The sequence below is a fragment of the Gymnoscopelus microlampas genome, assembly GCF_963454915.1.
Source record: "Gymnoscopelus microlampas genome assembly, chromosome: 10".
NCBI classification, from domain to species: Eukaryota; Metazoa; Chordata; class Actinopteri; order Myctophiformes; family Myctophidae; genus Gymnoscopelus; species Gymnoscopelus microlampas.
In genome coordinates this window covers 2,458,082-2,530,170 of record NC_139947.1, presented here as the reverse complement: position 1 = coordinate 2,530,170, position 72,089 = coordinate 2,458,082, and the positions used below count along the sequence as shown (strand labels likewise).

At 43.1% G+C, this 72,089-nt stretch overlaps 2 protein-coding genes across 2 annotated transcripts; one reads left to right on the top strand and one right to left on the bottom strand.

Moving 5' to 3' along the window:
• Positions 1-18,584: 18,584 nt before the first annotated feature.
• On the top strand, positions 18,585-22,018 carry LOC311053312 (uncharacterized protein; the record flags this gene model as incomplete). The annotated part of the gene is made up of 6 exons (XM_084068772.1): positions 18,585-18,705; positions 18,986-19,284; positions 19,402-19,492; positions 19,604-19,720; positions 20,677-20,725; positions 21,819-22,018. Exons 1-6 carry the CDS (start codon positions 18,616-18,618, stop codon positions 22,016-22,018), a joined length of 846 nt encoding a protein of 281 aa, XP_083924898.1. The 5' UTR covers positions 18,585-18,615.
• Positions 22,019-48,405: 26,387 nt separating this feature from the next.
• LOC311053311 (uncharacterized protein) lies at positions 48,406-52,046 on the bottom strand (the record flags this gene model as incomplete). The annotated part of the gene is made up of 4 exons (XM_084068771.1): positions 48,406-48,631; positions 50,710-50,945; positions 51,578-51,724; positions 51,812-52,046. 4 exons carry the CDS (start codon positions 52,044-52,046, stop codon positions 48,599-48,601), a joined length of 651 nt encoding a protein of 216 aa, XP_083924897.1. The 3' UTR covers positions 48,406-48,598.
• Between the last annotated feature and the right edge of the window lie 20,043 nt (positions 52,047-72,089).

Sequence of the window (72,089 nt, the reverse complement as noted above, 5' to 3'; positions counted from 1 at the left end):
AAGAACCGGATGTGACGTATCTTAGCCGCATTAGCGCGTTTTTCAAGCTAAAACCGGAAACCGGAAATGGAAATCGCTGAAATTTCTTCCGGGTGAAGCGGAAGTGACTCGGAAGCTAAAATGATCTCGGAATACAGCGTGATCATCTATTAACTATATTAAACATTAGGACGCAGATCTGCGTCCTAGATTACTCTGGCAGCCCACGGTTGGATCTATTAGGATGCAGATCTGCGTCCCTGGCAGCGGATGTGTTAAACTCCAACAACCAGGCTCCCCTTTACCTTCGGTACCATGGCGTGGAATCCCGGGTTAATGGCCGGGTCCGGATCCGCCGTTGCTGTCCCTCGCCGAGGTCCGGTTGTTGTTTGTTTGTTTGTTTGGTTTTCGCGGATCCAACGGGTGTCCTCCCGACGCGGACTGTAACACACACGGTTGGCACGGACGCTAGATCCACTATAAATATATTAGGCTACCTTAACACAAACAGAACGGTCACAGCCTCTTCTGTGTGAGACGCTAAACAAAACAGACAGTGACACGGACAGCGGGGTGATTTCCTGGAGTGAACTTCAAAGGGAGCGGGGTGGAGAATGTGTGGAGACTGAAAGAAGGTGATAGGCTGACAGGTTTTGTGAATGGGGTGTGAAAATAGTGAATGAACGTGAAAATATAATTAGGGGGCGGACCGCCACAACACATCGTTGGTACTGAACGATGGACAGTTAGTTGTGTGTTGTGTATCTTTAGAGAGTTGATGAAGCTACAGGAAGACTGTGTTCTCTTGTAGCTTCAGTCAACAACATACACAGTTTGCTTCATATTTATGACAAACTGCAACACATTGATGATGTCATGTGACATAAGAGGAAGTTACACCACACAGAGTAGCAGGTGCATGGCTTGCTTTGTATTAGTGTCCAAAATATGAACTGTCAAATGTGAATAGGAAAAAACAAAAAACTGTTGTCAATACTGTATACATATTTTCATCTGTTTTGGTATAAATCGTTCATTTCGTCATCAGGAAAAACAAAGGACATCTTGTCCTGTATTTGAACACATCAACAAGCTGCTGTATTGGTAGAGAGGATCCATGTTCTCTGTTAAAGTGAAACTCATTTATTTAATGATTTTTCTCCTCAGCTCTCCAGGTTAAACCAACACACAACTCAACAGGTAAACAAAGATGAAAGAAGAACAACAGAACATAGTTTACAGTCTTGAAGGTATTTTAATTACATTTTTGTTTACTGCTTATTCTTTGTACAGAGTCTGATGATGTCAGGTTGGTGGGAGGAACCAGTCACTGTAGTGGCATACTGGAGATGAAACACCAGGGAGAGTGGAGACCATTGTTGCCTTGGTTTGACTGGAACAGGATGTCATCATCTGTAGTGTGTAGACAGCTGGGCTGTGGCTTTGCTGTCTCAACAGAATTTACTTCTATTTCTACGCGTCAAGCTGGATGGGTGATTCCATCTTCCTGTGTTGGCTCTGAGTCTTCACTGATGGAGTGTGGACCAGTAAAGTCTTATGATTCCACTGTCACACTGATGGTGAACTGTTCAGGTAAAACAATTACTTCAACAAAGACACTAATCTTTACACACTCTTATATCATTGCTCTCTCACACACTTTATAGCTTGTCTCTACTGTGCATATCTGTCCCTCTATATCTGCATGTCTGTGTGGCTTTTAAAAGTTGTGTTATTATCAAAATGCATTTAGAATGTGCGAGTTCACAGTTTATTCAGTGCATTTAAAATAAAGATTTGACATGTGTAAAGAACTCCATTTGTTATTTAAGTTGTCTTGTTATGTTTTTTTACTAGATAAATGCAGATGGAGTCACATGACTTGATAGTAGAGCACATCTATGTTTAGACTTAATAGAGTATGTAAAGTTCCAGATGCATTCTTTAAAGATTCATGTATCCATTGGCGTGGTTTAATACATAAATATTTTAAATTATAATGCTTACTCTCTCTCCATACTATGCAATACATCTCCCCCTCTCTCCCTCTCCCCCCTCTCCAGAGTCAGTGAGGTTGGTGAATGGGACTAGTGTGTGTTCAGGCAGAGTGGAGGTGAAGTCTAATCAGTCGTGGGTCTCAGTGTGTGAAGGTGACTTTGACCAGCAGGATGCAGAGGTGGTCTGTAGGGAGCTTGGCTGTGGGGCTCCTTCAGTCCTCCACGGGGCGCTCTTTGGAGAAGTGGAGGGTCCAATGTGGTCCAAAGAGTTCCAGTGTGAAGGCAGTGAGTCTGTTCTCCTGGACTGTAGAACCTCAAACTCAACTAGAAACACCAGCTCACCTGACAAGACTGTTGGACTCACCTGCTCAGGTAAAATATAAACTATAACTTTTACTTGGATTATTACTTATCAAAATCTGAACTATTATGTGATATGAATCTAAAAGTGCTGCATACATTTGTAATAACATTAGGAGAGTGAAGAAATCTTTATATCCAAATTCAATTCAGTCCAATGGATTATCTCTTGGTATGATGCAGTAATTAGAATCACAGAAGGTGACAAAATGAAAGTTATTTGCAATCATCAAACAAACTGTTAATTTATATTCCTGAATACACCTTATTTTCATAAATAAATATAATCAAATGGGAGAAACAAAGGATATCTTGTCCTGTATTTCAACACATCAACAAGCTGCTGTATTGGTAGAAAGGATCCATGTTCTCTGTTAAAGTGAAACTCATTTATCTGATGATTTTTCTCCTCAGCTCTCCAGGTTAAACCAACACACAACTCAACAGGTAAACAAAGATGAAAGAATAACAACTGATTGCGAACGCAGCGCAAGGAGGCGCCTCCGCGCAAGTGGAGCTTACTATGACACCGTGCTCGGCTTGTGTGTGTCTCTGGTCTTTGAAGGTCTTTGAAAACTGAACACACCTGTCAAGGTTGTGTTTAAGCCCGCCTCTTCCCCCGGAAGCCACGCCCCGGAGAAGGCTCCTAAAAACTCCCCATTGAAACCCCATGTTAAATGAAAAGTGCCCGAATCGCTCCCAAACTTTTTCTACCCCCCCCTAAGTGGGGGTCTACGAACGAATACTTCGGGCTCGGATTTTGGCTCCGCCCCCCGGAAGTGGGTGAAACAGGCACCTCAAACACTTTGTTGAATTGTTCAAAAACATTCAAAGTTTTTCTTTTGTGAATTTGTATTTTTCTAAGATGCTCCTTTTAACGCGGAATTTCTTTGTATTTTTTTAACTTTTTTTTATTGGTTACAAATATATTTTCAAATATATTTCTTTTCATTCATTTTTTTTTTTTGCGTTCGCCTCCCGCGTTTGCACGTCTTACTTGTTATAGATTACGGTCTTGAAGGTCTTGTTATATGTTTTACTGCTTACTCTACAAAGTGTGTGTGTGTGTGTGTGTGTGTGTGTGTGTGTGTGTGTGTGTGTGTGTGTGTGTGTGTGTGTGTGTGTGTGTGAGAGAGAGGGGCATTACTTCCATATATATTAATGCACTTAATCCTTCCTTACTCCTATGAAATCCAATAGAAGATGGCCGCTGTCTTGCCTGTTTGATGAGTGGTTGTTAAAACAAACGAGGCTTCTGTTTTACAGTTCTTGTGCACTAGTGCTACTGCTGCTCACACATATCTGATCAGATGTTTTTGTTGCAGCACAGCAGCAATCGGGTAGCCTGGGATCCAGACTGCTTTGCTATGTTCGGCGGATTTTGTTTCTCACTCCCTATACAGTCTGGAAAGCCTCTAATCGCCTGTGCACAGCACGGGTGAAAACAACCCACGGCTTCGGATTGGTCTGTAGGGGGGGGGGGGGGGGGGGCAGGGGGGGTGGGGGCAGTGTTGTCCAATGTAAAACTTGAGTCACTTCCTGACTTTCCTACTCCTACATCATTAAAATACGAGTCAAATGGAGGCTGGCCAGACTGATAAGTGAAGTGAGAAAATAAATCAGGCGAACCTAGTGAATCAAGCTGGATCCCCAGCCTAGCAATCGTGGTCTAATCACCGTGCCGGGGTTTATTTCTCAATAATGACCTGCTCTCCATTGACTATCCTGCTTATTAAAGGCCGCTCAGTGCTTTCACTTCAGCACAATAGGAAAGCGTTATGTGCTATATTGATCTCGCCATTTAAACACATGCACAAAAGTTAGTACTGTGGTTTGCACAAAGTGCCACCTTTTTCTTAAAGCCGAAGCTTAAAGGCACCCGGCACGCTGATTGGTTTTATTAATGTAATGGCCAAACCACACCTATGAATAATCCAGGGCCGTGTTGTGGCTATGCAGCGCTGTTGCTCCTGTGTTGTCCTTGGCGTAAGATAGAAAACAGTGCTAGGTGACACCACAGCGCTAGTTAAGAGATGATGTTAAATGTCAAATAGAAAGAGTAAGGAGGTTAGACTTCTATGAGCTCTTGATGATGATGATGAGTATGACTACCATTGTTTTGTTAATGTCGATTTTCCTCTGTTTGTTTATGGACATACTGTTAGTAATTTATATACAGTATATGTGTATCTATTTTAACACATTCGGGTGCCAAACACGGTCTGAACCGTGTTTGCACAGAGTAGCGCTTCGCTGCCCGAACCACGGTCTGAACCGTGTTTTCAGTCGCTTTTGTTTTTTTTCGTTTTTTTTTCCACACAGGAGGGGCTGGAGCAGCTCCTGAATCACCCACGGTGATTCTGAGAAGGAAGGGCCTTATAGATCACCGTGCCAAAAAACATGGCTCCCCATCCGCTTCCGTTCTATCTCCTTCTCTAAAAACCCTATAACTCCGAAACTTTTTACTTTGGGGAAAACGACTCATTTTGTATGCGCGATCGCTGCGCCATTGTGACCCGCGTGAACGTTGTTATCGTTCCAGGCGTTAGTCAGGACCATCATGCAAAATGCACGCATGCTTTGTTTCACATGGAATGCACGTCGTGGAGTCTACAGCTTAAACAGCGCACGTGCAGCTCAGCGGGTGAGATTTCTGGCACCGAACGCAATCTGTTATTATAAAATTCTGGCACCGAATGTGTTAAAGATCATTTAACATTTAATATGTGTCCTTCATCTCTGTGTGTATAGAGGTACAGTTAAACAACTTGTATCTGATGTGTTTCCAATGCTTTCTTGTAGTAATCATGTATCCTCTGTTGTGGTTAAATAATTTAATCTTTTAAGTAATACTTATTTTTCTCTCTCTCTCTCTCTCTCTCTCTCTCTTCTCTCTCTCTCTCTCTCTCTCTCTCTCTCTCTCTCTCTCTCTCTCTCTCTCTCTCTCTCTCTCTCTTCCCCCGCCCCCCCCCCCCCCCAGAGTCAGTGAGGTTGGTGAATGGGACTAGTGTGTGTTCAGGCAAAGTGGAGGTGAAGTCTAATCAGTCCCTGGGTCTCATTGTGTGAAGGTGACTTTGACCAGCAGGATGCAGAGGTAGTCTGTAGGGAGCTTGGCTGTGGGGCTCCTTCAGTCCTCCAGGGGGCGCTCCATGGAGAAGTTGACACTCCAATGTGGACCAAAGAGTTCCAGTGTGAAGGCAATGAGTCTGTTCTCCTGGACTGTAGAACTTCAAACTCAACTAGAAACACCAACTCACCTAACAAGACTGTTGAACTCACCTGTTCGGGTAAAAGACAAGCTATTTTCTTGCTTTGGTTTAATATTCTATAATACAAGTAATTGTATTGCATTAATGTTTACGCTATTGCCACTTTACAGTGATTGATAATGTCAGGATGGTGGGAGGAATCAGTAACTGTTCTGGTAAACTGGAGATGAAACACCAGGGAGAGTGGAGGCCAGTGGATGGTGGGTTTCACTGGAACCTGAAGTCATCATCTGTAGTGTGTAGACAGCTGGACTGTGGCTCTGCTGTTTCAACAGAAAGGAGTTCTGGTTATACACATCAACCTGTATGGAGGATTACACCTTACTGTGCTGGTTCTGAGTCTTCACTGAGCGACTGTGTCATGATGGAGACTTTCGGTATCAAACGGAAAGGTTTGATTACAGGCAAACCCACAGTGATCTGTTCAGGTAACAAAAAACAATGACTTGAACAATGACAGCAATCTTTACAGTCACTCATTTAATCTGTCCGTCTGTCTGTCTATCTTTCTGTTTGTCCATTTGTTTATCTATATTGCCCAAACAAATATTTTTGTTTATGTGTCTTCCTATCCATTCATCATTCTATCAGTGTTCATGTGTTCGTGCGTGCGTGCGTGCGTGCGTGCGTGCGTGTGTGCGTGAGTGTGTAGGGACTTTTAGTCTCCTATGAGCTATTGGGGAGGATCTGATGATGATTAGTTTTAGTTTTTTTTTTTTTACTTAATTATGAATGTGTTTTTTATTTATTGATGTATTTCTATATGTATGCATTCATTTTAGACAGAGTATATTGCTACTTGTCTCTCGCTGTGTGTGTTTAAGGGTTCATTAAAAATACTTGCATGATGTGTTTAGATTTCAAAATGCATCCATGATGGATTCATATATATTCATATATATTCAATAGTGGATTTGTGAAATTATCTTTAAAAATCACACCCTGTGTGAAGGAAGCGGTGCCTTTGGGGCGGGGCTTAACTCATTTCAGTTCGTCCCTATTGGTGGTCTGAGTCCACTTACCAAATTTGTACTTGGTAGCATGCTGCAAACTGGAATGATGGCTGTTTAAAGCCCAGCCAATGGGCAGACAGAGGGGGCGGGGCTTAAGTAATTACATTTCGTCCCTATTGCTGGCTTTAGTCCATGTACAAAATTTGTACTCCATAGCATGCTGCGAACTGGAGTTATGCCTGTTTGAAGGCCAGCCAATGGGAAGACAGAGGGGGTGGGGCTTCAGCAATTCATGCTGGTCCCTATTGGTGGTCTAAGTCCACATATCAAATGTGGAGTTGGTGGCATGCTGCAAACTGGAGTTATAGCTGTTTAAAATCCCGTGCTCATACGGGCGCTGGGGGTCCCTGGACCCCTCTTTGATAACTTCATCAATTCATGTTCGTGCCTATTGGTGGTCTAAGTCCACATACCAAATGTGGACTTGGTGGCATGCTGCAAACTGGAGTTATAGCTGTTTAAAATCCTGTGCTCATCCCGTGCTTAAACGGGCAGACGGACATAACATACGCTGGGGGTCCCTGGACCCCTCTTTGATAAGCACTGGCACGTGTGGCCAATGAGAGGAGAGATGGCAGAGGCAAGCTCCAAGTCTGTGTGTGTGTGTGTGTGTGTGTGTGTGTGTGTGTGTGTGTGTGTGTGTGTGTGTGTGTGTGTGTGTGTGTGTGTGTGTGTGTGTGTGTGCGCGCGTGTGTTTGTATGTGTTGCTTCTTTGCCGTGCTCATCCCGTGCTGAAACGGACGGACGGACGGACGGACGGACATACAAAAGTCAAAAGTCAAGTGTAGAGCGTTTGGCACCGCTAAAAATCTCTCTCTCTCTCTCTCTCTCTCTCTCTCTAGTTAATGAGTCTGTTCTCCTGGACTGTAGAACCTCAGATTCAACTAGAAACAGCAGCTCACCTGACAAGACTGTTAAACTCACCTGCTCAGGTAAAACTACACTTTAGGTTTGGGTTATCATTGTATAATGAACATAATAGTTTTGGATGTTTTTACGTTTACTTTCTTGTCTCTACAGAGTCTGATGATGTCAGGTTGGTGGAAGGAACCAAGAACTGTACTGGTATACTGGAGATGGAACACCAAGGAGAGTGGAGACCAGTGGATGGTTGGTCTGCCTGGAACCTGAAATCATCATCTGTAGTGTGTAGACAGCTGGACTGTGGCTCTGCTGTTTCAACAGAAAGGAGTTCTGGATCTACACATAAGCCTACATGGAGAATTACATCTTCCTGTGATGGGTCTGAGTCTTCATTGAGGGAGTGTGGAACAAAGATGTCTGCTACTTCCTTGTACATACTGGAGGTGATCTGTTCAGGTAACAAACTACTACTTCTTCAACAACAGTAATATTTACAGGGTACGGCCACATATACTGTATATATCTAAATATTATTATTGGTCTCTGACGGCAACTTCCCTCGGTGTTCATTTTGAATTGTGTTGTTTTGTTTGAACAGCAGTAATGAGAGTGATTGTTAATACCGCTGACAATCATGATTTTTATCATCAGCCTATCAAAGTGTACGACTTGAAATGTACTACTCTCTCTCTCTCTCTCTCTCTCTCTCTCTCTCTCTCTCTCTCTCTCTCTCTCTCTCTCTCTCTCTCTCTCTCTCTCTCTCTCTCTCTCTCTCTCTCCAGAGTCCGTGAGGTTGGTGAATGGGACTAGTTCATGTTCAGGCAGAGTGGAGGTGAAGTCTAATCAGTCGTGGGTGTCAGTGTGTGAAGGTGACTTTGACAAGCAGGATGCAGAGGTGGTCTGTAGGCAGCTTGGCTGTGGGGCTCCTTCAGTCCTCCAGGGGGCGCTCTATGGAGAAGTGAACACTTCACTGTGGACCAAAGAGTTCCAGTGTGAAGGCAACAAGTCTGTTCTCCTGGACTGTAGAACCTCAGATTCAACTAGAAACACCAGTACACCTAACAAGACTGTTGAACTCACCTGCTTAGGTAGAATGCAAACTATATTTTTAGTTTGGATTATAATTTTCTAATGAAACATTTTTTTCTTTAATGTTTACTTGTTACTCTCTTGACTATACAGAGTCTGCTGATATCAGGTTGGTGGGAGGAATCAGTAACTGCATTGGTATACTGGAGATGAAACACCAGGGAACATGGAGACCAGTGGATGGTTGGTCTGACTGGAACCTCATGTCATCAGCTGTAGTGTGTAGACAGCTGGACTGTGGCTTTGCTTTATCAAGAAAGTGTAATTCTGGTTTTACGCGTGAACCTGTTTGGTGGATTTCATCTTCCTGTGTTGGGTCTGAGTCTTCACTGAGAGAATGTGGAACAAAGGTTTCTGGTAATTCCACTGCCAGACTGGAGGTGATCTGTTCAGGTAAAACAGTGACTTCCTCAATGGCATATTTACATTATTCTATCTATCTGTCTGTCTGTCTGTCTGTCTGTCTGTCTGTCTGAGCTGATTAATGCAGATCTTGACATGAGTCTTTATGTTGTCAAGATTTTCCTCAGTTTAGAATCAGACACAGAGTCATCTCTCTGTTTAGAGACAATGATGTTTACAATTAAATTATTTCCAATATTTTTTTCTTTGTCTCATTTGACCTTATTGTCATTTTCTCTCTCTGTTTGTAAATCTGTTGTTTCAGTCAATCACCTCTGTCTTGTTACAGATCTGCCATTTAATCCAAGCATCACCTTCTACTCTTCCTCCATGAACGGGGTTTCTGAAGGCCAGCATCAGGGGCCACAGGTGATGGAGGGTTCCAGCTTCTCCATCAGCTGCTCCATCCAGCCACAGTACCCAGGAGGCTCCTTCCACCTCACCTTCACTGGATTCAACACATCACACACCTACATCCTGCCAGCTGTCAATCAATCTGACAACTTCCTGTTTGCCAACCTCCTGTTTCCTGAAGCAAACCACACCCACGAAGGGAACAACAGCAGTTTCAACGCAACACACAACCACACCCAGCCACCTGCCAATCACTCCGACAACTTCCTGTTACCGGCAGCAAACCACACCCACCAAGGGAACGACAGCAGTTTCAACACAACACACAACCACACCCAGCCAGCTGTCAATCATTCTGACAACTTCCTGTTACCGGCAGCAGACCACACCCACCAAGGGAACGACAGCAGTTTCAACACAACAGACACCTACATCCAGCCACCTGTCAATCATTCTGCCAACTTACTGTTTGCCAACTTCCTGTTTCCTGAAGCAAACCACACCCACCAAGGAAATTACAGCTGTGTTTATCACGTCAATGTTTTTAATCATAACTTCTCCTCTGAGAGCGAGATCCTCTCTCTCACTGTCACAGGTAGTATGAATGAAATTAACTTTTCAAATTACAATATGAATCACAATCAAAGAAGCATAGATAATTTAACCAATAACATGAATTGTTACCATATTAAGAATTTTTTTTTTTTTAATGAGAGTGGTTCCTTAGATGATGTTTGATGATGTTCTAACACATTTCTCTCACAGCTTCTCATCTAACATCTAACATCACCAAAGTTATCATAATGCTGCTGCTGCTGATAATCAGTGTCCTCTATCGCTTCTGGAGGGTAATTACACGTCATTACACGTCTTTATTCAATTTTATTTATCCTTATTTTATACAAGATTGTAATGTAAATGAAGAAGTTATGGAATGTTGCACTTTTTTTATTGAAGAGAACCTGATCTGATCCAATAAATTAAAGTTGGATGCTGCTGTGTTTCTCCAGGCCACCAGAGGGCAGATAGAAGGAGCGGAGAACGTTGAGTTGGTTTATTATAACGTCAGACGAGAGAACGTTGAGATAGTTTATTATAACGTTGCTGGTTCTGATGCTGAAGCTGCTGGACCCAGTGAAGAAGAAGAAGAATATGATGACATAGATCTACCAGATGGACCCAGAGTAGAGACAGAATACCACCAGCATGAAGACATAGATCTACCAGATGGACCCAGAGTAGAGACAGAATACCACCAGTATGAAGAGGTGGATCTACCAGTATGAAGAGGTGGATCTACAAGGAGGTTCTGAAGCTGGACCCAGTGTAGCAGCAGGAGTCCATGTGTATGAGGTGGATCATCCAGTTGTCATCACTCAAGTCTGACTTGATACTGGAGATACATTCATCTATGCTGGTGACAGTGATTAGGCCTCAAATTGGTCAAAAATAGGACTGAAACTATTGATTAACTATTGACTTAGAGGTCATGTCCACAGAGAGCATCTTTTCAGCTGGCAGCGCCAGCCTGCCATGTATTTCTATGGACAGTCTGTCATGTATTTCTATGATAAAGACAGTCTGTCATGTATTTCTATGGTAAAGGCAGTCTGTCATGTATTTCTATGGACAGTCTGGCATGTATTTCTATGGTAAAGACAGTCTGTCATGTATTTCTATGATAAAGACAATCTGTCATGTATTTCTATGATAAAGGCGACCATCGTGCATCAGCGCTCCCGACGCGGGGTCCAACCATTATCCCGACCTCTCCATAGTCCGACCTCCCATAATTTCAAAAAATACCCATATTACCGACATCCCATAGGTCCGACATGCCATTTTCCCAACCATATTAAACCCATCCTAATGTTCCGACCGTGCCATTTCAAACCCATAATTACTACATCCTAATATTCCGACCATGGAGCGCCTCGCGCACGGCAGCACCAGTGGTGCACAGCGATGCACTCTCTCCAATTATTATAATAAAGCTTAAACATCATGACCTGTATTTGTTTATGGTAGCCAAACATCTATAGGCCAACTCTAGGCCTGTCAACTTCATTGAAACAAATAGCCTACAGCAGATACTCCATAAAGTATTATTGTTGTTAATATTATTTTATTATTATTAGCATTTATTTGTATTATTTTATTACTGTTGATATTGTTATTATTGATATTAGTATAATGATTAATAATTATTATAATTCTTCTTCTTATTATCATTATTTCTAGTATTATGTATTAACACAAACCAACCTTTTTGAGTGGTGCTAGCCACTCCAAGGACTGACTTTGTCCGTGTGTGTGTGTGTGTGTGTGTGTGTGTGTGTGTGTGTGTGTGTGTGTGTGTGTGTGTGTGTGTGTGTGTCCGTATGTATGTTTGAGCACGACCTGAGCATGACCTCAACAGCTGTCGCTGATTGCAACACAAAGATGGAACCAGTTACACTAATTATACACAAACAGGAGTGCAACACACACACACACACACACACACACACACACACACACGCGCGCGCGCGCGCGCGCACACACACACTTTTAAGTAAAGAATACTTAAACGAGTAAAAATACTTAAAATTAGTAAAAACACGTAAAAGATGTTAAAATGAGTAAAACACATAAAAGTCAGTAGAAACATTTTAAAGTACTTAAAATGAGTAAAAATACTTTAAAGTCATCAAAGTCTGTAAAAAGTAACTCATTCAAGTCAAAGCACTTGAAAGTTACTAAATTGAGTAAAAATACTTGGGGGCCAGTCTTAGGCTAATAATAGCTTCATGAAATGAACTCATGATAGGCACCACTCTCTTCACACTGGGTGAGATTTTTTTTTCTCTCTCTCTCTTCTCCCGAGCGGTGTCTGTGTCATCCGCAAAAATAACAGATTGCAAGCAATCAACACTGTGCTATGCACAGAAATTACTCCTGATGTTTTATCAGGAGTAATTTCATTGGTATTTAAGTTTATTTTGTTTTGTTGAGTTATCAGTTCTGAGGAGTGTTGAAGTTTAGATTGCTGTAAATGTGTTACAACTCTGTCTTACCTGGCTGTGTTTAACAACTATTTAATATGTAAACTTCATGAAACTTGTGATAACTATCAGTCATTTCAAGAAAGAGAAACTAAATAAAATTAGCACATCAATAATATTTGAAACTTTTTGTGCTTCTCAGTGTTTTTCCTGCTCACTTGCATGTACTTTTAACTAAATTTAACAAACAATTATCTTAACATAAATCTTTGGCAAGAGGTACAAAACAGGGTTGCAGAGAACAAAGGCACTAAAGTACCGTAGCATTAGTCTGGAACCTGACTACAACCACACCAAACACAAAATACTGACCTGGTGAAATAGGCTACAAAGTCACATGTGCATTCCTTAGTGCACATTCCTTAAATTAAACGTCGGAGCGCTGCGCTGTCGGAGGAATGCGCTGTCGGACTAACGCACTGCACCCCAGTAAATGTATACTTCATACTTAAATTGGCAACCTGGCTGTAATATAAATACATTTCTATAGTAACAGTGTAGCCTGCCCTGAATATCCGGATTATAACATTCTGTCAATCCCTTATAAACCCATATTGGATAGCTTATTTGATGCAACCTTATTTGTCAATGAATAGCTACAGTATTGTAATACACCTCACTGTGATTAGTCCCTCTCAGAAGACAGCATACACTAACTTTCAGTTCATGATTTACGCAATATCCATCACCCAGATCGAGCTGTTCAGAATGCTATTGAAGTCACTGCGGAGGTCTGGGTAGTTCTGATAATTGACTGGTAGCATGAGATAACATCCACATGTATGAGCTTGGGGGGCGACACTGGAATCCACTGGTTTCAATGAAGGTCACTGGTGATGTCTTTTCCGAATAGAAGATCAGCTCCAGTACAGAAGCGGAGGAAGAGCCTTAAAGTGTTGTCATCCATCTCCCCAATATATCTCTTAAGGTGTCTTGCCACTCTGCTCTGTGTGGCACTCATGGCTTGTGGAAACTTCAGGATTTCTCTCACACGCTTAGGTGTTGGAACTCGCTCTAGCATGACCTCTGCTAGTCTCTGTGGTGTCAAAGTTTCAGCAAGATCCCTCAGATGAGGCCTCCAAGATTCGATCACAAACATAGGAGTTTGTATGAGGGCTTTGTGATCCAACTGTGACAGAAGTGCTGAAAGATTTTCTTCTGTGGGAATCTGGTGACATTCATGTACATCTAGGGTATCAATGAGTGATTCTTGGTCAACAGATTGAAAGTTGTCCAATGCCTGCTCAAGGATTTCTTTCTCCTGTTTTGATATGTAGTGCATGAATGAATCTCTGATACTGCTGTAGGTGGTACCACAAAAGGCTACCTCCAGAAATGGAAGGGAAAGATGTATGGGGAAATACCCCACTGCAAGCCACCCTTTAACAGGAATTATTGCAATAGATTGCCATTCATGTATTTGGTACTCATGTCTTAGGAAGGGGGCCGTGACATCTGCACCTAAAGTGCACCTGCTGTAGAATTCACTCCAGAATTCACATAAGAAGTCACGGAAAACACCAGAGCCATGTCCCGGTTCCAACTGTCCATTGGGAAGTTTCATACGGACAGACAATTCTTCTCCATAATAGCTGGGTCACTGAATATGCTCATTAGGTCAGTGAGAACAAATCCTCTTTGCACTACAACCACTGTTTTAGGATTTTCAGTATCATCCACAGGAATAGTGTAGTGACGATTTCAAACAAACATTTCGCCACTCGGCTGGGTACAGTGATTATCCGTTTTTGACGCGTTTCAATGATAGAATGTCCAAACCAAAAACTGCTGTTGGGTGAGGTTCCCATTTATTCAGTATAACAGGGAATACAGCAAGGTTTTGTCAAATGCAAAATAAGAACGGTAAAAACCGTGTGATCTCCTGTGTACCCAAACCATGCCATCATTAAAGGCCAACTTGCAGGTTGTATTTTTGTTCAATGCACAATGTTGACTAGGGCAAAGGTGACTTTTAGGAAGAGGAAAAAAAAATTAGCGAAATTGACCCAGTTTTAGCGTTTTTATCGAACATTTTGTCCGCCCAACCACGACCCTCATGCACGCGCATGTTTTGATTCACTTTTCATAGCGTGCGTGTGTCAGCGTAATGATGACGTCACAGCCGGTATCAGGGCAGCAGGGGGCGCTGAGATTCACACGCAGGTAGTGGCGGAAACAAAGGGCCCTCTTGTTACTTCTACATCCTGTTGCACTTTTTGACTACTCACCGAGGCAACACGTTGTGAGCTTGTAGATCTGCTATTTTCTCTTCTCTAGTCTGACGTATTTGCTACAAAAATGGTGAATATTTGTGTCTGTGGTGGGTGTACGAATTCCAGCCTTTCTGGCCATAAAGTGCACGCCTTTCCAAAGAAAGGAACGTCAGCCTTTAGGTCATGGGTGAGGTTCGTGCAGGTGAAGAGAGCTGATTTTACGGCGTCGTCGGTGAAAGACCGACACTCGGTCATCTGTGGGGCCCATTTCAGAGAGGAGCACTATATCCAAGGGGATCTCATCTCCCATAGACTGGGATTCCGGACTTTGGACCGGGTGAGACTTTTAGAAGACGCTGTGCCGTCTATACAGTCACCTGGCCAACCCTCTGGGAGTGGACGATCGGCTGCTGCAGTACACAAACTTGGTTTATCTCGGGTAAGTGTGGATCTAATCTAACTAGGTTTTTGACGCTAACATGTGTTAGCATTTGCAGGACGTTATTCAATGTAGATAATCTGTAGGTAATGTTTACTATCCGCTCATGGAGTGAGGGTGAGTACAATGCAGTGTTGAAGAGATGTTCCAACTATCAAAAGTAGCGGTGGAAAAAGTACTCAAATGTAAAAGTAAAAGTACTCTGTTACAAATAAAAGTCCGGAATTAAAAATGTACTTGAGAGTACAAGTACAAAAGTATTGGTATCAACATGAACCTCTAGAGTTCGACACCTTCGTGCCACTGCCGAAGTGGGGGTCGGGGGACCACCGGGGGCAAAGGGCTCCTTTTAGGCTTGTTTTCATATACCTGGTTGTTTTTTTTCTCTGGCTAAACCTGGCAACACCGACAGCATGGGGCCGCACGCAGAACTATTGTTTATTACGTTGTTTGTAATGTTTTCGCGGGGGTCCTGGGACCCCCTGGTGGTCCCAGGACCCCTGCGATGTGTGTGTCCCCTTCCTGCTCGTGTTTTGGACCCGATGATGGTTAGTTGTTTTGCTCGGATCTGGTAACACCAGCGCTTGTTTCACGCACATAATAGGCAACACGGGAGAGCAGTACATGCCCGTAAACCGCGAGTAAAAGTAGGCACATGTTTGAAAATAGCCGATCTACAAGCTCACAACGCGTACAGTACTTGAGTAAATGTAATTAGTTACTTTACACCACTGGTAAGCCGTCTGTAGCGAATAGCGATGCCAAAACAGAAGGGGGGGGGGGGGGGCTTCACATGACGCTTGTGTATACAACCATGACGCTTGTATTGGTGCCGTTTATAGCGGTGTTCTATTTTTCTCTCACATGTACATACACGGTCAGATTTCAAATATAAAGTGCTTACCCCCGAGCCACGGATGTTACAAGTTGACCCGGACCGCGACAAGTACCCGTATCTCTCGTATTGTTCAATAAAAAGCATTTTAATCCGATCGCCGGCCATTTTCTCCAAATTGTCTCCGATACTTTCAAGCATGCGACACTAATGGTTGGGAGGTGTATTGCACTCTGATACATTACCCAAAAAAAAAAGAAATGACCGGTGATGGGATTAAAATGCTTTTTATTGAACAATACGGGAGATACGGGTACTTATCGCGGTCCGGATCGCCTTGTAACATCCGTGGCTCGGGGGTAAGCACTTTATATTTGAAATCTGAACGTTTATGTATGTGAGAGTTGGCAATGTAAAACCGCTACAAACCGGGGGACTCGGCACCATGACTGTCATGGTATGACAGTGTCATGGTATGACAGTCATGTTTCAGGGCTGGTGGGAAAAGTACTCAAGTTTTGTACCTAAGTAAAAGTATCAATACTGCAATGTAGAAATACTCTGTTACAAGTAAAAGTCTGGTAATTCAAATTTACTTTAGTAAAAGTACAAATTATTGGCGTCAAAATATACTTACTATACAAGTACTAAAACTAAGAGTAGGCTACTCATTATGCAGAATGTCCCATTTCAGACGTTATCATATTTCTAAATATATATATATATATATATATATATATATATATATATATATATATATATATATATATATATATAGATATAGATATAGATAGATGTCACCTTTGATTGATTGAATACTTTATTACAGTTTGTAAAGACAAGCACAGGGAAGTACAGTTCAATACAAGGTCACAAGTTGTGAGCTTGTAGATCGGCTATTTTCAAATAATCAAAGTTTAAATAGGGGTGAAGTGGCGTATGTTTTGTAATAATAATAATCTATCTATGAAGTAACTAGTAACTAAAGTTTTAAAATAATTGTAGTGGAGTAAAAGTACAATATTTGCCTCTGAGGTGTAGTGGAGTTGAAGTAAAAAATACCTCAAATTGTTACATACATTTTTATTTGTACAGTACTTTAGTAAATGTACTGAGTTACTTTACACCATTGCTATTCAATGTCTGATATCCTATGTACATTTAATATCATGTGTAGTAAGTGATCTATTTGCAGGCTCATGTGCAAATTAAAATGTTACAAATTGTTATCCACATGCAAATGCTTGAGGTACAAGAATATCATTGTGTAATGCAAGCTGTTTCCTAAGTCAGTGGCTCTCATTGTAATGTCAATGACACATTAGGCTGCAGACCACATTTGAAAATATTTTGTACTGTAGACTATCTTGTCATGTACAATCAGGGTTCCTACACAAGTATGGAAAGTCTGTAATAAGTGTTTTTCATGGCGTTTCTTTGGAGCAGGCTGCAAATGTTTTTTACCACTGTAAGAGCATAGGCCAGAGTGAGATTGATTCATTGAAAGCAAGGTTATGATCAGATCAAGTAGATTGCATATGAGCATCCCTTAGTTCTGTTACTGTAGTGTAGGGGTGGAAGACATACAATTATTTATTATTATTATTATTTATTATTATTATATTTTTTTTTTATATATATTTTTTATATTTTTTATATTATATATTTTTATGTTTTTTATTTTTTTATTATATTTATTATTTATAATATATACTATTATTATTATATTTATTTATTATTATTTATTATATGAATTATTTCAAATATTTGAAAAGGTTGAGAACCACTGAGCTAGGTCCACAGTCCGTGCCCTGCCTGCGGTCTAGGTGTTGGAAGTGTAATTAATAATAATGGTGAAATTAAACTTTTTCTCATTTTAATGGCTACCTCCTGGAACCCACTATGAGAACCACGAGTGACACACTGTAAACACTGAATTCTCCTTTTTTTTTTACAACAGACGCTTCAAAGCCACTCTGCGACTCCTGACGTGACAGAGGAGCCTATGATGATGGAGGAGGAGGAAGCTGGTCCATCATCTGAACCCTCTCTTCCACCCTCTGAGCCACACAGGGAACACAAGGCAACTCAGTATAGTTACCGGAGACCACCACACCGTTCTTTGGGTAGGTTTTAATTTGCTTTGCACGTTTTAGCCAACAGTCTTTTTTATAGAGAAGGGTTACATATCAATTATATCAATTGTTGTTTTTTATAGGCATCCAGGTTATCCCCCAGATGTTGTCCTTAGGGACACAGGCAGTCCCCCAAATGGTGTCTGTGGAAACACAGACAGACATTTCAAGCTTTGAGGCCAGTCCGATGCAAAGCCAATGCACCATCTCTCAGAGTGATAGCGAGCAGTCAGGTGAGGGGCCGTGCAACCAATTATAATTGTTATTGATTTGATTAAGCTATCATTTTTTTCCCTACCGAATGAATGATATTAATTGCTTCTAAAATCAGAATGTGTTAATTATGTTGATGAACTAATCGATGTACCGACTAATCATTTCAGCACCAAAGAAAGGTGATGACAATTGGGTTCCAGAGGCTGATGACGAGCTCTTCTCTGAGAACTCTGATGACTCGCCACACCTGGAAGCATCGTCTACCCCTTGGTAAGACACACTACACAGTTACACTAATCTGTTCATGTCACGATACTGACTGTTCAGTCTTAATCAAACTTTTTTTTTTTTTCCTTTATTTTTTCTCAGTGATATCGATAAGTATATAGTGTGTCACAGCCAACTCATGGAGCTGTTTGCCACTTGCCCGAGCTGCTGTGAGGCCACGCAAGCCAGCATACTGAGACAGGAGGGGACATTTGTGAAAATCCAACAGGTAAGATTTTATCTGCACCTGTAGAAAGCTCTGGTGGCGTTTACCCTCTTGGAATGCGTCAATGTCATGCATTCACTTTTCATAGTGGACTTTATGTGTTTTGTCTGATCTTAGTGCAGTTTGAAGCGGGTTATCACTTTGCATTATGCTAGTGCTTTCAATCTGATTTCAGCATAACACCTTATGCTGAATGCTTTTTTCTTCTTTCTCACTTTATTCCTCAGTCATAAGAAAGTACACACAGACCGTACATCACTGATCATTTGAATATTTTTCATAGGTCTGTTCAGCATGTGGATTCAAGAGGGTTTGGCGAAACCAGTCAATGCTGCACAGAAACATGCCTGAGTGCAACCTGCAGCTGAGTGGAGCAGTACACTTTTCAGGGTGTATGCCCCAGCAGACGTTCAGGATGCTCCAGCTATTTGGCCTACAGTGCACCAGCGTGAACACCTACTTCCGCCATCAGCGCTACTACACCATTCCCACCGTCATCCAGGCCTGGCAGAGCCAGCAAGCCAGTATCCTCAGTGAGCTGAAGGAGATGGAAGGAGGATTGATTCTGTCTGGAGACTGCAGGTTGCTCATTGTTATATTCATCATTAGAATATACACATAAGTACAACATTAATAATTTGTATATTAAGACATTTGGCATCTATCCATAATTTTGCTCTTGCCTTGTGCTTTTTACAGATCGGACAGTCCAGGGCACTGTGCCAAATACGGGACATACTCCCTTATTGAGGACCGGCTGAATAAAGTCATTGACCTTCAGCTTGTACAGGTCTGTTATTCATGCCTCATGTACCTTCTGCCATATCTATGCGGCTACATTCTACTTTGTTTGTGTTTGGGAATCCCATTTGTTTAGGTTTGTTTTTTGTTTGTGCTGCAGAGTTCAGAAGTTGCTAACAGCAACTGGTGTGAGATAGAGGGCCTGCAACGCAGCATCAAGTTACTGAAGGAGCAGGACTTGAAAGTCGCAGTCCTTGTCACCGATAGAAACCGCCAGGTACAAGTCACACACACACACACACACACACACACACACACACACACATACACACACACACACACACACACACACACACACACACACACACACACACACACACACACACACACACACACATACACATAGTATACACATACACATACACACACACACACACACACACACACACACACACACACATACTTTCTCTGGTGATAAAAGTCATAGGGGATATTGGTGTAAACTAAGGGAGGCCACGTCAAGGGTAACCAAATAAATGTTGGCAGTGGAATTGGGGATATTTACCTCTGAAAGCTGTTGAATAAAGTCTCCTGTGTTTATAAGATGGCAATTTGGTTACAATGGGTTTCATGTGGTGATCAACTTGTGGCGATCAAGAAACTGAGAGGGGCTCTGTGGTGATAGTTAAATTACTTTTTGTAGTTTTTTCACTTTAGAAATAGAAATATTTGAATGTGAATACATTTCAAGTTTACTTGAAGGGTTAGTTAACTCATAAATTCTGCCATATATCTGTACAATTCAACCAATTCTGCAGGTAGCAAAATGGGTGAGAGAGGTGCTGTGCGTTGAAGGAACACAACACTTCTTTGACATCTGGCATATTGCCAAATGTAAGTATGTGTCCTTGAAAATGCATGGCTACATGGAAGGCAAGACCAATCACAGTAGTTCAATTTTGTCAGTGCGATTTTAAAGTGTGTGTTTGTGTTTGTGCGTGTGTGTGTTTGCGTGCATTAACAGCCGTAGGCAAGAAGCTGGATGCCCTTTCAAGAGAACGTGACTGTGAGGTTATAAAGCTCTGGAAGCAGTCTTTTGTGAACCACCTCTACTAGACCGCCGGTTCTACTCCCAGTGGCAATGCTGACATGATGGAGGCAAAATGGAGAAGCCTGGTCAATCATGCTCAAGACATACATGAGCATGACACTCCTGCATTCCCTGCCTGTCAGCATGAGCCATTGGAAGGAGAGGACAGAAACAAGGAGTGGCTTGAACCAGGTATCTATCACTCAGGAATGTGCACAAGTTCACTTTTTCATGATCTGTTAGTTTGTTGATGGTCTGAATGAATATCCATGTGAATAACCTTTCACAAATATGCACAAAAAAGCATATTATCAGGGAGAGATTGAAAAATCAGTTGATGCTGTATGTGTGCAGGTTCATCAGTAGCTGTTCAACTGGAGGCTCTTGTGAGTCAAAAACTATTCATAAAAGATGTCCGGCAGCTATCTCCCCAGAACCAAACCTACTCTCTCGAGGCGTTCCACTCCCTGATGATCCGCTTTGCCCCAAAGCACACAGGGTTCTCCTTCCTTGGAATGCATAGCAGGTACAGTCAGACTATTGAGGATCAGTGTCGTAAGATAATTTGGTTTTGGCAGTAAAAATGTAAAATTAGAAATTTCAATACATTGAAATTTCAGAATGATTAAGTAAATGTATTTTGAATGAAAAGATCTTATCCTCATTACAGTAGAATAAAGCGTCACCGCACACTCCTGTGTACACAATACGTTTTTGCAATCGGCAGCTACGAGGGTGTGGCGACTCTTATCCCACAGTGTTTATTTTGTTGGCTGGCACCTTGCAAGGACTCAACCAAACTTAGGCAGGTGCTAAGCAAAAAAATATAACATGAAAACTGAACGAGAACGCTTGCACACTGCAGGCTCCAGTTGTATGATTTCTTTTATTACACCTGAGTGCTGCTGTGATGTTTCGGGCTCTCGAAAAATCACAGCAGCACTGTTCTTACAACTGGAGCCCACAGTGTGTGAGCGTTTCAGTTTTCATCCTCATCTCTGACATTAATTCTCATAAAATGTTTCTTCTTTCCATAGGCTCCTTTTAGCAGCTATGCATTACAACCACAATGGGAACAGAACAGTGGCCACTACTAGTGCTGAGAACCACGCTACGCAGTGTCCTACCCGAGGTTCCGTAAAGGGCAACATGTTGTACATCCCATCAAAGACAAACCATGTTACGGTGTGTGTTCAATAACTATTTGGAATTATCAACAATTTGCATATTTGGAAATACTGCTATACTTTTATAATGTTTCAATATAATGTTCTCTTCTCTTCAGACTATGCATTTCATTTGATGGGCTCCTTGAAGGACCAATATGCCAGAAGTCCATCAGCCCTGAGAGCCGTCAGTGAAGGTTTGGCTGCTGCTGCTCCTGCCCCCATTGCAAGAACCTTCCAACAGGTCGACAAGGCTGAAGCTGTGACCCAGTACCTGACACAAAAGTCCCGCTTTTCTTCTGGCCACCAGGATCGCTAGCTCTGCTGTCTGTGGTGTTGGGCTGATGTTACCTTGAAGGACTTTATATCTGACCCCAGTATCTCTGTCAGAGCATCTATGACTGTGTGTGGAAAAGAACACCAGGGAAGAAGTAGAGGGTTGTTTGTTTAGATTTGACAGAGACAAGATGGGGACTTATTCGTCCTTTTACTCTGTTTCCGTGCTCACGTGCACACTGGCGTCTTCCGACGTCTTTGACAGCGTTTTAGGAAGCACAGCATCTTGTCACAAGACATGTCAAACGACTTACAGTTTGCACACTTATCCCCGGGAAGAGGAACTGTATGCAGTGGCGTTCCCAGAAATTACATTTAGGGCAGGCGAGATTTTTTTCTCTACCTACCCCCCCCCCCCCCCTCCCCCCAAGGGGCTCGGGGAAAAAATCTCAGGGGAAACAAGTTAACAACGCAACACTGACTACAAAACTGAAAAACGTTAATAAAAACAATATGCAAGTATAATCAATCAATCAATTATTCAGCAGTGGTCTCTTCATGTTGTAGTTTAATGGTTCAAGCTGCTCTCATACTCAGAGCCCCTTTTATGCCTGGTGAGTACAGGTGATGGCCCAGAGACCCCCACACCTGGCACTCCTGGCACCCCATGAAGATAAAGGCAAACATTTGCATCACTATAGTATAGGCGACGTCGCTCTGCTGTTTGGATACGGTAGTGATTAGCTGCCTGCCCGCGTGAATGGACGAGGTCCGACGGCCACTATTCTCTTTGGATTTTTTTCACTGCCTGTTTTTCAGTCTTTTACTTTATTTTCTATGGGAGGCTAGATTTTAGTTGGGCAGGCGGCCGCCTGCCCTGCCTCTATGGTGGGTACGCCACTGACTGTATGCCTGTCAGAGAGGATGACGTCTGTTTTCTATATGCCAGTTTGTTGGTGACAGCGAAGACCTGAATCAGACCAAAGCTGAGTGCGAATCAACCTGCCGTGAAGCCTACATCCATTCGCATGAGCAATATGCATGTAACCTGTGCTGCCAGAGTCAGCTGTGATGTTTGCTGTACGGAGCCTTTCAAAAAGCTTATCGGACGCTATCAGCGCCGTGACGTCACAGCAGGTTACTTTTCCCTACCTCTCATACACTACAATGGAGTTTGACTAGCGCGGAAAGCCATTTCCTTGATCCAAAATGGACGCCTTACAAGACGAAAATGGATCGTCGGAGAGAGTTTGATGGACCAGCTCCATACAATTTCGAGCCTTTTAGGCAACCGAGACCAGCAGCAGATAACCTCTCCATCTGGTTTCCAGGCAACCATGCTCCTCACTGTATACATCATGGTCATGAACAAATAGCTGAAACCATGTCCCACATGCCATGTATACAGGGGACTCTACATAAGTAGGCATGACAGAATAGTGGATTTGATATCTAAAGATATCACTTCTATTTTCAGGTCCTCCATCATGCTGTATAAGCATTCTACTGTGAAGCCGAGCATGTTTTACCTGTGTAACGATGATTCTGTGTTCTCTAACATTTCAGCAAACACCCCTGATGTCATTGTTGTTAATGAAAACCATAGGGAGGTGTTCATTCTCGAGGTCGGCTGTACTTTTGATTACAGCTTAGAGCAGTGGTAGGCAACAGGCGGCCCGTGGGACAGAACTGGCCCGCCAGCGTTAATATCTGGCCCGACAAGTAATTTTGTAAATCATTTACAATAGCTGACTGACAGTCCAGGTAGGATATGGACAGCAATAGCTTTGAATTGATGAAATCAGGTATGATGAACAAATAGTTCTATTTCCATTCTTTGAATGTTATGTTTTCACTGTCAACTTTCCTCTTGAGACTTTTGGATGAAAATCTCTCGCGTTTAAAAAACATCAAAGCTGTTTCACATGCCTCAAATGATACATTGTTTCTCTCCATTCTAAGAGATCTTGACCCAAGAGCTCTTGTTCGAAAAGGAGTACTCTCTGTGTCCAGATAAAATGTTAACGTTAAAATATGCTCTAAGTGAAACATTCAAGGATGACGCCTGCACAAAAAGGATTAGATAAGCATTTCTGTGTGCACCTATAACATTTGATTCCACATGCTTTTTCTGTTATACCACATCTTTATGTAGTAACTTTTATAACAATACAGTTATTATTATTGTATATGTTTGTTTGTTGCAAGTTCCACGTCCTAAATTAGCCATTGATTGTGTTCTGGCCCACCATCTAATGTCTTTGAAAAAGTTTGGCCCGAGGTCAAACTTACTTGCCAACCACTGGCTTAGAGTAAGCCTTCCTAACAAATTGCTAAAATATCATCGGCTAGAGCAGACCATCTCTCAGCTAGGCTACAGATGTCAACTTTTGTTTTTTATCTTTGGTAGTCTAGACTCTACACTACCAAATCAGATAATGGGGAAACAGCCAGTTACAAAGTAAATCCTCTACTCTAGACTCTAGAGTAGAGGATTTACTTTGTAACTGGCTGTTTCCCCATTATCTGATTTAGCACCCAGACCTGAGACCATCCGTTGTCTAACAACACCCTGGATTTGAAGGTTCCTGTCTGAATCCTTTCGTGCTGCAGATAGCATCTCGCCTTCTGCCAGGAGCACTCACCCTCAGCTGTTATAGGAAGCCGCTCAATTTGGAGGTTGTTGTTGTTGTCCGCTGTGTTCGACAAGTATGCCATCTTCTGTTTTGTATGTAGCAATGCTCTGCCTTAGATGCACTTTGTAACTGGCTGTTTCCCCATTATCTGACTGCATTGGCAGTGTTTATGTCCTTTGCACATCTTGTACTTATGTTTATGTGGACATAAATACATATTTCAAAAGTGTGTCTGTGATAAATGTTTTCTTCAACTCAGTCTATATCTTGCGTTTGGCTTCCCATGTTGATAACATTACTTGTGTTGTGAAAGCAACTGCTCTTTAGGTAAACACTTTGACATAAATGCTACTTCTTGATATCTGTCAATGACATGTATTTACATTTTGACAATCTGGTCTGTAAGTAGAAGAAAAGATTGAATGTTGACTATACTACACATGACCGTTTACTGTGTAAGAAGCAAATGAGTAAATCATTGTGTTTTTAATCAAAACCCTGCATGGTTATTTATGACTTGTTATGCTATAGCAAGTCCAATTGTATTGCCTTAATCCATATGGTCAATCTGTAATAAATGATAACACAGATGGCATATAGTATATCATATCTTTGACAATAGTGACCAAATGTTTTTGGCATCTAAAGAAGAAAAACATGAATACTGTCAATTCAATTCAATAACTTTATTGGCTCAAGTCTGGCCATGAGAAGCCTCTGTAGTTTCCACCTGCCTCTGGAAACGTCTGTCTGATGGCGTGGACTACACAGGCAGGTACGACCCTCCTACTGTGGCGACCAAGTTTACTATAAGCCCAGCGAACCATCTGTCTGTATGCTGTGTAGCGGTATTGGCTGGAAGAGAGAGATAGATTGTGCTTTATTAATCCTGCAAGGGAAATTCAGGTGTCATAGCACTGCAGTAGGCATGAAATACAGGTCATGTTCATTTCAGGTGCGTCATAAAACTTCATAAAATATTGTACAACTTACTCAAAAGTCCTGAGGGTGAGTGCTCCATGCTCCTGGCGGAAGGCGAGATATGCTATCTGCAGCACGAAAGGATTCAGACAGCAACCTTCAAATCCAGGGTGCTGTGTTAGACACCGGATGTTCTCAGGTCTGGGTGCTAAATCCTCTACAAGCTTCCAATAGGGCTGCCTCTCTCTGCAACACACGCTCTCGATACCAGTGGGCATGGGTTGACATTCTCCACACAGACACCTGAGTTCAAAGACAGAAAAAAGAAAAGGTCACCGAACAAGTAGTAGCCCTACCAATGAAACCAACTGGCCTCTTGCGGGTCTGTTTCCATTTGTACAATGTCAGAGTGATTAACGTGATTTGAAATAGCAGATTGGAGACCTAGATAGAACATTATATCAATGGGGTCTGTGGCCTGATGCATATCAAACTGGGGGTCCTTGAAATTAAAAAATACTGATGAGTTATTTAGGCTATATAACAACCTGGACTATTCTATTAGCAACAGCATTCAAGTAACAATCAACATATTTGTAGGCTACTTTCTTTGTGAAATAAAAAAAAAGGTCAGAGGCATGATTCTCATACTTTTAATAAGGTTGACAGTGGTGTAAAGTAACTAAGTACATTTACTCAAGTACTGTAGTACAATGTTGAGGTATTTTTTACTTTACTGGAGTATTTCCAATTTTCAGTACTTTTACTCCACTGTATCTCAGAGGTAAATATTGTACTATTTTTTTTAAAACTTTAGTTACTAGTTACTTTGTAGATTTCGATTATTATTACAAAACATAACTAACCACTTCAGCCCTACAAGCACTTGTGAGCTTGTAGATCTGCTATTTTCAAACGATTTATCAAAAACATTTTGTTCTTGTGAAATGGGACATTCTGCACCATGAGTACTTTTACTTTTGGTACTTTCAAGTACATTTTGACAGTACTTTTGTACTTTTACTCAAGTACATTTGACTTGTAACAGAGTATTTCTGCATTGCAGTATTGATACTTTTACCTAATTAATACATGTGAGTACTTTTTCCAGCACGTTATTGATACAATGCAACGTTAGGCTATACTGTTGATAATGGCGTTTGTTTACCATGACGTCTGGCCGATTCTCCACATGTTGTTGTTTCCCCATGCCTCCATCTCCTGGCGATATCGAGGTCTGACTGGATCTGCATCTGCTGCTGCTCTCGGCTGTCTTACAGGCTCGAAATTGTATGGGGCTGGCCCATCAAAGTCTCTCTGACGATTAAAACCATTCTCGTCCTGTAAAGCGTCCATTTTGGATCAAGGAAATGGCTTTCCGCGCAAGTGAAACTCCAGTGTAGTGGATGAGAGGTAGGGAAAAGTAACCTGCTGTGACGTCACGGCGCTGATAGCGTCTGATAAGCTTTTTGAAAGGCTCCGTACATGTTTTTCGTGCGTGGACACTTTTAACCCTTTCTGAGCGGTATTTCCGGCGTAAAATGGAAAAAAATAAATATTGAAATTAGATACCAGTGATGTAAACTACACATAATTAAAGAATAGGGTTTAACCTGAAAGTTGGCCTTTAAGTGGCTTGTTGCACATGTGCCTATATGAACCTGCGGGTTGCCACGGCAACCAGCCTCAAGGTGAACCCGCCGACACCAGGCTTAAAGGCACAAAGGCAGAATGGCTCCTTCAAATAGTGTCATCTAGATTCTGTGATTTATTAAATCCTGCTCCAATTATGACCTCACTATCAGAAGAGTCCTCACTTCTCACTGTGATGGGACTGCTGTGTGCATTGGCTAAGATGAACTCCACTGCCTCCTGGATATCTTCTCCTTGTTCAGATGCCTGGTGGGGGTCCCTGGAGTCTCCTGCCAGTGGCCCATCGCCATGGCCTGTTCTGTGTGCTCACTCATTTCCTCTGACTGCATTAACTCTAGTTGCTGGTTCATCAGGTCTTGTGGATCCTCTGTGTCAAAATGTGTCTCTGAAAAGTGTCCCTCTGCTAAAATGATCATGTCAATTGTTAGCAACTGCTGGTTATCAGCCTGGGGAAGTACAGCTGACACAGCCTCTATCTCAGGTGCCTCTTCATCTACTACCTGAGAATTTTCACTTTAGTTGCTTCGTATAAGTCTTCAACAGCACATCCCGGGTCAAGGCTTCTCTGAGAGATGTCCCCAATGTCACAGTGAAGATCTTTGAGCTGCAAATAGTTAGACTTTCCATTTGGGAAAAAAAGTTCTTCTGCTGTTTTTTGGATTTCTTCTACTGTTATCTGTCTGCCTAGGATGACATGCCTTGTCCCTCCTCCTTTTGCTGATCTAACTTGCTTAAAATCTCGGTCTTTCTCACTGTAGTTCATCCATCCAATTTCCACTCGCCTGTCCTTCTTCTTTGCACTTGAGTTTCCCACGTATTTCTTTGAAAGTTCATATCTCTGCATTTCCTTGGGGTTTGGATTTGGATTACAGAGTTTTGATCTTAATCTCTCCAACAAGTTACTCTTCCTTTCTGTTTGTCCATCTGTAGACTGTTGCTTACGACAGAAGGCCACCACAGCCAATCTATCACCGTAGTGGGGGATGTACTTGGCTAGATTGTCATCTGACATCGGTAGAATCACAGAGACATCAATCTATGGAAAGTCAAGATTTGAAAGGGGTAGTATAGGTTAGCCTACAAATTGTAATTCCATCATGCATTCACATTTTATTGCAATAATATACAAACAAAAACAGACGACATTAAACATATGTTTTTAAATTAAGATTCAGCCCTACTTTGTTTGTATGGAAACTACTCAAATTAAAACTTCATAATAATAATAATTATTATTATTATTATTAATATTATTAGTAATGGTATTATAATTAGGTACAGTCCAAAAAGTAAAAGTAAGAATTAGGCTGTAAGCTAGAGTGAAAAATAAGTAAAGGTTAATTAAAGGGATATTTCACTTTCAAACATATTTTGGGTCATTTTCATGTGTACTCTGGCTTTAGTGAACGCCCCAGACAGTTTTTAAGTTGCTATGTTTAGTATTTAGATATTTTAGATTTTTTTGAAAAAGTGCCCCGCGGCCCCGCCCCCTTCCCCATTGGGCCCCATTCATCTTCAAACTCCACGTTAGACTTATTTTTAAAACACGTCCATGAATCTCTTGTCAGATATAATCCTTCTAATGCGTGAGAGGGCTGTCATTTTTCGAGAACTTATTTCATTACGTTAATATTTAACGATATTTGTTTTCTTTTTAGGAAGTAGTCCCGGTCAGTTACGTGTGTCGCATATCACCGCGCGTATGCCGGGGAATATAAACAATACTGCTAAGCTGCTAGCGAGCGACACTGAACATGTCTTAAGACTTTAGTTTTGACTTTGGTATTGTTGTTCCCTATCGTTTTGAGCCGGAATACACAGAGGAAGAGATGGCTAATTGTGTGAGAGCGAGTCAGATGCGCGACGATGAGGACAAAGCACCTGTTCCCAGGGCTGGACAGGACTATTGGTGTGGTTGTGGAAAATGCATGCCTATGCCAACTGAGGAAGAGTGCCTCTGCTGTCGAGAATGGGATCGGCTGATTCCCATATTGGAAGAAATTGAGCGAGCAGCACAGCCACAGACAGATGAAGAAGATTATGTAACATCATGTGTGACGGACAACCACGACTTCTCGGCTGTCACCAACCCTGGAGTCTTGGAGACTTTCTTCAGAATGCCACGGATCAACTGGAAACTACATTCCACACCAGCTGGTCCAAATGGGACCCTCTCACAAGTGTAAGTGTTGGCTCTATCTATGGCAATTCAATAATATTCATATTGGTTATAAAGACTGTGTGTAGAGTGGAATATGCTGCACTGTTTTTTTTTATAGACCACTGAGAGGTCACACTACATTTGTTTATAGTGTTTAGTGATAAAGGCATTACATTGTAATGTCAGTGTCAGTGAATATAAATACAATTGAAATTATGCCATCAACGTTTATAGCAGTCTATATGGTCCGATCCCTTAGGCCACATGTTGCAATGTCTTTATATATTATGGACAGCCTCTAAATAAGCAACTATTGTCACAGTGCGGGCTTTCGGCCCCGCCCCCCTCCTCCTCTCTGACTCTGTTGTGGCCTTGTATGTGCACCGGCTTCGAATGCTATCAATGCATTGAATGGGAGATTATCACGTTTTATCAGACCATTGAATGCGCGAGTAGGTGACGAGTAGGCGATACACGGACCAACCCGCGATTTGTCAGACCATTCATTGGGCGTAATCAGGAGCTACTGACCTACTTTGGAGGCGGAACAGTCCCCACAACAATATTTACGATTCTGTGCCTATCGGTACATAACTCCAACGGCGCTGAGTAGGCTCAGGCGAGCGTCGCACCGCTCCGGACGGCAACTCGGTCGCTTTAGCTCCCTCGGTGGTCCGTCGTGGGGCTCCAGCTCGCCTGAGACTGCGCGCCTCCGTCATGGTCCGAAACCCTAACCCTAACCCAAAACCGAAACTGAACTATTTAAGTCATCTCCGTTGGTAGGTCAGTATGTCTTGATAACACCCAATGAATGGTCTGATAAATCGCGGGTAGGTAAGTAGGTCGCCTACTTCGCCCATTCAATGGTCTAATAAAAGGTGATAATGTCCCTAAGGTGATAGCATCCGAATCAGGTGGTATGTGAGCCTGGACCCGCAGCACGCCCGGCTGCAAGCCCTTTGGGCTGATTACCTTTGTTACTATTTAAGACTTTCCAGCCGGTGCCTCTTTGCTGGATGATAATTTGTGTCTCGGTGCGACCTGCCTGTCGAGCTGTTTACTTCTTTGTTTCCTTGCCTGTTTCCCTCCTGTGTGAGGATAGCCTGTGTTTGACCTTTATGTGAAGTAAAGTACCTTTATCATCATCATTCCTGTGTCGTGTCCTGCATTTGGATCCTACCTGTCCCGTCGAGAGCGAATCGTGACAGTATCATCCAGCCATCTATTGATCCAGCGGGGCGCGCGTCTGCGCCGGGAGATTCGGTGGATGGCGAGTATGTCTTGGGCTGTGTGGACGCCATTTTCGACACCCTGCGACGTTTGGAAGATCGCATGTTGCGTCTTGAGACAAACCTGTCCGGCGGCCAGACCACAATCCTGTTCCGTGTCTCAAGCATGTGGGAGCGAATGCTCCAGGCGGGGGAGGCGCCCGTCCACGCGCGCACGGAGGTGGAGACAATCCGCTCCCACGCCGTGGAGGTGGGAGCTCCCGACGTGTGGGGCGGCTTCTCCGGAGCTTCGGACTCGGGTTCCAGCCTGTTGCCCGAGGCATCGACCTCCTCTTCTTCGGACCTGCGGGTGAGGGCCCGAACCCGTCCTCCGACCCGCGGGAGAACCCGCCGCCGGGGGTCGCCTCGGGTCCGTCACCACTCTTCCTTCCGCGAGAGAGCGCGAGCCCGGCGATGGAGGTCGTCGTCGGGGAGTCGTCTTGGTCTCTCCCGCGAGAGGGACCGTCACCGAAGGGTCGCGTCCTCCGATCCTCTCTTCACTCGCCGTCCAGTTCCTGCTCCCCCCCCCGCTCCTTCTCCTGTGGGAGGGGGCCCGCCGGGGCTCGAGACGGAGAAGAAGCGGCGGACCCGGCTTGGTCTGTGTTTCTATTGTGGCGTCGGGGACCATCATATCAATAACTGTCCAGTGAGACCCCCGCGCCCAAAGTAGAAGTTAAGTTCTTGTTTTCTGTTTGTTGCGACTATTTCTGAGTTTGTTCGTGCCTCTGTGGTTCTGTTTTTTGCTCACCGTTTTTGCCCTTGGTTTTTTCCTCTCTGTCTCTCTTTCTTACCTGTCCTGTCTGCAGCTCTTCCTTCGCCCCGGGTCGGCGGCGACGAACGGCGAGCGGCCTGTCGAAACCTCCGGGCCTGGACGGGCACCGCCAGTTTCGGTGCGGCGTCCGCTCCTTCTGTTTTGGTTGGCGGTCTCGGCAGGTCCGCTTGGTTCCCGTGCTCCGGTCGTCGCTGCCCGGGCCTCCTCTCTTCTGCCTTGGTCTCTGACTCTGTTGTGGCCTTGTATGTGAGCCTGGACCCGTTACTATTTAAGACTTTCCAGCCGGTGCCTCTTTGCTGGATGATAATTTGTGTCTCGGTGCGACCTGCCTGTCGAGCCGTTTACTTCCTTGTTTCCTTCCCTGTTTCCCTCCTGTGTTTGACCTTTATGTGAAGTAAAGTACCTTTATCATCATCATTCCTGTGTCGTGTCCTGCATTTGGATCCTACCTGTCCCGTCGAGAGTGCATCGTGACAACTATGGATAATTTCAAAGCTGAACAAGATAGGCCTGCTGCATAAAGCCTATAAATGTGTTAATTTCAGTTCCTAATTTCAAGAGCTACTAACTTCAAGATATCAAGGATCAGCATTAGGCTACACTACTCCCAGCTTTGTGAAATTAATCTTTTTACCCTTGGTTTAATTGGTTACCACATATCCAGGACCAATGTCCATTTGAAATGTCTAATAGGTGACGTAAAATGACCACTTTTATTTTGTGACCTCCTGTTTTGTCTCTCTAGTCAGTACAGGCTGGCGGCCAATAGGTTTTTTCTCTTGAGTGGATTCTGAAGGGAAAACGTCTGGGTCGTGGAAATCGACGGGTCCTCCCATCGTGTCTTGTGGCAGCGGTTCGCTCCAAGTTCCCGTCTCCAGATGGAACCTATGTTGGATTCAAGGAAGTTGAGGATGCTCATGATTTATTGGAGGAATAAATCATCATAAGAGAACATTGGGCCTCATGCAGCAATAAGTTCTTAATGTTTCCTCTTACATTTCTTCCTAAGTGAATTCCTAAGAGAAGTCGAGTCATATTCATGAAACGTTCTTAAAAGGCAGAATTGTTTGTAACTTATGTTCTTATGATGATGAATCCCAATCCTCGTATCTTGAAGGGGTGTGCCAGTTAATCCCAATTACCATAGGGAGCCGCCCCACCAATCCAATATAAGGCATGACTGCATGACCCTGCCTGCAGTCACACCTGTGTGTGATTGCTGCTCACAGAAATAAAATTGAGAGAATGAAGTAAAGAATACCTAAACTAAAGTCTAAAGATGGTTAAACACCAGACTCCAAACATAAAAATAAATAAAAATATATGTGGAGGTACTTCCGAAGTGAACACTAAATTATTTTATTTAATTAATGAATTAATGAAAACATTTTATTACTGAAAGCTGGTGGGTGGATATGGAGGGTCTTTAAGGTAGCAGCTGCTTGGTATGTAATGAGGTGGAAATAGGGGTGTGTGGGTGATATGGTGGTGCAAGGAGGGGTGTAGGGGGCTGTGTGGGGGGTATGGGGATGTGTGACGTTTGATTCTATGAAAAAAATGTTTTTGAAAACGGCAAAACAAAGGGTATTTATTAAATATCGAAAAACCATCACATGGATGCACCTGGGACGTATCATCAGTGTTGTAGCCTGGGGTCATAGGATGTTTCGGGTCTCGCAACATACACCCTCACCCAGGTGACCCAGCCAGGGTTGATCAAGCCCCGACTTACGTCCCAGGTAGCTACCCACGGTCAGTCCTAAATAGGGAAAGACAGGGCCACTCAATACGCTTGTCCGAAACTACTCTGCTAGGAATGGGGGAGAGCGGAGGCTCTGGCACGTGGAGGGGCTAGGCTCTGTGGATGGCCTCCTGGCCGGGCTCCTCCTCCGTCTCACCAGGTCCAGGACCTGAGCGTTGCACCAGACTCCCCCGCTCCAAACATTTCATTCTGGTGTGATGGTGTGATGGTGTCTTAGCCCACGGTGGTACTGCAGGCTCCCTTTGCGTCTTGCTTGAATGGTCCTCCTAAAGGCCTCACCGTGGATTTGTTGGGCTTCTTCCTCACGGAAGACACAGACTGGGGCGCCAACCCAAACTGCTCCCGGATGCCGTCTACATTCCGGCTGTCACCCGTCTCTCCGGTGGTCACCAATCTATTCCTGGTTGTCACGTAGTCTATAAATTCCTATGAGCCACTATAAATAGAATAACTATAACGAAAAACCATCACATGGATGCACCTGGGACGTATCATCAGTGTTGTAGCCTGGGATCATAGGATGTTTCGGGTCTCGCAACATACACCCTCACCCAGGTGACCCAGCCAGGGTTGATCAAGCCCCGACTTACGTCCCAGGTAGCTACCCACGGTCAGTCCTAAATAGGGAAAGACAGGGCCACTCAATACGCTTGTCCGAAACTACTCTGCTAGGAATGGGGGAGAGCGGAGGCTCTGGCACGTGGAGGGGCTAGGCTCTGTGGATGGCCTCCTGGCCGGGCTCCTCCTCCGTCTCACCAGGTCCAGGACCTGAGCGTTGCACCAGACTCCCCCGCTCCAAACATTTCATTCTGGTGTGATGGTGTGATGGTGTCTTAACCCACGGTGGTACTGCAGGCTCCCTTTGCGTCTTGCTTGAAAATATTACTATATTTAATAAATACCATATCATATAATTAAATATAAAATTTAAAAAAATCACAGAAAAAAAATGTTTTATGGTCATGATTCACCAGGACCCTGGATGGCTTGATTCTAGGCTTAAATGAATTGATATAAATATTTTTTCAAATGTCAATGGGAAAAATGCATTGACTATTTTGAAGTGGAACCAGAAAATGGCCGCCACTGCTGTGCCCTATAGGGGGGCTTTCAGGTAGGAAGGGGGCGGGAAAATGGGGGTGTGGCGAATGTCGGGGATATGGGGGTGGGGGTATGGGGGGGGTGATGAGGGTGGGTATGGGGCTTGGGCTTCAACTCAACCGGGTCCGTTTGGGTTAGATTGTAATTTCAGACCCGTTGAAAACTCTAAAGCAGTTGTTCTCAAACATTTTCATGTCAAGGACCCCCAAACTGACATGCATTTGGCTGCAGACCCCCACCTGAGGGTTGGGGTCTGCAGCTTAAAGGTTAAAGTGATTAAACTGTTCCTTGTTTGCTGTGGACCCCCTGGAACTCCTTCAAGGACCCCTGGGGGTCCCCAGACCACACTTTTGAGAACTTTTTTGCTCTAAAGATATGATAAAACATATATTATGTAATTTAAATCCTATATTATACAACTGTAGAAAAGAAACTTCGAGAATTAATTATTTTTGCACAAACATGTCACACTTAAAGGGACACTTCGCCGATTTTGATTAAAAAAAAACATATTTTTATGAAGTCTAGGACCCCATAAACATGATCCTGGTGTGTTTTTTGTGTTGTATCTGTGTTTTTAGATTTTTGATCCGTGAGACATCCCCCAAAGCGTCAAATTACGTTTTCAGGGGTTCTGAACCTTATGTCCGCACTACATGACTGCAGGTGACTACAGGTGTAGTTCAAATCCAAACCAACCCCCATAGCTCAAAGGGGAGGCATGCGTTAATCCGACAGACCTTTTCTCCGACTATGTGGCACAGTGGCGTAGCCAGAAAGCTGGCAGTAGCTGGGCATGGGGATTTGTGGGTGGGCACTCATGCACGCGCGCGAGTGCCATGTTCGAACGCGCGCGAAGCGCGCTCGCGCGTTTTTTTTCGGTTATTATCGGTTAAAATCTTACTTTTTTGCGCAATTTGCGGTTCTTTTGCGGGTTTATTATGTTATTTAATTCTTATTTTTGCCTTCATTTTCATGAAAATATTGACAGGTCGCAAATAATGCCCCGTTGTCCGCCTCCTCCGCGCGTCCGCAGTCCGCCTCCACTCACAGAGCACAGGCACAGTTCACAAGCAGAAAAATAAAATCAAACTACTTGTTCAGTTAATCATATGACTAGTACAAGACACTTTATTCATATCATATGAATCTAAGAGAGCAATGACATTTTTTACATTCATTAATACTTCAATCAATCACTTATTTTTGCCTTCAATTTGCTAAAAATATTATGGTAGTAGCGAGCGTCGTCACTACCGTCCTGGCTGAATTCAACCGGGTGTTTGTACTTTCTCTATTTACAACCCGTACATCTACATAAACGTTCAGATTTCAAATATAAAGTGCTTAACTCATGGCCATGGATGTTACAATTCACTTCGAGTGGGTATAAGTACATGTATCTTCCGTATTGTTCAATAAAAAGCATTTTAATCCGATCGGCGGCCATTTTCTCATAGAGTTATAATGTATCAGAGTGCAATACTCCTCCCAACCGATAGGGTCGTGTAATTGAAAGCCAATGGAGACAATTCGAAGACAATAGCCACCAATCCGATTAAAATGATTTTTATTGAACAATAGGAAGAAGATAGGTGTACTTATGCGGGCCCATACATAATTGTGGCCATTGGGTCAGCACTTTATATTAGAAATATTAACGTTTATGTAGATGTAAGCCTACAACACCAGGCTGAAGTTCATCCATGACCATCGTAACAGACGACCGTCATGTGATCCATGGCTAACAGCGAGGCGTTTGTTTTCATTCTTATAACACCGCATGGCTCATTTATATGCACGTGAAAGTAACTAAGCGGAAAGTAACTAAGTACATTTACTCCATGTTCACTTGTTGCTGACGGGGGTAGTGTAGGAGCAGCGCTATAGCGTCATCGGTTCAGGAAAGATGCGTATTTGGTTGTACACACGGAGACGCAAAAAAAAAAAAAAAAATCTTCTTTTTTTTTGTGGGTGGGCACAACAGCCAGGTGGGTGGGCCCAGGCCTACCTATGCCCACCCGTGGCTACGGCCCTGATGTGGCAAATGTCAAATGTCGTGCGGTTAGGCTGTCGGACTAACGTATTGCACCCAGCTCAAAGGACCGGCCACTGAGGGTGTCTCCCTAACATTTCGTACACCCTTCTTTCCCCACTCGGCCACTCCCATTAGCTACCTCACATGTATCATGGCGTCTGCAAACATATCAGAGTTATACTTTAGTACCCGGACCCACACGCAGCTAGGCGGGCAGTGAGGAGCAACAACCCGTCGGGGATGTTTCTTAGTGGAACTGACAGAATGTACACGGACCGTGGACGGTGGACGCTTGTCTCTCGAGTAAGTAAACATGCTGTAAAGTTGCCACTATCACTATAATCTCATGTTGTATCCCTCGGGTAGACTAAACTAGCTCGTGGAGCCGTGGCGTGAACGGAACGTTTGTTATTGTTGACTTTGACTGTAGCCTCGGAAACCTTTTGGAACATGACTGTCATGGCGGAAATTCAACCTGGTGTTGGCACTTTCTCCATTCACAGCCCTTTCATCTACATAAACGTTCATATTTCAAATATGAAATTCTTACCCCGTGGCCACAGATGTTACAATTGGAATCGGATGGGTCTAAGTACCCGTATCTTCCATATTGTTAAATCAAAATACATTTAAATCCGAACGGTGGCCATTTTCTCTTAGATGTATAGTGTATCAGAGTGCAATACACATCCCAACCGATAGGGCCGCGTAATTGAAAGCATAAGCAGAAAATGGCCACCGATTGGATTTAAATGCTTTTTATTAAACAATACAGAATATACTGGTACTTAGACCCACCCGATTCAAATTGTAACATCTGTGGCATGGGGTCAGCACTTTATATTTGAAATCTGAACGTTTATGTAGATGTACGGTCTGTACATGTAGAAAGTGCAAACACCAGGTTAAAGCTCCGCCATGACTGACATGTTTCAGAGCTACTGAGTACATGACGCCGTCGGGTCCCGAAAATAGCAGATCTACAAGCTCACAACGCATTGCGGACTCAACACTTTGTGAGCTTGTAGGTCTGCTATTTTCGGTGCGCATGCAACTAAGAATAAATTAGGTATCATGTCGGATGATATCCATGTAAACTACAAGTCTAATCTAATGTGTTCTTTCCAATGACAGGACAGAAAGTTGTCATCAGCCTGCAAAAAATGGAACTGCTGTTGAAGACCTGGGACTACAGACATACATTATTTTTCTAAATAAAACGGTTACATTTACACACTGCTTGCTCTACTCATTGGTATATTCTACATTGTGTAAGCATTTATAATGACAAAATGTATGAACACCCAATTCTATAAGGGTTCTTTTGAACTGTTTCATGATATAGGATAGGAGATGGTCTTTCATTTGGCAGAATGGTACATAATTACATGACTGTAAGCATTACAGATACAATAGTGAACAACTCTTGTTCATTCTGTTAGTATTTACTTCTACATGTAATCATTATTTTTCTGGGGACCCCAGCACATTGGATTCAACTTTACTGGTCTTAGATACAATAGGCTATAGTAAAACCTAATATTATCCATATACACCAATTGAAAGCATGAAACGGTCTCAGTTGAAAATTAAAAAGAAGGAAAAAAAAAACGATTAGGCTGTGTATGACAAGTGTCATCTATTATAAAGTAATGGCCAAGTTTAGTCCAAAGAATATAACTGTAAATGACAGTGAAACATTATGTTCTCAGAAATAAGGAATCACACATGACATGAGTATGAAACGTTTTGTTTTATTATTATATTGTTGACTATGCCTCATCGCCATGGATGTCCCGACTATAGTCTTCATGGTGGGAACTGGGAAGGAATGTTGAACACACACACACACACACACACACACACACACACACACACACACACACACTTTGTGCTACTCTGCTAATTTACACATGATATTTAGTTTGCTAAAAGATGCAATCAATACAGAATACAATAGCAGCAAAGATTGAGAGTGTTGCCAGATCTTGTGAGGGAAATAAGCAACCAGGTCTATGAAAACAAGCCCAAAAGAAAATACCTACAGTAGGCCAAGAGCACTTGAAACCTAGACAATGGCTATTTGAAAATTGCCGATATACAAGCTCACAACGCGTAGCGATGTGACGCATTGTGAGGTTGTAGATCTGCTATTTTCTAAGAAATCTTGAGGAAAAAGCGCTAAATGTATGGAATATTTTTTAAACACTTTAACAACACAAATCTGGTACAGGGGTCCTTGGCAGAAATTATAATTTCAGATGAGGGTCCGTGGACAAGTACACAATTATTTTATTTATGTATTTAAAAACAAGCCCAAAAAAAGTAACCCGCAACTACCAACATTTACAAAGTCCCAGTGTCGCTTATAATAAGCAGACATGGCAGCACTGGTTGATGACAACATCAACATGTGTTGATGTTGTTGTAGTGAGAACTGGGAAGGGAAAGTTACAATGTAGACCACACCCCCACGCGGCCTCCCCTCCCCTCCCCACCAAGGAATTTAGAAATGAAGGAAGGGACAGCCTAGGGGGCGGGCCGACGCCATTGCTTGCATGGCAGACGCCATTGATGCTCATGGGAGGCAAAACTAGAACAGGAAGTGCAATGAAATGAATCGCCGTCTATGGGAGCTGGGTAGACAAGCCAGGACAAGCATGTGAACACAATTTGTTTTTGAATGATTGCGACCTTTGTCAGACAATCAGTTCAGGGATATCAAAGAAGACATTTAACACGTTGTTTTTGGACTTTTTTTTTTTTTTTTTTGCGTTCTATTTAATTTTATTGAGGTATCTAAAGAGCACAGACTGCCTTTCTGCATCGGCTGTATTGGCTGTCATCGCGAGACTGCGTGTCAACGAGACAACGACACTGTCTTGTAAACATCAACACAGCGTTGGAGAGATAGCTGCGAGTCTGTGTCGAACCGACCGAAGGAGCAAGCAAACTAATGTAAGAGGGAAGTATTGAAAGTTGATAATTTTCCGAGCAAGAATTACTAAGTTTGAGTAATGGGTAATTGCTAAAATTAACATAGTTTACATCAGTTTGTTAGGCTGTGGTGTGGTAAGCTATGCAAGCCAGTTGCCTCTTGTAAATGTCTCATTTCTAATTATCGTTCTGACGTTTAAAACAAGTTCTGGAAATGAATGATGTTCTGCATGCATGCCATAATATATAAGATACTGTTACTACACCGTATATGTAACCTACAGTTTCGATTTTGACCATACTATCATACCGTGTTGATGCTCGGTAGTGCTTGTTTTTGTGTGTGTGTGTGTGTGTGTGTGTGTGTGTGTGTGTGTGTGTGTGTGTGTGTGTGTGTGTGTGTCTGTTTACACACATTTTTAAAGTCCTTACAAGACAATAAGTCAGCGGTGGACATGTTTAAAAACATTTTCACAACCATAATGATAGTGCTGATAGGTCAGAATTGTTTCCAGCATCATGTCACTATGAAGCTATGACATCTAGGAAAAAGTTGAATGTGCAACACAATTCTAAACAGTGTGTACTGTGTAGTGGAAACGTTGAAGACCCCTGATGTAATAGTTCACAAATTAGATGTCACGTTTCTATACATTTTTGAAAAAAAATGGATACAAAACAGGGATATGTTTGTTTTTACTTCAGAGGAAGACAGATTATGTACAGCATCTTTGAAAAACAGCTCATTTTGAAAAAAATAAACAAAAAACATTCCTTCTACTGGGCAAGGAAAACAGGATTACTGTATTGAAGTTGCTCTGAGAGCAGACCTGCTGTCATATTGCCGAACGTCAACAGCCTGGGTAGTCTTTTGCTTTAAGAGCATGTACAGTTTTAGTGTTGCAAGTCTCTTGATAATCTTTCGGCTTATATGGTGGCATGGCGGGAGCCAGGTGGTGGTGGTGTCCATCCTGCTCATAATGAGGTCCAGTGGATTCTCATTTGTGATGAATGCCTGTTGCTGTGCTTCCATCATGTGGTGGCAGGGCCGGACTGGGACCACAATTCAGCCCTTGCATTTTGGTCCGAACCGGCCCACCACCCCCGGGCCGTTTTGTCAACGGGGAGAGCGTTTCACTGCTTCAGCCCAGCCCTGCACATGAACTCTGCAGCCGCACTGAGGCCCCTGCTGGAAAGCACCCCAGCCCAAACATTAACGTAACTAATAATTGGGCCGTACGACCCGGAAATGACCGTAATAATCCTAAAACGGGATTATTATTTTTTTTTGGGGGGGGGCCAGTGGCCCACTGGCCCAGCGGCCCACCGGGCATTTGCCCGGTACGACAAATGGCCAGTCCGCCACTGGGTGCTGGAGCCTCTTGTGAAGGTCGTGGATGTTGTGTGAAGGGTGCACCAGCTTCCCCCTGCTTCTGATCCTGGTAAGTAAGTACTGCCTCTGACTCAGTGGGATGGATGCTGTGATAGCTGTGCTCATCAAGGGCACCGCTGGAGAGAGAGTACGCACTGCGTGCCTCGCATTCCGTTCTCAAACACTTAAACACTGCCCATCCTGAGAGGTAGTACAGAACCTGCCCTTGTATGAAGGGCAGGGGTTGCTGCTCATCCTCAACCTGAGCTGGCAACTCAACAATGTTGACTGGCTCCTCTGTTTGGGCCAAGGAGTCAATGAGGTCAATCATTGTGCCATCAGTGTTGGGGCCCTTGCCCTCAAATTGAGAGAGGGCAATAGCCTTGAGTCTCGCACGGCAGGTTTTTCCACTGGGGTGGATGACATTGTTGGATCTCAACTGTGAGTGCAAATTTTCATTTGCATCTGTTGAGATCCGCCCAGTGTGGAAGTGTTTAGAGATGTCCTCTCTCCTGTCATCTGGGCCATCCACAGCTTGTTTTGTGGCAGGAAGGACAGGGGAACTGATGGCAAGTGCTGCTCCAATTCCTCTGGAAAGAGTGCAGCACCTGCCATTACCAGCATGGTGGTTGTTGCCATTCTTACACCAGTCTGGGATGGCTTCCAGCCTGCAAGAGTAACAAGTGAATTTAAGTATTTCATTTGTCATTGTAAGTGAAAGTCACATAACTGCTGACATTAATTCTGCTTTTGATTTCCAGTCTCATCTCACTAACCTTGATGCTTTCCTTTGGATTTGGAGCGAAACACTGTTCCATTCCAGGTGTGCATGAACTCCTGCAGCCTCTCCAACTTCCAGTTTGCCCCAGCAGTAGTGTTTGGTGGATATAGCGCTGCAAAAATCTAACACAGTTGGTTTATATTGTGTGTGTGTGTGTGTGTGTGTGTGTGTGTGTGTGTGTGTGTGTGTGTGTGTGTGTGTGTGTGCGTGCGTGCGTGCGTGCGTGTGTGTGTTTTTTTTTACTCACCATAAAGGTGCCCTCTTGAGGTCATCAGGTCAAACCAGTCATTGACCATATCAATGAACCAGGCAGTGGTCAAAAACTGGTTTGCCAGCTGCTGACAATGAACCAGCATCCGGATGGCACTGGCAGTACTGTGCGAAAAAACTTTGCATGCAGGCAGTACCTAGAGGCAGACAACACAAGTGTAAGTATGAAAACTACTGCAGACACATACCCTTAAGTCTGTGTCCACCTGGTGAGTGTATGTATGTCATAGAAAGAGAAGATGTTTTCTCTGTGTTAAATACACTCAAGGACAGATTTACTTGGCCTTTTGCACCCAATTCTGGACACTGTCTGCACTTAAATAAACATTAAACATTTAATTTAAGATGCAGGGCAATTTGCACTGAGGTATACTGAAGGTTATATTTACACTCAAATGCAAACAGTAAATGTGTGTTGTTTGTGCAACATACTTTCATTTTGTTGAAGCTGTTGGCTGTCGATATTGCGCTAGCTGTGAGACCTGGCACCAGCTTCTCAGAAGTGCCTGCCTGCACAGTGATCACTTTTTCAACAGCGGACATTAAAGAGCTGGTGCCATGTTTTTGCACTTTTTCTGTTTTTCATGTGTCTATGTGGTTGATAGAACTTCATTAAGGCCCCCGCTGGTGGTTTTATGGTGTTTTATGTCTTCTCTGATTATTTGGAGTTTCTTCCTGGAGGCTGAAATCTTGAGGGTCAAACGTGCCAATAGAGAAACAGCCCTTTAGTGACATCACAGAGCCCCCCAAAAACATACCCTCCCCCTCATTATCATAACACAACAGGTGTGGGCATGAGGAGGAGGAGGGACTAGGACAGGTGGGTGGTGCTAAGGTGGTGGAGGAGGTGCTAAGGTGAGAACCAGGCATACTTAATGAACTGGAGGCGTGTCCACATAAAAACATTTTTTTTAACAATTTCTGTACACTTTTTTTTTTTTGAAAAAAATCCTTACATAATAATAATACCTTATGATCAGGTTTTAGGGTTGAAAAATATCATGGCACTCCATCTTTAACACCTGGAAGCATTTCAAGCAGAAGTAGGTAGATTTGTTCATGAAATGACTGACACTTTGTTGAATTTATTAAGTATAGCTCATGTTGGGTGAATCTTTATGAATGAGATAACATGTCAGAATCTCATCACAATTGAGGTCATTGATTTGCTATTTTGATATTGTTGATCTATCTGTATAACATCCTGCCGGTTAATGTACTCACTGTGTCACAAGGAAAGGAATGTTTCTTCACAGCTTCTTCTGGGAGGATGAAGTCATGATTGCATAATGCGGTTTTCATGGCCTTCAACAGGTGGGGGTGTCAGGACAGAAGAACAAATACGCTCCCTCAAAATGTGGATGCTGAACATACGTCCTTTTCATCGCCTGTCCAACCTGGAGGCCAGCCTCCCTCCACATCGCCTGGTTCGATGAGTCCATATCAGAACTAGAAGTTGGATATAGAATTGACATATTACAGTTTTTCATACTTTTACAGTGTCCCTAACTGGTTTGTTTGTCCATATACTGTGTGATGGGAAATTAAAGTATAAAGCCTACCACAGCAATGATTTGTATGCCCCGCTCTCCACATGCCGCAATTATGCCTTTTATGTAGGCCCAGAGATCTTTCCCCGACACTGATGGCCCAGTGAAGTCATACGCCACGACTTGCTTGTAGTCCTTTGTGAAGGAGGCCACCAGTGTCGTGAGGACCTTGGTCGCCAGGGCGTCATTTTGGGGAGGCAAAGTTATTGTTCCCATCACCGTTTTGCTCCCTTGGTCGAACTGCAGCTCCTTTTTGATGGCCATTTCATCGATCTGTAAAGAACGGGTTAGATTTATTTAAAAGCCTAAATTTGAAGCAAGATGTATGGGAAAGAAACAACCTCTTGTCAATAAGCAACATGGGTGTGTAAGTTCAACAGTGTGTGCAGTCTACAGACTTATCCGTCTGTTCTTTGTGTCTTTTTGAAAATGTTTAATTTAAGTTTTATGCTGTGTATGTAATACTTATTAATAATTCTAATTTGGATATAGTACTAATGGATCTATACAAACTAAATGTACATGTTCTATTTAAGGCACCTTTAGGACAGCAAGGCGGCCACTGGGAGGAAGGTTCTGCACTTTAGATGCCATCAAATCCCATATAACGTATTGGATTCCTGGTTTGAATTTAACAGCTTCCAGGTGCCTGTTGATGGTTCTGTAGCTGGGCATTGGGAATTTCATCTCTAGATTGTGTAAAGACATTTTCGTGAAGTTTAGATTTTGTTTTCTGTCTTTGTCAGTAAGATGCAAATATGTGAAAATCAAAAAGAATCTAGGGCACATACCTTTTCTTAAATACTCATATCCACTGGCAACTCTGATTTTTAAAGACTTTACTAGTGTCTCAGATGTCCATCTGCTGATTTTGTGTTAAGACTCTGGTGGGTGAAATCTACAGTATAACAAAATCGGGAATTGAGAAGGAAAGATTGACCGGCAAGCATGGGCAGCGACTCTTATCATCCTTTTTTACCACACCCTACAATCATTCAGCAGTGGCCTGTGTGTGCTGTTTATGTTTAGAAATTGTAATATTGTATTTGAATCCCCTCTCCTAATCTTCACCCTTGTTCAGACCCCAGAGATCTCTCCCCGGTGATCTGGTGTAATCTTAAGCGACCATTTCAGCTGTAAGTGTTGGACACTTCTTCTTTTACCCATTCTTCTTTTCTGCCTTAGACCCAGAAATGTGTTGAGTAAACCTGCTTCTGTTACCACCTTGCCTTGTAGCACTGTAAGTAGTGATGTAATTATTATCTCACCTGCTTTCAAGGCTCTGAATTTGATCACTGTTAAAGAGCATCCCAAGCATCTTATTCTGAAAGGGATGGTGCAAAATAAGAGAAAGCAGTTTGCATTAAAGAAGCTTCTGAAACATTTGTAAATAAAGTATACATAATAATACCTTCATCTCTAGCTGAGCTTCAAGTTCAGCGATCCGTGTGTCTCTGTCTTGAACGCTCTCCTCCACAGGTTCTTCGCCTCGTTCTACAATTAGGAAAGTGGACAGTGGCAGTCACAACCCCAACCTCAGCATGGCTGTGATGGAAGGTGTCTGATGCATCCAAGTTTCAAAGACTATGATGGTGCTATTGCATGTGTAGCGCTTTGACAGCGAATAATAATTTACATTAATGGTAACATCTCCACAATGTATACTGTAGTTTGTATTTATATGTTTAAGGTTTCAATTTCAAAAGTAAGGAAATGTGTTAAGTATTCCCAAATATAACTGACAGCTGCATGTTTTGTGAAATTATTGTCAGTAACGCACGTGACTTGTGTACAGTAGGCTAAACATACAACGCTACTGGCATGGTCCTTTAATATACTTGTAATATTTATTTAAACATTAAGTTCCATGTTCATGTGCACTTAATTAAAAAGGTTATGTTCTGCAGGCCTGCATCCCATGTCTCTTTACCAGTTGGTTGCTTGTTGTAACTGTGCTCAGTGACGGTTCCCAGGGGTGTTCTTAGGGGTGTTCTGTTGCTGTTACTAGTGGAAGGCCTCTCAGAGGTGCAGATGCTCTCGGATATGCAGGGGTTCATTTGATCATTGACTGCTGTAGGGAAAAGACAGGTTTTTAAAACTGGGTGTTTAAAAAGTTGTTGTTTTTTTGGTGTTGATCATGTTCATGATTACGCTTGATTAAAATGTTCAGGATGAGATCATCATGTGTTTTTTTTACCAATTTCTTGGTTGCTGTAAGTGTGATCTATGGCAATGTTCATGGGTGTTATGTTGCCGTTACTCCTGCAAGGGCTCTCAGACTCGGCGTCAGCGGTGCAGATGAGCTCAGCTATGCAGGGGTTTATTTGATCATTGGCTGCTGTAGGGAGAAGACAGCTTTTAAATCTGGGTGTTTGACAAGTGATCCTTAATGTTTTCTTTTTGTTGTTGATCATGTTCATGATTACACTTGATTAAAATGTTCAGGATGAGATAATGTTTTTGTTTTTTTTACCAGATGAGTGTTTGCTGTAAGTGTGATCCATGTGTGTATTGATGCCACTCGTACAGGGGCTCTCACTCATTAGATCAGGGACTGCATTTGGCAAAAGTCACCCACTGTATTCAAACTGTGCATTTGAAAAGTGATCCTAGTTTTGAAAAGAGAACAAGAATGGTGAACTTTTCCAATTATTGACACTGAAATAGCCTTGTATGTGTTTTTACATAGTGTCCTACCCCACAGAGCCTTGATCCTGGAGTGGGTTTCCAAAGTGTGAACCCATCTGACCCAGCTCTTTTAATGGCTTTTACCCATTTGCGGCTCCTCACTGGGTCATCGGGAAATCTATAAAAATGCTTTTGCTGTGTCCTGGACTTACACTTTGGTGCTGCACAGCTAACCATTGTGACTGTCGTGAAAAGACACATTAGATAAGACAAAACAATATGGCCAGTAAAGGACATAACATTGTATCTGAAAACTATTGACTTGATCATACTTCATAATTGTCATTTATCCTTCCTCTGTCCATTCCTAACCCAAATGACCAATGTTGAGTGATAACTAAACTACATTACACAATACTATTCTTGAATACAATTTTGAGGTACCTCTGTTTGAGTAGGTTTTCAAAGCTTTATACTTCTTTACTACATCTCAGTTGAAAATATTGTACTTTGATTCAAGATTTAAGTTCAGTAGTTACTTTACAGATTTAGATTACAAAACAAACATTAACCAATTAAGCCCTATTTCTGCTTAATGTGTTCAAAAATAGTGTGTAGATCTGCCATTTTGAAAGCATTTTGACAAATGTTGAAAGCTTGTAAATATTTGTGAAATGGGACACAATGACTACTTCTACTTTTGTTACTTATATTTTATGGCAATGCTTTTGGTATTTTTACTCAAGTAAAAATGTGGATTCGGGACTTTATTTTAACACAGTATTTCTACATTGTGGTATTGCTACTACTAGTTAAACTACTAATACATTGGAGTCCTGCTGTATGTGATTGTGGACTGCTATGATAGATACCACCACAAATTAATTTCATATTTATACATTTTGATTACATATTTACAAATATTTCCACAAATATTACTTACTTGTTGCTCGTTCACCATCAGTGAAAAAAAAAAATCACTGGAAAAAGACATGTATATATAGGCCACCAATTAGCTATCAAGAGATTGTCATAGGCTCTCAGTGATGATGAGTGGCAGCTGTCAATCAGTGCCTGTCTGTCAACACCTGTTGCCAGAAGTTCATGGTTCTCACGATGGCAACCCATACTGCCCAGTGAGAAACATCTCTCTCTGCTCTTTGGATATTTAAATAACATTATGTAGTGTGCACATCAAGAAACAAGACAGCAGAAAACAATGTGTTATATGTCTTCTTTTATTTTCCAGAAGCGATTACTTAACAAAGGTCTCAGTCATTCATAGATATTTTTTGTTCATAAGCTGGTCCACCGTCTCTCGTCCACTTCAATGCATTTCACCGAAGTCACGGCTGCAGTCTGGCTCCCTTGGTGCGACGAATCTGCCGGCTGGAATTGCATGGTAGCGAAAACGACGTAGATGACCCTACCTTCTTTAAATATATCTTGCTCCCCACAAGGAAGGGCAGTGCCCCAAAGCATTATGGTCATTGTAGTAATGCAGCAGTCCAGACAAACCCCAGTCAAAAACATATACTTCTATATTGTTCTGGCCATACGGTGCAAATTTCAAAATTTGCTACTGTTATCTACTACAAATATTATTAACATTGAGTGACTGTAAGTTCTTCCAGGGGTGAAATGCTCCTTTAAGAACTCAAAGGCCACCCTAAGAGTGCTCTTCAGTGTGTGTAGATTCGGTTCTTACCTGAGAACAGATCACAGCTAAGAAAACATTGGAGTATACCAAAATCTTCTGAAAAACTTCTTAAGTGGGTCTAAGAAAAATGTCCTCTCAAGAAAGTGTGCGTAGATTCTGTTCTTACCTAAGAACAGATCACAGCTAAGAAAACATTGGAGTATACCAAAATCTTCTTAAAAGCTAAAGGTCAATTTTAGTAAGGAAACAAAAACTTGAATTACCACAACATCATTTAATTATTATGGTAAGTATCATGTCAGCTTCATGGTCAATATTATGGTCAGTGGAATCATGTCAGTATCATAGTCGGTATCACGGTCAGTATCATGTCAGCTTCATGGTCAATAGAATCATGGTCAGTATCATAGTCTGTATCAAGGTCAGTATCATGTCATTATAATGAACAGCATGATGGTCAGTATCATGTCATTATAATGGACAGCATGATGGTCAGTATCATGTCATTATAATGGACAGTATGATGGTCAGTATCATGTCATTATAATGGTCAGTATCATGTCAGTATGATGACATTACAATGGTCAGTATCATGTCAGTATGATGTCATTATAATGGTCAGTATGATGTCATTATAATGGTCAGTATCATGTCAGTATGATGTCATTATAATGGTCAGTATCATGTCAGTATCATGTCATTATAATGGTCAGTATGATGTCATTATAATGGTCAGTATCATGTCAGTATGATGTCATTATAATGGTCAGTATCATGTCAGTATGATGTCATTATAATGGTCAGTATCATGTCAGTATGATGTCATTATAATGGTCAGTATCATGTCAGAATGAAGCAATGAAATCTATAACCAATTGAATGAGCAACACAATCTTATACAATACTGTATGTACAGTAGTAGGAGTCCCTGCTTAATCTGTCTCTCAGCAAACGGGTCCTTGGCCTGAAAAACACTGAAAGCCCCTCATGTACATGAAATCTCTTCGCCAAAACTAGCCGATCTACAAGTTCACTGTGAGCATTGTGAGCTTGTAGGTCGGCTATTTTTGGCAGATGCTTTCCCCGTAATATGGATGCTGGTGTTCCAAGTGGTTACACATCCCTGTCTGCAAAGTGGGTTGCATGCTTTTCACTGGGTGCGTTTACATGCACAATATTTATTCATTCAGAATGAACTCATTCCGAATAGAAATGTATAGCCAACTGTTTACATGGCACCTGAATAAAAGTATTCCTGTTCCTCAATCGTTTACATGAGCCAAGCATTCATTCGGAATAGAACTCTGGTCATGCGCAGAGTGCTTCGGGCCAGGTTGGGGACGGGGGGAGGGGGCGGGGGTGTTTGACAGGTAAACATATGTATTATTTACCTCTGGCAGCCTTGGTAATGAATAATAACAATTTTGGCTACACGTACATGGATCTTTTCTAAACGCACATTTTTGTGTGCGTTTGGGCCTTTCAGCCACACGCAAACGGTGTTTTTGGCCGCTAAAACCGATATTTTTGTAAACGGATAAATAAGTGAAGGTTTTCCAAAACATGCGTTTCAGTGGATCTGTGTGGACATGTAATCCGGAGATTGTGAGAAACGATGCCGTCATCGCGCATTCGCACATGGTCATTATAATAATAAATAATACAATAATACATAAACACCGGACCGCTCATGGTCATTATAATAATAAATGAAGAGAGAGAGAGAGCAACACTTACAGTCTATGAAACAAGGCACGCTCATTTATGGCTAAATAATGTCATATACTTAATAATAAGACAGTGGTGGGAAAAGTAGCTCATTCACTGTGTGACGAAAACCCTCTTTCTCTGCGCCAAGTAGAACACACGGCGCGCACACAGATTGAATGTGGGGTCTGTCGTCCTAAAACACAATCGCCCCGGTGCCGAGAGTCCCTGCTTTATAGTGGTGTTCGATGTTTTTACATTGCCAACTCTCACATGTACATAAACGTTCAGATTTCAAATATAAAGTGCTTACCCCTGAGCCATGGACGTTACAAGGCGATCCGGACCGCGATAAGTACCCGTATCTCCCGTATTGTTCAATAAAAAGCATTTTAATCCGATCGTCGGCCATTTTCTCCAAATTTTCTCCGATGCTTTCAACCATGCGACACCAATGGTTGGAAGGTGTATTGCACTCTGATACATTACCAAAATAAAAGAACAGAAAAAGAAAATGGCCGGCGATGGGATTAAAATGCTTTTTATTGAACAATACGGGAGATACGGGTACTTATCACGGTCCGGATTGCCTTGTAACATCCATGGCTCAGGGGTAAGCACTTTATATTTGAAATCTGAACGTTTATGTACATGTGAGAGTTGGCAATGTAAAAAAAAAAACGAACACCACTATAAACCAGAGACTCGACAGCGTCATGTGAACCATGGCTACTGTTTGCGCTGCAGCTGAGCCCTAATAATGTTGTTTTCGTTTATGTTCACGTATGCTGTTCACGTATGCTATTAAAATAATAGCTATTGCAGTATTGGGCCTTAACATGTGATTACAAATGTATTTGTATTTGGCCCCTCATATATATAATTATAAAATAAATGTAAATATAAAATCTGATATAAAATTGAAACATGCAGCTGATCGATGCGTTTCTGCGTCTACGTGTGGACAGGGATTTTTGTTTATCTTTGTCATGTGGCCAGGGATTCTTTTTAAATATATAGGTAAATGAGGAAGAAGAGAAGAGACAATAAAACAAGTTAAGAGAGAGAAGGTAGAGAGAAGGTTTGATAATGGAAGCACACCGCATCCTGGCTACGGCCATTGGTCTGCTATTGATGAGTTTAATGCAGCAAAATCAGCTCCTGTTATATTTGCTGCTGACCCGGAGGAGGAGCCGGTCGGCGGAGAACTACGCGCGTCTGCGACTTGGGCTTGGAGCGCCAGACTCCACATGGCTTGCGCCTCTCCCCCCCCACCCAGAAGCACCGCGCTAGCCAATGACACATGCGCAAAAGAACAAATGTATACCAGTCTGATACCAGTGCGTTTACATGGGCAATGTAGCCCGATTCTATCGGTATATACCAGCCCTTCAAACCTGAATGAAATTTCATTCGGATCAGACCGGTATGGCCATACCGATGCGTTTACATGAGCATTTCTATTCTGAATGAGCATTCATTCCGAATTGAAGTGGAATAAACCTGTCCATGTAAACGCAGCCACTGAGAAGATCCTTGTCTGGCTTTTCAACTGGTGCAATATTGCGAGGCAGGCCTGGGGTGTGGACTTTTGATGCTGCTGCCTCTTTATATGTAGTGCTGTGTTCCACGCGCCGCTTGATGGCTTGCCTGACGAGTTCTTCCCTGAACTTATAGGTCTTCTTCACTGAGATCCTCTTCACCACCCAGTCCTTTGCATGTTTTGAGAAAACTGTGTTGATCCTTTGTGCTCCTGAAAATTATAACAAAAATAACATAAATATTACTTCCTACAGCCTCGATTTTTATGGAATAACAAGGTGCAGCTTGTCATTCCAGTAAAATCACAGCAAACATATAACTTTGCTAATTCAATTAAAAGCAGCTCTATTGGCATGAGAAAACATACTCAACTGCTCCATGCAGATACAAAGTTTTTGGAAATGAAAAGGGTCTAACTCACTGGCCAACCACTGTACATATAGAAATCACTGCCTTGTACTACATTCAGTCCATATCTGTTGACTACTTTAAAAGGTACTGTCATTCAAACCAGGATAAGAAGACATGCAGTGTTATGTTCCTAAGACTAGTCTATCACATCTGTAGCTGCAATTACAGGTACAGTAGATAATGTGATATTTTTGATCATGTTTGATGGAGATGTGATGAGAGCACGCATCAGGATGCTGTATAATGCATGCTGCTCTGAAGCATTGACTAAACCACATGGAGTCCAAATAATCCTAGTCAATGTAGTCATTTAGCTTTGGATGCTCTGTCAGGAACATGGATGGAAAAACATCTATACACTTTAGACCTCTTCTTGAATGGGGTGTGTAAAGGATAGTAATGAAGATATGAGAAGGGATATTTGTCCTATACCTGCAGTTGTTGTGGCTTGTGCACGTCCCACATTTTCATTGTGGTCCAACACTGCAAGCTGGGTTCTTGCCTCCTGTACCGTATTGCAGAAATGGAGTCTTTTGGGTACATACTTCAGCATGGCGCTATGAAACACCTCCAGCTCTCCTATGAAGGTCACAAAATGTACAATCAATCATTGTTGATTTTGGACAGCAACAACAGCCTTTTGTATTAACAATAAAATAATAATACCTGTGTGTTTGAACTTTGCCATTTGAGTCAGGTCCTCCGTCAGGTTCTTGTCGAGCACAATCTTACAAAAGACTTTGTAGACGTCCGAGTCTTTGGAGAGACACTTTTTCTTCCTGTCTTCCTCATCAGTTAGTGGTCCATCATAGCACCCTCTATCCACCCGCCCTTCTTTCCATGTGTGGACTCCACGGATGTGGTACAGTATGGACTTCTCCTGACCGGAGAAGCGGACCATCTCCTTTCCAGCTCCTAAAAAAAACACAACGCCAAATCCACAAAAGACAGTCATACTCAGAAAAGGGAAGCTTTTGGTTCTAGTCAGGAAATAACACACACACACACACACACACACACACACACACACACACACACACACACACACACACACACACACACACACACGTTAGAAAAAAAGCTTCTGTCAGGTGGCTCAAAAGGATTGCATTTGAATTACCACTGTTGTAGATTACATAGCAGTTGGTATTTGATGTCATGCCATTTCTGTTGCAAAGAGCATTATATTACACATAACTAGATCACCAACTAACACTAAAAGGATCTATTCTCATTTCCAGGTGAAATTAATTTATTCACCTGTTTCCTAGGCTGTGTTTTCCACTTCCTGTCGATTTCATTGGATATCATTGGTCATCTGACCAGTTTCATTTGATCAAATTGACAGGAAGTGGAAAACACACAGCCTAGGAAACAGGTGAAATAGAGACACACGGCCGGAAGCGGAAGGCCTACAAATTCACGCCCACTTTTGACACAGCGCCGCTACTCGAAGTCCGTTAGAACGATGAACTGCAGCTGTCAATGCATTCCCTATGAGAGAATATGAGAATTAGCCTACTTTTAAAATGATCCTACATTAACTGGAGACGATATTGATTTAAATAAAAATATGTTTCCTTAATGTATGGAGTGTCTTCATATCTTCTTGTTTTCATCGAGTTGGTACAACTGAGGTTCAGGAGGTTGACCAAGGAGAAGACAACCAATCACTTCTCCGACCAGCCACCAGCAACTCCACCCATGCCAACCAGTGCCAACCACTCACCTATCTCCAACCAAGCTGACAACCAATCCCCTGCCAACTACTGGGGTATTTAAACCCAGCTTTCAAAAATGGCGGCGTGCTAGTTTCCTGTAAACAAGCACACCCTACGTTCGTTGAGAGCATAGTTGTTACTTATCTCTCAATTTATACTTGATCTAACTGCAAACACTTCAGCTACTAGCTAAGAATGGCACACATTTTCAATGTAAACGCCTCCAATGATGAGGATCTATACGTCATGCGGCCGCCCCAGGACCGGTACCTACTCACCAGATCCAGCTACCTCAAGACGCGGATCCCGCCTTCCCGGACTCGGCCCAGTACATTCCGAATACTCCACCAAATAGACGCCAGGTCAGATCCACAATCACCATCCCTCCTCCCGGCTCCGCGTCATCGCTCAACAGAACACCACGGGAGTTCCGCATCACCCCACCTCACAACCGGACCAGCCGCAGGCCCACCCCACACCAGCGGGACCCGTCACAATCACAGCAACACCAGTCATCCCGTAATCCCACCCACCGATCCGGGAAACCCGTCGCCACCCTCCAACTCCTGCTTTCCGACTGGAGCTTTGCTAGCAAAAGTGGTCAGGTTCGCCCGCTCTGCCTCGAAACAGGCGCTGTTTAACCTGCTCCAATCCACCACTACACAGCCGGACCGGAGCAGCAGCACCACAGCACGAAACAGCAACAGCAACAACAACAACGCCGGTCCGTCGCGTGGCCGTGACGTTGCGCGGCCAGCTGCTTCGTCACGTGGCGGTGACGTGGCACAGCTGGTTGTTCCATCGCGCGGCGTGGCGGGCCGTTCCACCGACAACTAGCGGTAGAGTCGCCGAGCGGGGGGTCGCTCCGTCGCGTGGCGGTGACATCGCGCGGCAGGTGGTCTCGTCGAGAGGCGGTAACGCTGCGCGACGGGCCTCTTCGTCGTGCGGTGGTGACGTCACGCGGCCGGCGGCTCCGTCACGGGCCGATGACAGCGACATCACCTTCCAACGCCAGGCTTTCTTACCAAGCCATCCAGCCACACCGATGGTGGTAACAAGCTTTTTACCAACCAAACCAGTAACGGGTAGTATTAATCCACTTATTAATTATCCTACTCATGTTCCATATGTGCCTGCTCCCATCCCCACTGCTCCCCTCCCTAATGTGTCGTTTGTCCCTCTTTCCCACCACCAAGCTGCACCTCCCTTCCAATCCCCCCCCCACCCATCTCACGTGCCCCACATGCCTGCTCCCCTCCCTTCTGCATCGGTTGTCCCTCCATCCCATTACCTGCAGCAGGCGGCACCTCCCCCCTACCTCCCCCCTCTTTATTCAGCTTACCAACCCCACCAAACTGGTGTTTTCCAGACCAATTTTCCACTTTTTGGGGGCCACCCCCACGATGCACTTGGTGCCCCCATACCTAACCCCACTGTGACGTCTTGTCCTCCCAACCCAGTGTTTTCGGCGACCCTCTGGGGCTCAGAATAGACAAGCCGTTCCGTCCTAATCCATTCAGACAACCTCACCACAGTGCACGTGATCAACAAAGGCCGTTCTTCCTCACTCCCCATCATGGCCCTTCTCCGTAGACTAACTTGGATCACCGTCACCAAAAACTTCATTTTACGTGCAGCTCACATTCCCGGCCTCCACAACACAATTGCTGACTCTCTTTCCCGTTTCCAATTCCAGAAATTCTGAGGATTGGCCCCCCTAGCAGACCAGACACCAACCCCGGTTCCACCCTATTCAGAGATGATCTTCAAATAAATCACCCACTCCACCACTTCATCACCATATCCCGGCATACCATTCTGCAAGGCGTCGCCCCTTCCACCCTCTCCTCCTACTGGACAGCCTGGAAGAGCTATCAATCTTTCCACACCCTCTTCAACATCCATTTCCCATCCATGGACCTCATCACCCTCTCCTCCTACGTCAGCTACCTCCACACAACGGCCATCAGGACATCAACCATCAGAGTCTACTTGTGTGGTATCAACTTCTTCGTCAAACTGTTAACCGGCACTCCACATCCACCCATCTAACACCCCCAGATCACCCTGCTTCTCAAAGGGCTCCAGAGGAACGAACCAAAGATTCCCCCGCAACGCCAACCCCTCACTGTGGAAATCCTAACGAGTTGCATCCACATCCTACGCTCCGGATACTCAGATCCACATACAGACGCAACGCTCGAAGCCATGTTCCTCCTGGCCTTTTTTGGCTTTTTAAGATGTTCGGAGTTCACTGCCTCCAACTCCAGGTTCGACCCGGCTCTCCATCCTCGACTGGCCGACCTGACGATACACACATCATCCTCCCTTATATTCACTATCAAATACAGTAAAACTGACCAGTTCGGTAACACCACCCCTCTACATCTACTCCTGCCTCAGCCCCTACGAGCCCCTCCTCAACTACACTCTCTCCCGACACGCCCAGCACGCGGCTACATCGGACCCCCTCTTCACCACTAACACCGGTTCCGTAACCACCCGCACCTGGTTCCATTCCCACCTCCAACTGGTCCTCACCAAAGCCGGATACTCCCCAGAACGCTTCTCCGGTCATTCTTTCCGAATCGGAGCAGCATCCACCGCATTTAGCAAGGGAGTACCGGACCACATTATCCAAATACTTGGCCGTTGGTCCTCTCAAGCCTACCACAGCTACATCCGTACAAACTCCGTGGACCTCCATAACGCCCACTTCTCCATGATCTCGTAACACAATTCCGATACTTTTGGGGTCCCTTAATCTACCTCTGCACGGCTAACGCCATTTCCCCTCTAATCACGCCTGCCTTCCCATGACCAATGCTCTTGACCATCTAAGCCGCACACTCCACGCTTGCGTGTAGTGATGACCTTAGATGACCACGCGCTCCAGAATGTCATATCCCTGCCCGTGGCCATCTAAGCCGCACACTCCACGCTTGCGTGTAGTGATGACCGTAGATGACCATGCGCTCCAGAATGTCATATCCCTGCCTGTGGCCATCTAAGCCGCACACTCCACGCTTGCGTGTAGTGATGACCTTAGATGACCACACTGGCCCCCCATGCTGTTCGTGCTCTTGGCCACCTAAGCCGCACACTCCACGCTTGCGTGGAGTGATGACCTTAGATGACCATTTCGCACTCAGCTTATTGACCGTTTATGCCGCACATCCCATGCTGCCCGTGCGACGCTCACATAAACAACAATACCACAACAGCGTAAGATGTTGTTCGTGTCCTTGGCCATCTAAGCCGCACACTCCACGTTTGGGTGTAGTGATGACCTTAGATGACCATTCCGCACTCTGCATCCATGGCCGTTTATGCCGCACGTCCCATGCAACGCATGCGACGCGCCCATAAACGTCCATACTCCTGGGTTCTCAATAAACAACCTAAACCTATTTTTGTCTTATGTTTGGTCTTTCCTAGTGAATCAATAGATGGTGTGTTTCACATTTAATTTGCCAGTCGGATGGGTTACCCATAATGTTAACAGAGTGGAGAGGAGCTGACAGACAGACAACCTGTCGCTCTTCCGTGACGTGACTGTCGTTTCTCATTACAAGCGGCGCCGGTTTTGAATAGACGATTCTCCGTGTATGTGGTGAATGGCGTGAACATGGCTTTATGAATTATCTACCTGTCGCGGAGCTCCGACGGTACAAAGAGAAATTAAAACTAGTAGGTTTAGCGTGTTGTCCTTACGAATTGCCTAAAAGTAGCTGGGGAAAATGACCCAACTAAATGGCCAGATGTGACATATCCCGACATCGTCAATTATCTAGTGGATTCTCCAGGTTTGTAGTAATAGCCTATTGGAAGACTGCCATAGATAAAATATAAAGTGCTGACCTTGCCACGGATGTTCACTCACCATTCGGAACATGTGTGCACTGTATTGGTCCATATTTCTCAATGAATAAGTGTTTTAATCCAGTCTGTGCCTGAACCCCGTTGAATTTCCTCTTATGCATTGAGTGTAATACCAGCTTTCACCTGATGCGCTCCGCCAGTACACTCATTACGGAATACAGGGAACTTCCGACACAGACGGGATTAAAACACATATTTGTTGAGAAATACGGATTAATGCAGTGCACACAGGTTCCGAATGGTGAGTGAACATCCGTGGCTACAAGGTTGGAACTTTATATTTTGCATTTGTCCATGTGCGGAGAAGTACAGGCTTGAGAGGCGGATTTTCAGTGACTATAACGAGATTGAGACCAAGACTGTCATGTGGGGGTGCATTTCTCCTTTCCGATATGTCGCCTTTCCGACGTTGACGAACCCTATACCTAACCCTAACCCTAACCCTAACCGCACGCGGAAGCCACTAGTCGGAGTGGTGAGATGTCGGAATGGAGAGTGAACACCGTCATGTGGTGAATGTATTTTAGAAAAAAGATACCATACTAGGCACTGTGCGTGTATATTCACATATCATGCCGAGAATTAATCTATGTTATTGCAATTTTAATACAATGTATTCATTACAATTTGGGGAGCTGCATCAATAGGAATAATACAATAAATGACTGATCGCAGTGTAATCCTATGTAGCCTCATGTGCTCCTCAGGTGATAGTGTCTGACTTCTTGATATTGTAAATCTAAACTGCCATAAATCCAGTTGTAGTGTTTCCTTTAACATTTGAATACTTTTCCCACTTCACAAACCTCTTCTGAATGGTTTCAGGGGTCTATACGACCCACACAACGATCCCTGGGTGCTCATATCTTCTTCACAAGTGGATGGATGGGTGCAGCCAATACTTCATTTGGAACCAGAGGGATTGAATCACATAATTCTTAAGGCCAAGGTTAAGCCTTCCTGGAAGGTAAGGCATATCATATTTGCCTGGGTTGCTGTCAGCATGGATGGGAGCATAATTGTTGCTCATTGCGACTGCACGGCAGGGTAGGTGTTCATTAAACAAAGGTAACATTTTATTTTTCATTGAATTGGACTAGGTTGTCATTGAGGGAATATATATAGCTTTGTTGATAGGCTACACCTAACATAGACTATATACATAGCCCTCCTGTTATGTTTCAGAGTTAGTCATGCATTTAAGTTTCACTGATGTACCTAAATTCTTAACATAATAGTAGGGTAGCAACTGTGGTTGGTTGTTAAAGCAATCTTTCTTTGATTTTCAGTCTTGGTGAGAGCTGCTCACATGTTGTTGCAGTGCTGTTTAAGATTGAGGCATCAGTGCGTCTGGGGATGAATGCTGTTGCATCCACAAGCATTGCATGCAAATGGAACAATGTGTTTGTAAAAAAAGTTGAGGCTGCCCAAATTAAGGACATTATGATATACAGCAGTGAGGCAAAAAAACAAACTTAATCAAAAAATAAACTTATCATGGCCCCAGAATCCACCCTGGCAGAACAAAATGTACTCCTGGGACTACTCACATCAAGTGGTGAAAAAACAGTAGGTTTGAGCAGTTTTGCCATATACTCCCATGCTTTTACTCAGCCTGATGTGCCCCCTGTGAACTCCCCCAATCATTCTCCCGCCTACACTCTACTCGCTCTTTGGCTCTGAAAATCCTGTACCACATGTTCCAGCAATCACCGAAGAAGAGATCGCTTTAGTGGAGGAAGAAACTCTGGAGCAGGCTTCTACCGATACCTGGCATATGCAGAGGGCAGGCCGCATCTCTGGCTCAACTTCACATTCGGTTTTACACACAAACATTGTCAAACCAGCACAATCTGTCATCCTCAAAATTTGTAAGCCTACTTCTACACAGCTCCGCAATATAAACTGCTCAAAAAAAGTTTGGAAACTTAACTTCGGTCAATTATATCTCCACTTTAATAAAACCAATTGGTATTGTGTTTTATATCATTTTTATCGTTGATTAGTCACCTTTACAAGGAGGTACAGCTTGTAAGGATCGGGCATTCGTGGAATGAGCAACACAGCTAAACGTGTGGGTAGCGCCTCCAAAAAAATTGCCAAAATCACCCAATATGCTTCTGTTGGTAATCGCTCTTGTTTTGAGCAACCTGCCAGCACACACCTGCTGAGAGGTGTGTGCCAGTAGTCACAGGTGTGTGACTGCCTCACAGGTGAGTGACTGGCACCTGAACATGGGTTTTGCAACTTTGTTAAGTTGGAGTGTGTATGCTCCAAGCAGCAACACTGCCCCCATGGAAAGATGCCACGTTTGTCCCTTCAGGATGAGGCCTGTGCAATAGGGCAAGTGAATCAGAGTGACAGCATTATTTGGTGTCAGCCCTGGTACCATTTGCAAACTTAGGACCAAGTTCTGTGAGACTGGTGAAGTCAACAAGGAAGACAACAACCCAAGACCCCTTGCTTAACTGAGGAACCATAGATTTACAGGCCAGATTTGCACAACGGAACCAAAGACAGACGTCAAAGTTGCAGGACCCATGCTCAGGTGCCAGTCACACATGTGACTGGCACACACCTGCCTGCAAATGGTACCAGGGCTGACATCAAATAATGCGTAATCTGCGTAAACAGAACATCAGCTTCACTGGCCCTATTGCACGGGCCTTATCCTGAAGGGACAAACGTGGCATCTTTCCATGGGGCAGTGTTGCTGCTTGGAGCATACACACTCCAACTCAACAAAGTTGCAAAAACCATGTTCAGGTGCCAGTCACTCACCTGTGAGGCAGTCACACACCTGTGACTACTGGCACACACCTCTCAGCAGGTGTGCCAGCAGTGTGCTGGCAGGTTGCTCAAAACAAGAGCGATTACCAACAGAAGCATATTGGGTGATTTTGGCACATTTTTTGGAGGCGCTACCCACACGTTTAGCTGTGTTGCTCATTCCACGAATGCCCGATCCTTACAAGCTGTACCTCCTTGTAAAGGTGACTAATCAACGATAAAAATGATATAAAACACAATACCAATTGGTATTATTAAAGGGGAGATATAATTGGCCGAAGTTAAGTTTCCGAACTTTTTTTGAGCAGTTTATATCTTCAATGGGGAAGAAATAATGAGCAGCATGCCATCCAGACTTACACCCATGCCCAAGGACTTTGTAGCCACACAGAGAAAACCTCAGGAAAGGTGTATGTTTCTCACGAATGCCAAGGCCATTCCAATCTGAGAGTGGAGAAAGCAGGCTTTCACATTTGTCAAAAACAACCCTACCTAGGTATGTTTCTGAGGATGTTAAAGGTCATTCCAATCTCAGAGTGGAGAAAGCAGGTTTTCACATTTGTCAATAACAACCCTACCTAGGTGTGTCCTGTGATGCCTATGTCCACTGTGAGTGTTGCGGGAAAGGTGTGCTGGAGGTGAAATGCCCGTACAACTGGGGACAAGATACGAAGCTGACACTAAATGACTGGGTACAAGATCCAAAGGGACATCTGTCTAGTCCATTGTCATTGAAGGCCAAGCATTCCTTTTATACACAGGTAAAAGCTGCTTAGTGTCCATGGTCAGTGGTGATTTATTGGTTTTACAAATGAATCATACAAATAGTAAATGTAGCCTACAGTATGTGTTTATGTAAGCACTATCATCAGAAGGACATCTACAAGCTTACAACGCGTCGCATCGGGAGGCGTTGTGAGCTTGTAGATCTGCTATTTTCTGCTATTATCAAATATTTTAATACTTTTTCTTTTGGTACTTTAAGTACATTTTGATACCAATACTTTTGTACTTTTACTCAAGTACATTTTTAATTCAGGACTTTTACTTGTAACAGAGTACTTCTAAATTGCAGTATTGGTACTTTTACTTAAGTAAAACATTTGAGTACTTTTTCCACCACTGGTCATTGCCAACCGGTCTGGATGTCCTGATAATTATATATATATATCCAGTCTTTCTCAGAAAAGTATTCTCAGAAACAATTAACGCAAAATGGTATCTCCTGGTGTGTTTTTTTCCAGGACCATTTTGTTTGCTAATTCAGCTCTTTTGTTAAACATCTGACAACCACACTTGACAGAGGTGACAACTACAGTAGCCTTTGTTACTGAAGTCGGGGATAGGGGTGCAAAATGTCTTGCGAAAGTGTCGATGTCCATTGAATTAGAGGAAACAAGTAGCCTAGCCTAATCAACCACAACCTAACACCAGCTCTGTACATGGGGAACTCCAAAGCACAATAATTGAATGGCCGATGAAAAAGCAGCTAATATAAAAAGGACTCAATCAACCATAACGAGTTTGACAGTGAATTCGCCAGATTAAGCTGCCAACGACAGATTCAGTCTTCAACAAACAAACTTTACTAAAGTTCTTTACAAAATGGCTTATTTACAAGTTGCCAATAGTCGAGGAGGGAGAGCGCTAAACATTGATGAGTTCCGTTACCTGCGGAATAAAACAATGCCGAATCGGATCTACTGGCGTTGTGCCTACCGGGGATACACGCGTTGCGTGGACAAGGATGCCGACGCACCACAGGTGCACCTGATTCGGATGCTATCAATGCATTGAATGGGACATTATCACCTTTTATTAGACCATTGAATGGGCGAAGTAGGCGACCTACTTACCTACCCGCGATTTATCAGACCATTCATTGGGTGTTATCAAGACATACTGACCTACCAACGGAGATGACTTAAATAGTTCAGTTTCGGTTTTGGTTTTGGTTGTTTTGGTTTTGGACCATGACGGAGGCGCGCAGTCTCAGGCAAGCTGGAGCCCCGCGAAGGACCACCGAGGGAGCTAAAGCGACCGAGTTGCCGTCCTGAGCGGTGCGATGCTCGCCTGAGCCTACTCAGCGCCGTTGGAGTTATGTACCGATAGGCACAGAAACGTAAATATTGTTGTGGGGACTGCTCCGCCTCCAAAGTAGGTCATTAGCTCCTGATTACGCCCAATGAATGGTCTGACAAATCCCGTGTATCGCCTACTCGTCACCATTCAATGGTCTGATAAAGCGTGATAATCTCCCATTCAATGCATTGATAGCATTCGAAGCCGGTGACAGGTCGATGTTCTGAGGCCTCCGGTGGACCATGCGCACGCTCCCGAGGTGGACCTGATAGCTACCACCGGTCTAATCCAACGGATGCTGGAGCGGGCAGCGGCCGATCCCACCATCCCCATACGACGGGTGTATGATGAGATGGTGGCCCAAGCTCTGGCAGAAGAGCTGCGGCATATTCCCCCGTTCAATGCCGTAAGCACAAGGCTGGAGAGGCGTCGGGCGGCCCTCATGCCACCCATTCCACACACCTGCCAAGACGTGAATGTTGGGGGAGAATGGGCCCTCAGCTGGGATGGGGAGAACTTCCACTCCAGACATAACCGCCAACATGATTTTTTGGTCTTCGGGACAGAGGACAACTTCATCAAACTCGCTTACAGCCAGCAGGTTAGACCAACCCCTCTGCCATGAAACATTCTGTCAGTTAAATTGAAATGTATAATTCTTTTAAATGTCAAATATGATCAATGCTTGTTAACAAATACTTATAAGAATTTTGTGCAATATACAGGCTACGTCTAATTTATATCAGTATCAATGAAATAAAATAATATATTTGTTTTAGATATACATTGATGGGACATTTAAGACCTGTCCAAGGCCTTTCTACCAGTTGACCACCATCCATGGCCTTTACATGGGCAGGGTTGTGCCCTTCGTCTTTGTACTCATGAGGGGGAAGGAGGAGGTGATGTATTCTACAGACCTGCGCCACGTGAAAAGAAAAGTCGAGCGCATCAGAGGAGATCCGTAAGTGTGTGTGTGTGTGTGTGTGTGTGTGTGTGTGTGTGTGTGTGTGTGTGTGTGTGTGTGTGTGAGAGTGTGTGTGTGTGTGTGTGTGTGTGTCTACGCCAATTGTATCTCACTGCACCTGTAATACAAATATTTTGAAGAATAATAATATAACTAGAAAAAGTGCTCCTCGGAGCACAGGTCTCCGCCAGGTCAGGTAGGTTATTGTGGCCTCCTGGTGGCGCTATAATAGGCCAATGTGAAAAGGTAGCCATTTCTTCCTAGGCCTTGCACGGCAATCGGACACTGCATTCATGATTTGAGGCATTTTGTTCAAAACAATTGTTTTGCTAAATTAGACCTGATGGTGGCGCTATAACAGGCCAATGTTAAAAGGGTGGCATTTGCTCCTCAACATATTGTGAATGTGCGTGCAAAGTTTGTCCGCAATCGGATGCTGCGTTCATGATTTGCGGCATTTTCTTCAAAACAAGCCACTACTGCAAACTTTAGATGTAAATCTTAGCAAATCAGGATGGAATATGAAAGATCTAACACATCCGTCTTGATCACATGACTATAGAGATCATGTGTACCGATTTGCGTGAAATGTGGATAAAATCGGAAGGAGTAATATAAAAAAACATGTTTTACATAAGTCGGCCTCCTGGTGGTGCTATAAAAGGCAGATGTGAAAAATGCAGGGCAAAGGTTTTCCCTTGACCTCTAGGGAGTGTGCATACAAAGTTTTACACAGATCGGTGCAGTTATTGGTAAAAACACGAATCGGCCTATTATAGCGCCACCATGAGGCTGATTTGAAAAAAATCAAATGGTAGTTCTTCCTCGGCCTAATGGTAATGTGCGTGCAAAATTTCACGGAAATTGCATGCTGTGTTCATGATTTGAGGCCTTTTGTTCAAAACGGAGCACTCCTGCAAACTTTGGAAGCCAATCTTAGGCAATCAGGATGGAATATGGGAAATTGGATAAATTCGTGTTGATCACATGACTATAGAGATACTGTGTACCGATTTGTGTGATGTTTGGATAAAATCTGTTGGAGTAGTATCAATAAATGTGTTTTGCACATATCGGCCTCCTGGTGGCGCTATAACGGGCCAATCTGAAACATTTGGGCCAGAGGTTCTGAATTGGCATCCAGGGAGTGTGTGTGCACAGTTTCGCCGCGGCCGGGCCAACGGTGCCAGAGATTAGCTGCTAACGGACGGACAGGACGGGCGGATAGGACGGACGGACAGGACGGACGGACGGACGGACGGACGGACGGACGGACGGACACACGGACGGACAGAGGGTAAAACATACTCTCTCGCCATGCCTTTTGGCCTGGTGGAGACAATAATCATTTTTTTCTCTCATCTATAATGTCCATCCCTCCATTCACACAGATGGACTCCTGACAGAGTCCTCTCAGTCTTTGAAATGGGCCTCATGAACGCCTTCAGGACTGAGCTGCCTGCCACTTTAGTCACAGGATGTTTCTTCCACCTCTGCCAGAGCCTGTGGCGAAAAGTGCAGGATCTGGGCCTGGCAGGTCAGTGATGTAGTGTTACGACCCTTTAGGTCTAGTCTAAGGATCGCAACATAATGACGGAAAACCACAGCACTTATTACTTATTACTCAAAAACAGCAAGTATAGAGTAATACTGAATACAATGAATGGAGTGAAACTTGAAACAAATAACAAACAAATGAATACTACTACAAGGGATGAGAATGAATGAATAAACAAAAGGAATGAACACAAAGAACAAAGCAGGCTAACCAATAACAAATAATAACTAAACAAAACAGAACAGGAGACTCCTCAAGAGGAGTTCTAAGGCACCATAGTCATTGGTAGTTCAGAGAATATGTGGTGGGGGAAAGGAGGGACAGAGTCTCCGCTCACACTAGTAAGTGCTGGTGTTTCCCCACCAAGTGTCAGATACGAATGAGCCTTTGTAGGAGAACTGCAGCCGGCCTGTCAGTCGTAACCATGGAAACGGAGCAAGCAGGCCAATCCGTGGGGGTGATCACTCCCCACGTGCCGATCCGTCGTCAAGCCACGCCCCCATGCCACGGGCTGACAGAGATTGTCCATGATGAGATCAGCCAACGCCCAGGCCAGCGATCTCACTCATTATGTTGCAACTTACTATATGGAATATAGAAAACAAATATGACAGCACCTAAACAAATAACCTAATCATAATAATAATAATAATAATAATAATAACGGCCACTGGCCGTAACATGTAGCCTATTACACTAATGTACACAACACAACAAGGAGTCATTGTCTGTGATTTGATTTTAGCCAGAAATAATCATTTAAGATGAAATATATATAAATAAATAAACAAACAAATGCAATAATCATATTATTATTATTACCCTTATAAAAACTATTATAACTAGATGATCTATCCTAATAATTGCAATATCCATCACGAGCAGGTTGTTATTTTCGTGCAGATTATGATGCATGCCCGTTGTAAACATGGCCTCAAAGTAAGAGCTGATGGAGGCCAGTACAACTCTATGGCATTCGTCGCCTGAAGGATGAGCAGAGACTAGTTTGTTAGACACCTTTATGAACACATTTGTGAAGAAGGCTAGTGGTAAGCATTTTTCCCCCCAGAAATCTCAAAGCTTGGTTAATTCTCCCTAACTAGGTGGAGACCGGCTGCATCATGGCAGAACGAGGAGTTCCACGGGTCCCCCAGCGGAGAAAATGGTTTGACACCTTTATACTAAGAATAATTAAAAAAGAACAGGCTGTAGGTCCAGGGAGCAGGTGGAGGCTTTGACCTAAGCTTAGCTCAGGTCATTTGAGGAGCATCTACATGGGAGAATTAAGGAGAAGGGTATCTTGAGGCTGCAATTCAGTGTCATGTTATTGAAGTTATTGTGAAATGCAAACCTAAAAACAGTAATATCACTATATTAATTTGTCAAATTACTGATATTAATTACATAATGATTTTCTCAAACAGGATTGCGGCCATCCGCCGTCAATATGACAACGGGGACAGGACCGTGGATGAGTACTGGGATGCAGTCACGCACACCATCCAGAACTTCCTGTGATGCCCAGAGCAGGTTGTCCCATTCCTTCTGTCCATATCTTCTCCCTGAGTTCTGTCTCCCCTTCACAGTTCCATGGATCGCTATCACTACGGACCCTCAGACGTGGGGTAGATGTGACTTATAGGGGCCGGAATGTGTTCTAAGAGCAGCATTCCATTTCATTGGTCCTCGTGCCTGCCCAATCAGCAAGAGTGGGAAGCGGGGTAGGGGTTAGAGGTGGGAGGCGAGTTCAAAGGAATTTTGAACTGTGCACCGGCAGCCATCTTGTTTCACCCTGCTGCAGCTACTGTTAACTGCCTACTGGTCCTCTTCTCTGCTCCTGATAAATAAAACTCTTGCTCCCATAAGGTAAATCTTTTAAACATTAATAGGTTTGATTAAGCTATGGTTTGCTAGCTAACTAACTAAGCAAGGTGCTGATTGTTTTGATTAGCCTAAGCTAAGGTTTTCTAGCTAACTAACTTAGCAAGGTGCTCATTTCAGCTTAGTTAAAAAGACAAATAAGAGCAATAACAAGACAGAAATTAGCTGTTGGTTTTACACATGCCACTCTGCCTTGAAATGTAATGTTATTTAATCATTTTCAAACATAGCTAGCAAGCTAATAAGGCAACTTCTGCTACAAGGCAATACATGTGCCCTAAGAGCAGCAATTTAACTTTGTTCTATGCATACCATCTAAGCTGCCCTGAGAGCAGCATTGACAACGTGCCCCCAGAGCAGCAATTTAACATTGGTCTATGCATATTATTAAAGCTGCTCTGAGAGCAGCATCGACAAAGCAGTAATTTAACATTGGTCTATGCATATCATTTTTTTAGCTGCTCTGAGGGCAGCATTGACAAAGTGCCCTAAGAGCAGCAATTCAATATTGGTCTATGCATATCATTTAAGCTGCTCTGAGAGCAGCATCGATAAACCAGCAATTTGCAACAGTCCGTCTCGCCTCCACGCTCAGCTTTTGGAGCAGCACACAGAGGAGTGGATGTCACGATCCATGCTGTACCTCTCTGTGCTCAGCCTCAATACCAGCTTTCCGGGTGTGTCGCTGCAGAGGCAGGTGACCCTTCCTCCCATGCACCCAGTTCCCTGCGTGCCCTGGCTGCTTTTAGTCTACGTGAGGGAGGCCTGCACCAGACTGGAGGAGACAAAGGCCAGGGTCACATCCATCTTCGGAGAGATTCTTAAGATGGACTCCACCAAGGCAAGCTTTGATTATAATAGCATTAATATTCACCCACGTTGGCACCCTAGCAAAAATAGCCAATCTACAAGCTCACAGTGCATTACGTTGAGAGCTTGTAGATCGGTTATTTTCGTCAAAGACATGTGGTGGTGTGGGTAAGAATGGGAAGTATGGACACTATCTACCCCGGTCAACAAAGTACATATGGGTTTAAGTGGCTAACGCACGCGTTAACTCATTCTGTCTAATCTAGTTAGCATTACCGATTGTTAATGTCTGATTACTTTTTTTTTAGATGACGAAGAAGCTGACGGGTGCCGCTGCAGACTTAGCTGCCTGGGTGACCAACATGGGCAATGAGCGGTACTTAAGCAACTACCGAGCAACATCTGACATGTACACTGGGTACACTATGGCCACCTTGACACCACCTGTCGAACCCTTAGATAATGACCAGGATTATTATTATATGTGAACACGTGTAGAGGAATAGATGTTTGGTGTGTGTGAACACACATATTTTTAATTGTTTATTCCTTATATAAAGAGCCAAAGCGACGCATCCTGAGACTCCAACTATTTTACTTTAGCCTTCTCTACATTTCTAGGAAGGCGGACAAAAAGCTCCATTTCAAATATAGTGAAATGGACGATCTACAAGTGTAACAGAGTTAGAAATATCCTTGCATTAATTTCTACAAAATCACTTGCCTTTCAATGTATTGCTGGTGGATGAACAGCGCAGCTGCGTGCAGTGTCCCTTTTTTTGCACCATACTAGAGTTTGCCTCTGCAGAGGAAGTGAATTCCATGCTGCAGGTAGGTGCATGAGAGCTCTGTTGCAAACAATAATTATATAAAAAATAAAAAAAAGAACCGTGCAAACATTTTTTTTACATTTTATATTAATAATTTTCACATTTCAGATATGTGTACTGTATGCTGCTGCGCTGTTGATGACCACTGTTGGGTTTCATTTATGGTTTATACCAGGTAGGCTTTGTTGAATGTGAAATTCACATATTGTTGTTTAAATGTCATTATCCTCCATGGACTATTACTATTTTGTACTCCATTTCGTGTAGCCCTTTGTGTAATTTTGCAATGCTCTGAAAGCAGGGGCGTAGCCACGGGTGGGCATAGGTAGGCCTGGGCCCACCCACCTGGCTGTTGTGCCCACCCACAAAAAAAAAGAAGATTTTTTTTTTTTTTTTTTGCGTCTCCGTGTGTACAACCAAATACGCATCTTTCCTGAACCGATGACGCTATAGCGCTGCTCCTACACTACCCCCGTCAGCAACAAGTGGACATGGAGTAAATGTACTTAGTTACTTTCCGCTTAGTTACTTTCACGTGCATATAAATGAGCCATGCGGTCTTATAAGAATGAAAACAAACGCCTCGCTGTTAGCCATGGATCACATGACGGTCGTCTGTTACGATGGTAAAAGCAAAGCAAAGTTTGTTGTTTACCCAGGGTGTCGGACTAAGCACGAAGCTTGTTTCCAGCCGGACCCTGCATGGAAGCCTTGCTCAAGGGCTATTCAGCGGTGATTCATGATTGATGTGATGAATTGGGGAATCGAACTAGGGACCTTCCGGTATCAAGGCCGCCCCTCTAACCACTAGGCCACCGCTGCCACATGGATGAACTTCAGCCTGGTGTTGTAGGCTTACATCTACATAAACGTTAATATTTCTAATATAAAGTGCTGACCCAATGGCCACAATTATGTATGGGCCCGCATAAGTACACCTATCTTCTTCCTATTGTTCAATAAAAATCATTTTAATCGGATTGGTGGCTATTGTCTTCGAATTGTCTCCATTGGCTTTCAATTACGCGACCCTATCGGTTGGGAGGAGTATTGCACTCTGATACATTATAACTCTATGAGAAAATGGCCGCCGATCGGATTAAAATGCTTTTTATTGAACAATACGGAAGATACATGTACTTATACCCACTCGAAGTGAATTGTAACATCCATGGCCATGAGTTAAGCACTTTATATTTGAAATCTGAACGTTTATGTAGATGTACGGGTTGTAAATAGAGAAAGTACAAACACCCGGTTGAATTCAGCCAGGACGGTAGTGACGACGCTCGCTACTACCATATTATTTTTAGGAAATTGAAGGCAAAAATAAGTGATTGATTGAAGTATTAATGAATGTAAAAAATGTCATTGCTCTCTTAGATTCATATGATATGAATAAAGTGTCTTGTACTAGTCATATGATTAACTGAACAAGTAGTTTGATTTTATTTTTCTGCTTGTGAACTGTGCCTGTGCTCTGTGAGTGGAGGCGGACTGCGGACGCGCGGAGGAGGCGGACAACGGGGCATTATTTGCGACCTGTCAATATTTTCATGAAAATGAAGGCAAAAATAAGAATTAAATAACATAATAAACCCGCAAAAGAACCGCAAATTGCGCAAAAAAGTAAGATTTTAACCGATAATAACACGCGCGCGCGTGCATGAGTGCCCACCCACAAATCCCCATGCCCAGCTACTGCCAGCTTTCTGGCAACGCCACTGTCTGAAAGTTTAATTTTAAATATAAAATAGCTCTCACTGGGTTAGGTGCTCTATGGAAAAAAAATGTAATTACTCACTATACTATCACATGTTTGTACTTTTGCCTCAGAGAGGAAGTGAAACACTCCTAGTGAATACTAGGAGTTCCAAAGTAAAAACAACCTGAGTGAGATCCTGTGTGGCCGTGTCATCACTTCTACACCATATACACCTCCACCAAAATACACATACAGACACAACCCGTTACACAAGCTCACCAATTTTCATTATCAATGTTTCTTTTTTTGTTCTATTCTGGAAAATCTTAGAATGTCTTTGCAAATGTCTAAAGCAGGGGAAGGCAACCTTTTTGACATGAAGTGCCATGTTTTTATTTTCTTGATAGTCAGTGTGCCATATCAACATTAACTCCCTGGTCTCAACTCAAGTAAATGTACTTTGTTACAGACCACCACTGCAGTGGTGTGAGTGTTGTCATAGTATTTTACTGTCTTGAAGGTTTTGGATTGTTGTTTGTTCCTCTGTTTAGCTTTATCTGCTCTGCTTGCTGTTGCTTTGCATTTGAGTCCACTTCCCTCTGACTCTGCATTCATACACAATAACTAGGTATTCAAGGTTTGGTGGCTCAAAGGAGTGACTGCAGTGGTTCTCAAACCTTTTCATGTTAGGGATCCCCAAATGAATACGTATTTGGCCACAGACCCCCATTTGAAATCATCTTGTGCCAGGGAACCCCGTAAAATATTGTTTTTTAATATATATTCTTAATGTTGCACATTTTTAGCAGATTTACAAGCTCACAATGTGACGCGATGTGATATAGTAAATCGTCTAATTTCAAATAGATAGTGTTAAATAGGGTTTTACTGGTTGAACTGATTTTGATGCTAAATTAACACGTTTTGCTTGGGACCCCCTGGAACACCCTCAAGGACCACTGGGAAGCATCAAACATGGACCAAACACTGATTTGAATGAGTCACTGTTCACAGCATGTCATTTTAGCACTCATGTTTTAGTCAGTGTGAGGCAGGAGATGGTGGACCCAAACACAGAACAGAGAGGATAAGGCAGGTTACCCAAGGAACTATTGGAATATATACTACAGGAACACATTAGGAAACTAAGAGTCAACCAGAACATCGCAATAAATGAGAAAACCTGACAAGGAGGGTGTTTATACACATAGGGATAACCAGGCAGAGGTGAACACAACTGACAATCAGCACAGGGATAGGCTGGGTGACTAACGGGACACAGGTGGAGACAACTAATAATCACCACAGAGAGCTGAGACAGAATAGGTAACAGAAACTAAGGAAAACAGACTGGGACATCACTACAAAATAAAGGCACACAAGTGGGAAGTAAAATCCTTAATAAAACAAAGAAACAAGGAAGATACATTACTTCCAAATTAAAGGAATACAATTGTTAAGTACAAGTAAGACGCGCAAACGCGGGAAGCGAACGCAAAAAAAAAATGAATGAAAAAAAATATTTAAAAAAAAGTAACAAAAAAAAAACAAAAAAAAAATGCAAAGAAATTCTGCGTTAAAAGGAGCATATGGGCTTAAATTAGTGCCAATAATATTTTGTACTTGTAAAAATAATATGTACTCGTAAAAATATTTTTTGCATTCGTAAAAAAAATATTTGTACTCGTAAAAATAATATGTACTCGTAAATAAAATATTTGTCTTTGTAAATAAAATATTTGTATTCGTAAATAAAATATTTGTCTTTGTAAAACAAAGTTTTGTATTCGTAAGATAAAAATGTGTGTTGTAATTGTAGAATTACATTTACAATGAACATTGTGAGCAGAAAAAAACAACAGCTTGCTCGCTCGAAGATCTGTTCTACGGATTGCAAAACTTTATTTTTGGCAGTCTGCACTTCCGGGTCTGAGCCAATCACGTGAGGCCTTTTCCACTACCCAATTTGCCAGAACCCCAGGAAGGCAGTATGTGTCGTCCAAGTCCACCCCCGACGATAATATGCGCCTTCCAGGGTCACTCATAGACATTCATAGAATTCCTCAAAAGGCAGCCTGCGCCTTCTTAGGCGTTCCATTGATAATACATTGGAATTCCTCAAAAGGCAGCCTGCGCCTTCTTAGGCGTTCCATTGATAATACATTGGACTGACACACAACGTGAGCTAAGGGACTTGGTTGAAATGCACCAGAGCACACACCACCCACAAAAACCTGACAACAATATTCTGAGCATTACTATATTATTTTGGTATTTTTTCGATGAGTATTTGTTGAGAACGGGACATTTCTTTGACTTTTCCAAGCCCATGACGTCATTTCAGATTACTTCCGCATTCCGTAGTGTCCGTCACGGGCGTCATGGCAGAACTTCAGCCTTTTTTTCTTTACACTCGATACATCTACATTAACGTTCAAATCTCAAATATAAAGTGCTTACCTAATGGCCACGGATGTTACAATTCTGTACGGGTCCTCCAAAATACCTGTATCTTTTGTATTGTTCAATAAAAAGCATTTTAATCAGATTGGTGGCCATTTTCTCCATGCTTTTCACACCTGACCCTATCGGTTGAAAGGTATATTGCACTCTGAGACTTTATAACTCTGTGAGAAAATGGCAGCCAATCGGATTAAAATACTTTTATTGAACAACACGGAATATACGAGTATTTTTAAGGAACCGTACATAATCTTA